The 72,089-nt window shown below is 39.3% G+C and overlaps 2 protein-coding genes across 2 annotated transcripts; one reads left to right on the top strand and one right to left on the bottom strand.

Moving 5' to 3' along the window:
- Positions 1–16,481: 16,481 nt before the first annotated feature.
- asip1 (agouti signaling protein 1) lies at positions 16,482–29,517 on the top strand. The gene is made up of 4 exons (XM_033967044.2): positions 16,482–16,538; positions 25,912–26,083; positions 27,118–27,164; positions 27,313–29,517. The coding sequence occupies exons 2-4, from the start codon at positions 25,912–25,914 to the stop codon at positions 27,469–27,471; spliced, it is 378 nt and encodes a 125-aa protein (XP_033822935.1). The 5' UTR covers positions 16,482–16,538; the 3' UTR covers positions 27,472–29,517.
- Positions 29,518–32,192: 2,675 nt separating this feature from the next.
- raly (RALY heterogeneous nuclear ribonucleoprotein) lies at positions 32,193–65,653 on the bottom strand. The gene is made up of 11 exons (XM_033966434.1): positions 65,398–65,653; positions 62,478–62,547; positions 61,163–61,210; positions 55,841–55,965; positions 51,195–51,220; positions 48,922–48,931; positions 46,775–46,888; positions 42,144–42,334; positions 39,469–39,494; positions 32,439–32,443; positions 32,193–32,368 (listed from the first exon to the last, which is right to left on the bottom strand). The coding sequence occupies exons 1-11, from the start codon at positions 65,651–65,653 to the stop codon at positions 32,193–32,195; spliced, it is 1,047 nt and encodes a 348-aa protein (XP_033822325.1).
- Positions 65,654–72,089: the final 6,436 nt, after the last annotated feature.

Here is a 72,089-nt window from a genome sequence, read left to right as displayed (position 1 = left end):
GCCACCTCAGCTGGCTCCTCTCAACGTGTAGGAGCAGCGGCTCTACTCCGAGCTCCTCCCGTGTGACTGAGCTCCTCACCCTATCCCTAAGATTGCGCCCGGCCACTCTGCGGAGGAAACCCATTTCGGCCGCTTGTATCCGCGATCTTGTCCTTTCGGTCATTACCCAGAGCTCATGACCATAGGTGAGGGTAGGAACATAGATTGACCAGTAAATCGAGAGCTTTGCCTTTGGGCTCAGCTCCTTCTTTACCACAACGGACCAATATAGCGACCGCCTCAATGCAGACGCTGCACCGATCCGCCTGTCAATCTCCCGCTCCATCCTTCCCTCACTCGTGAACAAGACCCCGAGATACTTGAACTCCTCCACTTGGGGCAGGGACTCACCACCCACCCAGAGAGAGCAAACCACCTTTTTCCGGTCAAGAACCATGGCCTCGGATTTGGAGGAACTGATTCTCATCCCAGCCACTTCACACTCGGCTGCAAACCGCCGAATGAAACAATATTTCATATATACGCAAAAGCACGGTCCGAACAATACACTACACTTCACAAACCTCATAAGATGTGCAATAGTTTCATTAGGAAAATGCACACTGATAGTATTGTGATAGCGCTCCGAAGAGGGAGTAACTTAAAATGGTGAGCAAATAAAAGAGGGACTCAAAGCGTCAAAAATGAAACTAAAACGTATTAAACATTTTTATATATTGTTTTTGGCTAATAGCATTTTCAAAACAATAAAAGGTAACATGGTGTTAGCAGGTAATACCACATAGAAATGTAAAATGTAATCCCCCCCTCTTTTATGCAAAATCATCATCTCTGAGTGCTCAAAAATTCTCTGTTCCCATTTTAAGCCCAAGTTTTTAAACTATCACCAGTCTCATTTAGTGGTCTAATTGTGTTCCCACATGGCTCTGTTAGCATAGTAATCACAGGCCAGAAGAGCTTTGTGCAGTGGGGCTTTCAGAGATGAGACAGAAGGAGGCCTGCACTCAGCGCGAGAAAGAGAGGTAAGCAAGTTAGAGGAAGTCTGGGTTTTGTTCCTATGTACGCATAGAATACCATGTTAAGTTTTATAAATGAGATCCCAGAAGAATGCATTTTTCTTTCAAGGTATTTTTGAACAATAAAAACACCTTTAACTGAATACATGTAAGATAAATGTGTGGAACATTCTAGTCAAAGCAACAACATACACATGGAGACCATATATTGGGCCGCTTCTGGATAAATGAGGGATCTACAACAGGGGCATAATGACCCATAATGACCCATAATGACCAATAGTCTACAAGGGGGGCATAATGCCCCCATAATGAAGGGCAGGGCAGTCTTAAACTTCTATCTTCAGGGCTAGACTTAATCAACCAAGAGTAGGATTAACTCTAGCACCTCAAGACAATACCATCAAATTGAAAATGGCATCTGGAGCAGACAGTGTCCTGGGGTCACATTTATAAAACTTTCCATGGAGTTCATACTAAAAGTGTCTTCTTTTAGTATTCATATTTTAATCTCACTGAGCATAGATTATCTTCTGCCTCATCTCTGAAAACCGTGATGCACTAAATTAGAAGTTTTTGGACTGGACCACTCATTTCCATGTTGATCTATCACAATAACTTGAATATTTTGAAGTGCGATATATTGCTGAAATAAGCACAATAGACAATAAACAATAATATTAAAACAAATTTATGTCTCTGGCACAATAACTCAGATTTTAATCACATTAGCAATTCTAAATCAACAATATTGTTAAAAAATGCTGCAATAAATAAATAGCAGAATGAAACACTTTCCTTAGTTTGCATCTGTACTGAGTCATAGAGATGATTAATTCGACCCTCAGATCTCATTGTATCTCATCGTACACACGATAAATATTGACCCCCAAAAAATATAGTTCCATCGATCATTGTAATTGTGAAGGAAGTGATTCCAGACCAGACAGAGAGTTGAAAGAAGTTTTTATCTGATCAGATGAGTGAAGGTACAGACAGCAGACACATGCATTGCCTTTTTACAAAGGAGCTTCACTCTGGGAAACGTACTCTCTGTATACGTACTCTCAGAATACTGGACCTACATGGAAATTTTACATACCGTCTGTACAAGTTCGTAAATGAACTAAGATACCTTAAGATATAGGTGGAAATCATGGACCCTCCCTTTGCTGTCTAGTGTCCCCCTCTCCTCTCTTATTGTCTACCTCTCCCTGTGCATTAACGCTTCTAAAAAAAATCATGAATTATGGTAAAACCTATTTATATATTAGAATGTATACAGTATCCACAGTTCACTGTCATTAAATAAATCTGAAAATGAAAAATCAATCCATTCCTCCCTGTTGTTACGCATTGATTTAGTCCGTTGCTCCAGAGACATGGACACAGATGTCGAGGCTGTACATTTGCTGTCATTTTTTCTGCAAAAGAGACAGAAAATCTGCAAAAATGTGTCCGGCATTTATTTAGCTAATGCCAGTAAAGTCTCAGTATAAGTACCATTCAGAAATTCAGTTTTCTTATTCTGCTCTGTTACTTTATGTAAAAGGCGTTACGTGTTTTAGGGTTTTCCTCGTTTTTGCACCAGGACACCCTAGGTCAAAGGTCGATGATCAACTTTGTTGTCATGACATCTGACCTCCGGCTGCACGTCTTGGAAGCCGGACAGACCTGGCAGACCCAAGTGTACTGTGAGGGTCTGTTGGGAACATCTGGCAGAGCCCTCTGTCAGTGGAGTTTTCAACTCACACCACCGGGAGAGCTTCTCTCAGATCCCAGGGGAGGCTGGGAATGTGGATTCCGAGTGGGACATGTTCTCCTCCTCTATTATCGATGTGACCACTTGCAGCTGTGGTGGTAAGGTCTGCTGTGCTTGTCGCGGCGGCAACCCCTAAACCCGGTGGAGGACACCGGAAGTAAGGGATGCCGTCAGGCTGAAGGATTCAGCCTTTTTAGCTTGTGGGACTCCTTAGGCAGCTGACGAGTACCGGTCAGTTCACATGAGTTTTGTGGATCTGGAGAAGGCATTCATCAGTGTCCCTCGTGATGTCCTTTGGGAGGTGCTCCTGAAGTACGGGGTCTGGGGCCCTTTGCTAAGAGCTGTCCGGTCCCTGTAAGACCAGACCAGGAGGTGTGTTTGCATTGCCGGCAGAAAGTCAGACCTGTTCCCAGTGCACGTTGGACTTCACCAGGGCTGCCTTTTGTCACCGGTTCTGCTCATTGTATTTGTGGACAGAATTTCTAGGCGCAGCCAGAGGCTGGAGGAGGTCCAGTTCAGGAACCACAGGATCTTATCTCTGCTGTTTGCAGATGATGTTGTCCTGATGGCTTCATTGAGCCAGGACCTGCTGTACTGGGGTGGTTTGCAGCCGAGTGTGAAGTGGCTGATATGAGAATCAGCTCCAAATCCAAAGTCATAGTTCTCGACCGGAAAAAAATGGCTTGCCCTCTCCGGGTAGGTGGTGCGTTCACACATAATATGAACCAAACCCCACCAAAAACCTCCTCCTCGGTCATGATAAAAGTGTAATTCCCAGGTCAATGCAGCATAGTAAATATATCAATTGTGGAGCGCATGTGCATAAAGCACAATAACCGTCCTCCTTAGCTCAGGTATCGCATAGTTATTAAAACAAAAAGCAGGTCCTGCAAGCGCTGCCTTTGTTATCAATTGCCGTGAGCGGAGAAAACAAAAGTGAAACTTAAGCTTTGGATTTGAAACTTTGGATTTTAATGAAATCCAAAACTCCCTCATATATCTTAAGCTGTTTTTGAATGCAAGTAAAACTAAGTATATGATTTTTAAAAAAAAACAACCTTTCAGTAACATGCAAGCTACAAATCTTTACACGCTAAATGGTACATCCATTGAAAGAGTTGACACTTATAAATATCTTGAATTTTGGCTTGATGAAAACTTATCCTTTAAAAAACATATCTCAGAATTATGTAACAGTTTAAAATCTAAATTATCATTTTATTACAGAAACAAATATTGTATCCCAATGAGTTACAGAAAAGAAATAGTGCAAGCAACTTTCCTATCTGAATTGGATTATGGGGATGTGGTACATGCAGACTTCAGCCTCTGCTTTGAAATCATTGGATCCACTATTTCACTCTGCCCTTCGTTTTATTACAGGTGATGGATTTGTAACTCATCACTGTACGCTCTATGAAAAAGTAGGTTGGCCATCACTGTCTGTTAGAAGAGAACAGCACTGCATTAAGTTTATCTATAAGGGATTACTTCAAAAACTGCCAGAATACCTCACCTGCTTGTTAATTATTGATACCGGAACATTTAACACCAGATCACATGACTGCATAAGGCTAAGAACGAGCCACAGCAGAACTGAGATGGGAAAGAGGCTTTTAGCTGTTTTGCTTCACAAAAATGGAATATGCTCCAAGGAAAAGCAAAACTGGACACGTTGGTGACACAATTGCATTTTAATAATCTGATAACAAACTTTTATACACACACCTGCACTTGTTATTGATGTTTTATATGGACTTATTTGTTTTGATTGTTTGTGTTGTATTTTAAACAGGGCACCCATGAAAAAGAGAGCCCAAGTGCTCTCATTGGGTCCCTCTGTATAAATAAAGATAAATAAATAAATAAATAAGCGCGTATACACTCACCTAAAGGATTATTAGGAACACCTGTTCAATTTCTCCTTGATGCAATTATCTAATCAACCAATCACATGGCAGTTGCTTCAATGCATTTAGGGGTGTGGTCCTGGTCAAGACAATCTCCTGAACTCCAAACTGAATGTCAGAATTGGAAAGAAAGGTGATTTAAGTAATTTTGAGCGTGGCATGGTTGTTGGTGCCAGATGGGCCGGTCTGAGTATTTCACAATCTGCTCAGTTACTGGGATTTTCACGCACAACCATTTCTAGGGTTTACAAAGAATGGTGTGAAAACGGAAAAACATCCAGTATGCAGCAGTCCTGTGGGCGAAAATGCCTTGTTGATGCTAGAGGTCAAAGAATGGGCCGAGTGATTCAAGCTGATAGAAGAGCAACGTTGACTGAAATAACCACTTGTTACAACCGAGGAATGCAGCAAAGCATTTGTGAAGCCACAACACGCACAACCTTGAGGCGGATAGGCTACAACAGCAGAAGACCCCACCGGGTACCACTCATCTCCACTACAAATAGGAAAAAGAGGCTACAATTTGCACAAGCTCACCAAAATTGGACAGTTGAAGACTGGAAAAATGTTGCCTGGTCTGATGAGTCTCGATTTCTGTTGAGACATTCAAATGGTAGAGTCAGAATTTGGCGTAAACAGAATGAGAACATGGATCCATCATGCCTTGTTACCACTGTGCAGGCTGGTGGTGGTGGTGTAATGGTGTGGGGGATGTTTTCTTGGCACACTTTAGGTCCCTTAGTGCCAATTGGGCATCGTTTAAATGCCACGGGCTACCTGAACATTGTTTCTGACCATGTCCATCCTTTCATGACCACCATGTACCCATCCTCTGATGGCTACTTCCAGCAGGATAATGCACCATGTCATAAAGCTCGAATCATTTCAAATTGGTTTCTTGAACATGACAATGAGTTCACTGTACTACAATGGCCCCCACAGTCACCAGATCTCAACCTGATAGAGCATCTTTGGGATGTGGTGGAATGGGAGCTTCGTGCCCTGGGTGTGCATCCCACAAATCTCCATCAACTGCAAGATGCTCCTATCAATATGGGCCAACATTTCTAAAGAATGCTTTCAGCACCTTGTTGAATCAATGCCACGTAGAATTAAGGCAGTTCTGAAGGCGAAAGGGGGTCGAACACCATATTAGTATGGTGTTCCTGATAATCCTTCAGGTGAGTGTAAGTCTACGTGAGCTTCAGCTGTGTGCACTCTCGTTCATTTGGTTAGTTTTGAGTTATAACTAAACAGACATCATATAGTCCACGGATTTTTAATAAAGAAATTATAGTGATAACGTGATTAAAACCTTAAATAATATTTTCTTTAATATTTGCCATTAATTTACACTTCAAAAAATTGTTGGAGTAAAAATGAAATGTAGTGCTTCTGTTTAATCTTTAAATGGTTCTTTTTAACAATAGTTACTTTTATATGGTATTGTGAATGTTAAACAAGCATCCATTGTTCAGCTTGTGGAGTTAAAACAGTTAAGAGTTGAATTTGTTTCCATATTTTCATATTTGTTCAACCGTATTTTGTACAGTTGCACACCTAGCTTATTTGTAAATAAATGAAAGTGTCTACTGAATACCTTTTCATTGTTCAATGCCAAATAGTGGTATAATAATAGCCTCATCATAATAACATAGTTATTGAATTTATGATTAGGTACCATTGCAACTCCCTTTGAAGGATAGTTCTAATTTTCAGCAATTTATTGTCCACCCTTGACCAAACTCAGAGTTTTGCTCCTGATTTAACTGTTTACAGGAAGGCAGAATATGTCACCAAAAAGATTGCTTGCAGTCACTGACAAGATTGGTTACAAAGAGGTAGCTGCAGCTTGTTACTGAAGGAACATCTTAAAATAACCATGCGTAGCATTTTTACTTGAGAAACAAGTTCATCTCAATGTCTAAACACACAGTATTTAACACAAGGTTTAAGAGCAAAGAGATCACACTAATCATGCTTTCAATCATATGCTGAACAATGAGGCCTATTTCCACGTCAACTTGTCTTTTTCTAAATCACAAGCTTAACGTGGAAAGTCACATATAAAGTATCTTTATACATGCACACACTTTATAAATGACACCCCTAAGGACTACGTCTGAAATCTTTCTACATTAATCACTGTGGAGATAAGCAGGTGCCATGCTACACCACAAAAGTTAAATAGTGAATCTTTAAGGAAGATTCTCAATATTTGTCTTCTTACTGTCCAGATGTGTGAACAGAGAGTGTGTGTAAATCATTTGTATAACTCCTTTTTAAGCCTAAGTGCTTCCACCAGTGAGACGTAAATTATCAAAATGATGTTATTGAGAAGAAGCATGGAGCGAACTCTGCTAAATCACCACTGTGAAAGTCCACCTCAGCTATAAAAATGCTCACAGATTTATAACAATCTCATTTAATGCTTACAATCCATTTTAAATAACAATTATAATAACTCACATTACCAAGGCTTTATATTAATTTGGAAGTATTGTTGTTATAGTACATTTTTGCCATCTTTTTGAACACAAAGAGCATTTAGTCTAGAAATGGGTCCGTAACTAAGAGTTCGAAAAGACCATGACAGCTTATAAGTAAAAAGTAAAAAAAAACAAAAAACAAATAACAAATAACAAAAACAATAATAATAATAACACAGAGTGAGAAACAGTGTAGATTTCTGTGGAATCAACAAGTGAAATAACTGAATCGCCCAACAGACAGGCAGAGACAGGCAGAGTATCCCAGGCCCCTTCTGAAAAAAAGCTTCTAAACTAAGGTGGCCAGATTTTCAAAATTCTAACCTGGGATGGTTGGTATAAATAAAATTGTGAAAAGAGCGTGTAACATTGTCCATTCTTGACTCATTTGTAGAACAGTCATAATCTGAGGGACTTTTATCAGTGGATTTTTTTTTTTTTTTTCCTTATGGTCATTTTCAAGCATGGTTTTCTGTATTTTAACTAAACAAATGACTGTATATTGCACCCTTTACTGTTGGCGGGTGTAAAATTGGTCAAAAATAGTAACACCTGGGCCATGTCTTGTATAAAAATGGGACCAATCCATGGTTTTGAATAAATCTTCTGGGACATGAGGAAACAGGGCTCAAAACTGGGACTGTCCCGGGCGAATAGGTGTCTGGTCACCCTACTCTATACTCAACCAAACAGTGGCTGAGGGGTTAGTGCTCATGCTTCACAGTTAGAAGGTTCCCTGGGTCACTCAGGCCATTCTGTGTGGAGTTTGCATGTTCTCCATTTGTCTGGGTGGGTTTCCTCTGGGCACTCCTGTTTCCCCCCATCAATCCAAAACACGCACAATAGGTAAAATCCTCCAGCCTAAGGCAGCCTTGACCAAGAGTAGCTCAAGATCAAGGTTGAAGGATGGGTCAAATGCAGAGAATGAAATTCCCTCATGAGGGATCACAAAAGTATACCTTACTTTAGCTTTTAAAATAAGCTAACCTCTCTGTGTCCAAAACTGTTACTTATTAAAGCTGTGTACCCTCTACTTAGACACACTTGGAAAAAACATATAGCTGTTGATGTGGCACACAGCATATAGGTGTACTATTTTTGTAGGCTTATGTGGGAGAAAAAAAATTGCTAAATTTTCCCATAACTCCCCTAGCATACCTCTATAGTCCTCTGCCTTGGGTCTGTGTCTCAGTTTATCTTGACAATAGACCAGGGCCGGCCCAGCCTATAAGCGAACTAAGCGGTCGCTTAGGGCCCCGAGGACTCAAGAGGGCCCCCAATCTGGCAACCCCCCACAATATACATTGCATTTAGTACGCGCGCAGTACGCGCTACTGAAGCATCTCGGCTGTAGCGCAGTAAGCGCACTGTGTAGTGACACATGATGTATTTGTATTGACAATCTGGCAACTAACTGAATGACGCTACACCTGATCTTGCGATGATTGGCCAACTTTATTGTAAGCGAGCACGAGTGTGGAATAAACAAATGCATAATGGAACGGTACTGTGCCCGACTGTTCCGAGTTTTCATCGTCTTCATCATGTCCAAACGAAGCTACCCGTCGGGTGCGGAGAAGCGTAAAAAGGAGAGAAGAAACAATCTAGAGGTAATGTTGAGTGAATCTTACAAAGAGGTTAATGCAATTAATGTGACAAGTTACGTTATCGTCATTTTAATTCACAATGTCACCACCCACCGCTATCTTGAGTATGTCAACATGCTATTAGCACTTAGCATAGCATCGCAGCAGCAGGTGTAGTAGCAGGCGGCGGGGCCCAGCCCAGGCCCAGCGTAAGGTGGTGTTGCTGTGTTTGTGGACGACCGTACATCCTTATGCTCAGTAGTGAAAGTGTCATTATGAAACATAACATTTTCATGATCGTGTTTCCTGCCTGTAAATTATGTGTGTGTGTGTGTGTAGGATATTGTTTTTAGCCAGTTAGCCAGGAAATCTGCTGTTGTGCATCCCTTAACATTAAATCCAGGCTAAGGCGTTGCTGTCAGTGTGTCTCACTGTCACTGCGGTGTTTGGTGCTACATTGCTCGGCTAAATTATCGAGAGAGCCTGGGCATGGAGCTAACGGGACACCGGTCTTTCACATCTGTAGAAGACCTGAGCAGCATAATAAAGCCAGTTAGTAACAGTCTTATTTTATTCAATGCCATTTATAAACTATATGTAACTATTGTATAATTATTATCCCTATCCCTAAACATTTCACATTTTACTTAAAATTAATGCAGACTCAAAGATACAAAACTCATTGTCTATGATCCAGAGGCTGTAAAGTGTAGAGCCATGTGGCTCGTGATGGCAGAAACTTTATTTAAAAAGAGTTTAAGGAAATGGATATTTCAGGGAAATGTTTAATAATCTTTCAATTGTTGGATGTTTTATTGATTTTCAATCCATGTTTGAATTCACTTTTTAAGTTGCATAAATGCCATTTTTTATCCAGTGCACCACCACAGTGTTCAATTTTATGTATTCATGAGGTTAATATTTGGGCTTTTTGCCTCTTCCTGCACCTTTTTTTTTTTTTTCTTTTTTGCATAAACTGTGTTCTTTTTATTGTTATATGTTATATGAGTGCTAAAAATAAATAAATAACGTAATAGTCACAAATAACAGCAAAGTGCCTGTGATAAAACCTATAATTATTTCATTTCATCACTATTGTCATTATTCAGGATTTGGATTTATATTTAGTCTGACTGCATTTTATGTTTTTTCTGCAAAGGCTCTTTAGACAAGTTCTTTGCCATTGGAGATGAAGTGACATCCACATCTCAAGATGCTGCTGAAGATTCTGAAGCTGGTAATGCCTGGTGATAATAATTTAATATTTAAGTAATTTATCAGAGTGTACACATTAGTAATTTATGAATATAAATAAATATAATATGGTATTCAACACATAACCTAATGTTTTTTGTGATATCAACACAGTTTGACTCAATGTTATAGCCAATATTGTATTAAATTATCTATACTAATCTATCAACAACTGACTGACTTCAGTCACTTACTCTTGGCAGTGTTTATCATATCAAACATAAATATATAAAAGAAAAGTATATTTAGTGGGTCTTATGTTAAAACTGATTTAGTCTAAACAGATGTTTTTTTGTAAAAATATCTATCATGTAGCTTTTACAACCTGTACGTATATTCTCACTTTAGCCAATAGGGCCACATTATAATGCACCACCTATTTTGATACCGGTACAGTGTCTGACGTAAGATTCTTGATGTCTATGGTGTGTTATTTATACAGCCTGTAATCTGTAGAGATCTGTGCAGTATCAAGATGCAATGAGGGATTTGTGTTGCTGATGTGGTGAGGGCCCCCAAGGCAAATTCTGCTTAGGGCCCCCTAAAGGCTAGGGCCGGCCCTACGATAGACTGAAATACAGGATACAGGGTGAGCGTGGCACTATGTTCAAATGAGGAAATAAACAAATACGTTTTGCCTGAATATTATGTCAGATCATTTTGATGTTTCAGTCGAAGGACTGGAAGTCTTGCTCATGTCCTCTGAGACTTGCTGACTGTGTGTTGCTGCTGATCGTGTTTGTGAGAGTCTCCTACACCACAGCACAAGAGCAGAAGAGGTCTTCATAACCACATCCTCGCTGTAGCCAAATGCATGCAATACAATACAATACAGTACAATACAATACAATACAATACAATACAATACAGTACAATACAATAAATACAATACAATACAATACAACACTCAAATGTGCACATTCAATTAAATTTATTTTTGTAAAGCACAAAATCACAACAGCAGCTGCCACATAGGTATTAACAGAATGACTGATTTAGCCAACAGCAATTTAGAAAATGGACCAAGCGCCGCAGGGTTTGATACTTGGTCCAGAACACAACGAGGTGATCTGATTTACATTAACAAACTGGTACCAAGAATAAGAAAAGTAGGATTTAAACCAGCTGAGGGCTGAGGCCACTGTTCCCTCCAAACTGCGCGCGTGCGCAATTGCGCACTGCTGACACGGTCTCCGCGCACAGAAAATCTGTGCTGCGCACAAAAAAAATCGAACCGGAGTTGAAAATAAAATAAACACACAACAATTCATTCTGCGCTATTTTTCAATGTGAGTCAGTGAGTGTGACCGGTGACGAGCAGCTCCAGACAATTATGTGATTCACATACGTATTTGCGCATCTTATCAACGTCATTGACAGGCGTCCTCATGTCCCGCTCCCAGTGTTTTAGCCGATGGCTGTGTCTCAATTCGCCAAATGCACCCTTCAAGGGTCCTTACGAAGTACTCTTCAAAAGTGCAGTTTGAAGGTTCCGGTGGAGAATCTGCCCTCCTCAGTGTAGCCGCCATCTTGCTGAAGTGGGACAGGTCTACACCACGGACCGCACTTCCACCACTGTCTTTGAACGTACGATACGCACATTACGTACGTTATTCTTAATGATTTATTATTTAATAGAAAAAAAGTCAAGATGTCGTCGTCACAGCCGTTTCTTTCTGTTTAGATTGAATATCAATAGGCAAATATAACGTTCGAGGTGATTTTTTTTCTCAATTGTAGCTACTTCATAACTTAAACAAAATATATCTTGTGAAAACGTAATAACAGAGACAGAGGTAACAATATCATTTTTACATTCATAGTCTATAAACCAGAGAACACTGATTAGTGGTACATATAGTGGGATATTGCAGTTTAATGGTTCGGTATTTTGGCCAGTGGCTACACCACTTTAATAACAGTAGAGGGCGCTGTTTCCCTTCTATGCCGTGCCAGTTCTTTTCATCTGATTATTATAAGGTATTTTCTAGCAGTGCAGCGCTACATCAAGCTAGTATCTTGATTTACTAACACGAAAGTAAATGACACGTGCCACCAGGGGGTGCAGACCTATGGAATGTACCGGAACACATGAAGATTTTGTGCATGTCTCAGGACTCTCTTCTGTCCTTTCTGGAGAGTCCGTTGCTTCATTGTTCACATTACCTGTGTGCAACTCATTAAACTCTTCTGACTTTACGTTTCAGTCTCTTGGTCTTTGACGCTTACAATAGAAACGAAGATTCTTACATTATTCTTATTGCAGTAATAATTTTTAATGATAATAATGTCTTCTTATTGTCTAGCAATAACTGCACATTCCTTTATTCCATGTAACTCCTTTTTAATCATCAAACACACTGTACAGATCTTTATTCAGATTTAACAGTTTCATGTCGCTCTGTTGTAGATGAGGTAAACCAGTACGAACATTTGAACGTATATTGCGCAACGGACTCCATTTTCTTCTCTTTTTTGCGTAGGCGCGGTGCATGACGGGATATAGAAGTGCGTGAAGTGTGCACGGATGCAGGCTTCAGTTACGGCCGATCTCCATGGAAACGGTGCAAAGGGAAGGGCAGGTTTGTCGGCCGCATTCAGTAGGGTGGGGTGAAATGGGACAGCCCTTGTCGCGCCGGAAATCACGTCACTGCCCTTCGAACCGCCCTTCCAATGGTGATTCTAAGGCCAGGTGGGCGAATTGAGACACAGCCACCGTGACCGATGTGGAGTGAAGACTCGCTAATGATTCTAAGTGTTTAACCCCTTAATGTTCCGACGGCCCGCCCTCGGGCAAAGATCCGCACGTAAAATTACGTATACGCACGTATAATTGCGTAATTTTACGCACTGTTTTACAGCAGTTTTGCGTTTTAAACATGACGAAACGGACAAAAGAAAGGAAGTACGCGACCGAGGACACTGTGGATGTTTGTACAAGTTAAACTAGAGGCACCTCGGACCAGGAGCGGTTCGTGGAACCGAGTGAAGATCTCACGGTGGACTGAGGAGCAGAGGACCTGATGATTTGATGGACTGGATACTGTTCCTGATTGGTAAGCGAGGTTTATTCTGCTATTGACTTAATTGTGGGTCAAATGTGTATTATGTGTAATTATTAGCATTAGCAAATGCCAATCTGCGCCCCCCGACCACCACCAATCATTCACGCACACACAGAATGACTGTCACACTGTCACATGTACAGTGTATTATTAGTTTCCAGTGTGTGGTTTTTTTTTACATTTTGAAGTGTGTGGTTTGTAAATATATATTTATTTTGACCCATACCACTTGTTTTGAATATATTTTATATACAAATACACATTATATATTGTGTTTTGATATGTTATGTAAATGTACAGTAATAGAGCAGCTGGGTGTGCAGATACAGATTCCTCTCAGTGTGTATTGGTCATTGTCACATGATATTCAAACATTGTCACTAGTTTATGAGTTGTAAAAATCAAATGATTATGTCATGTACTGAAAAACAGTTAACAGACTGTCTCCCAGACACAGTAGGACAATCTCACTCAGTGCACAGCAAAAGCTTCTCACAATGGCTTATACTAATACAAGTCAGAGCTTTATCATAAAAATGTTAAGTGTGTTTTCAACATTGGAGTTTACAGTTGTCTTGGTTTGGGTGGAAGCTCGTGTTGTGCCATAGTTAAAATTAAATATTTATACTTCCAATAGCATTAACATACTACACACGTCATGAGCAAGATTTTTGTCATTTTCATTGTATAAGTGGGCTAAAGCACTTAATTAAAAGTCTTATAACAGAAATGTAAATGCGGTAATTTGATTCTTTTAATAAACCATTTAACTTGGATGGATGTGATGCAGCATGACCACAGTGCACACGTCTGATGTTGCTCACAGTGGTCCATGGGACCGCTCAGGGAGTTTGTGTGTTTGCTCAGACTCGTGAAAAATTAGAGGGAACATTGGCTGAGGCCCCTCTGACACCTCTGTCACATTGTGACTGATGGTGTCAAACGTTGCACTGAACCAGGACTGAGACCAGCCCATTGCACTAAGTAAAGTCACAATACAATTCATGTTATTAGCTGCTGACAGTTTCTGTGCTGTGGTGTGCTCTGAATCTTGATTGAAAACTTTCCTGTAGATGGCGACAAAGCTTTTTAGCTACAACACTTTCAAGGATTTTTGAGACAAAGGGAAGAACAAAGATAGGTCTATAGTTGGCTAAAAGATCAGGTTCAAGATTAGTTTTTTTTCAGAAACGGTTTAATCACTGCATATTTGAAGGACTGGGGGACATAACCATTTTCTAATGAGGTATTTATTACATTAAAGAAAGAATCTATAATTAGAGGAAGGATTTCTTTGAGGAGTCTGCTTGGAATAGGGTCTAACATACAAGTTTTTGAGGACATAAAGGCTGAAGTTATCTCAGCTTGGTTGACAGCAGTAAACCTGTCTAGTATCACTGACAGACGTGGGACACTAGAGCCTGGGCTTGCTTAGTTCAAGGAGTAACGTCATTTAATTTATCTCTAATTGTTGTGATTTGTTGATAGCGGGTATCGTGGCAGTTTGCCAGCCTGGCTCCAGTGAAGAACAGAAACCTGCTGTTGTTTTTGTTAAACTCTATTAAACTTGAACGGTATCTGGTTTGGGCCTTCCACAGCTTCTTCTTGTGCCTGTCTAATGCAGCTTGTCACTTGACTGTCACATCGTGTCACCCTTGGGCATCTCTGTGGTGGCTCTTATCTGCTTGTCCATCACATGCCTCACCAACATGTCCACAGTCACTTAATCCAATCTGGATCCAGCAGTAAAACCTAGGCCCGATGCGCACATTGTTGTTGATGCCGTCGTCGTGGATACACACACACTCACAATCACATGTCTTTCTGAGTTGGGGAAAAAAATTAAATAAATGTACCAGTTCAAAAATTGATTTATGTGTGAAGGAAGAACAAAATGTGTAGGCTACATGCAGTATATTAATCATTACAAATAGTGCATCGTGTAACTTTACTGGTGGAGAGTACATCACCTATATGTCTCCATGGAGATCTTATCGCTTTGCCTGGAATGTTCCTCAGTATGGCTTTAAAGACATCTATAGAGACAAGTAGGAAGCACCTCCCAGCCTACGATGGTCCAATATGTGGAGAGACATTATCGTTCCCCAAGTCATTTGCCGAATGTGCGACACTCCTAGTCCACTAGTCCGTTCATTATTTTATTGACGAGAAACCATGACAACATCAGGGCATCTGGCTCAAACTGGGAAATCACAGGCATGTACCCGACTGACTCCTCTTGAGATCTGACCTCAGAAGTACATACATTTATTTTGTCTAATCTTTGTCATTGTCTCCTGAGCATTTAATTTAATTTTGATTGAAATTTAGTCCTGTCTAATCCTCAGTGATGAGCTGATGTCTCACAACTAGAATGAAGGTTCAACTCCCAGGGCCTGGGCCTCCTTGAGTGGAGTTAACATGTTCCATGTCTGGGTGGGTTTCCTCCATTCTGGTTTCCCCCATCAACTCAAAACATGCACCATAGGTCAAATCCTCGAGCTAAGACACTCTTAACCAAAGCCCTTTACCAACAGTGCACCCGGGTGATCTGTGGGTGCTGTCCCCGGCTCTTCTCCTGTTCTGTGCAGTACATACTGTACATGTCAGTAAAGAAAAAAACAAAACCACACGGTGGAGCACAAAGAGCTTTAAAAGACACAAAAGCACACAGTGGAGCGCCCTCCTCTGCACAGTACTACCCACTGCTCCTGGTAAGATGCCCCAGTGGCATGAAGGACAGGTCAAATGCAGAGGATACATTTCTTAACGGGGACAATAATACATACCTTAAAGCTGCAATATTTAACTTTTTAGCCAAAACATATAATAATAAAAAAAACAACAACAACAAACATTTCTTTTAAGTGGCACTTTAAGGTCTGTATTGTTTATGTTTAGGAAATCAATAGTAAATGTCATTTTAACATTTTTTTTAAACAAAAAAATGTAATTAAATTTAAAAAAATCTAGTCCACCCTTGGCCTTCTTCCAATGATGAAGTCTCTTGAAATGGTTTCCACTTCACAGCTGTGCCGCATCAGGGTCAAGAAATGCCAGAAGGGCAAAGCAATGACCAGAACCAAAGAGTGGCTACTTTAAAAACTGTTAACTCTCAAACAAATGTTGAGTTATTTTGACTTTCTTTTGAGTTTACTACATTCCACGTGTGTCATTCATACTTTTGATGCTTCAGTGAGAATCTACAATGTAAAGAATAAAGCAAAAACATAGATGAAAAACTGTGTCTAAACTTTTGACTGGTTGTGTATCAAAATTCTCTTTAGCATTTAGTTTGTGTCCATACGTCAGAATCTATGTGGCCCCTCCTCTCATTAACCCCGCCCCCTGAGGTCTGAGCTGGGACTTTAATATGAGCACTATGAGGTCCAGAGAAGAGGAGAGCGGAGACAAGGAGTGGAGAAGGACACAACAGAAACAGCCGCAACAGCTCAGGTACGAGAACACACTTTGACATTATATATGGATCATTATGTTAACACTTTATAATAACTACAGCTTCATTAGTCTTAATAAAGCATGAACAGAGACTTAACTCATAATGAAATAATCGTTTATTAAGAATGATCCAGACTTAGGAAATACTTCATTAATACCTTGAAGTTATTACAATAACTTCAAGCTATCCCTTTATCAAGTTGTATTAGTAGTAGTAGGAGTAGTAGTAATAGTAGTAGACAGAAACATTCTATAATAAACTATTTGTTCATTATGAAGTAAGTCTTAAGGCTGTAAATAGTGTAGTATTATGAAGTAATCCCATAAAAAAGCCGGGCAACTGTATTTATAAATCTGTATGGGAGATAACAAGTTAGAATTAAAGATGAAGATTGCTATTTTTTTTATTATTAGGATATTTTTGCATTTAGTTGCCACAGAAATAATATGGGTTTAGGTAAAAACTGACAGTGGTGGAAGAAGTACTCAATTTTGTTACTTACATAAAAGTAAAGATATTGGGGAAAACAAAAAAAATAAACATAAAAACTAAAGTAAAAGTGTTAAAGCACCTGTTTAAAAATGTACTTAAAGAGTAAAATGTAAAACTCTGAGCTCTAATAAAACTCTTAAGTTTTAAATTTGTACCGTACTTTACTACTTTGTTACGTTTCATATCTGGATATTGACTTCTTTAATGTGTGTGTAGTTCATGGTTTGCAATAGGTTTATGTCAGATGCCCTTCCAGCTGTACTTTCATAGGAGGACAGACACTGTTGCTTTACAGTATAAAAAGAATGATATGATAATAATTTACTCCTATTATTTCTACCACTACTGCAGATATTACTGCTATTGTTATTAAAACTCTAAACTAAAAGTATAGTAATAAAAATAATATTAGAAATGATAAAAAATTAACAGTTTTTTTTTCATAAAATGCAATATAAACCATATACAAATAAATAAAGAAATATATATATTTATACGAACATTAAACTAAAGCATAAATCTGAGTGTGTTTGTGATCGTATGAGAGCAGATGACACACAGGACGCACTGTGGACAAAAAGAGATTTATTTGAATCAGATCTGCCACTGTGAAATTATACCAGGATCAGGAAATAGTAAATTTTGTCAACACTTTGGAATTTAGATTTCAAGATTACAGATTTTATTTATATTTCGGGACAAGATGAGACAAATCCAAACGGCTGGAGTAGTGTGTTAAATGTATTTTCCCATCAGATTAAAGCACATCTATTGTGCTTGTGTCTGCTCTGTAGTTGTAACCTATGACAACTGTGAATCATTATAATTTGCACCTTTTAAATCACAATATTCATCTAAAATTACTTAAAAAAAAGAAACTTGCTTGCAACTCTGCTGACTTCTGCGTTAGAAAACTGTGGGAGCTGAGCGCTGTGTAGCTGCCGGCCCTTCCAATGGAAAGCTGCAGATCACGGCAGAATTTGTTTTCATTTGTATCAAAATGACTACATGACACTGCCGAGCCCTACATGTATCAGCAATTAAGAAAATAAAGAGTAACGTAAAGAGCAGTGGTCATGTACCGGTGGAGATGAAAACGGGAACTGATCGTCGATATGGCATCTTGAAAATAAGTGATTAAAGATCGATCAAACAGGCACGAATCACTAAATGAGAAGGAAACAACTGTAACATGGTTAAATGGTTAAAAGTCAATTTTGCAGAATAGGTCTGCTTTAAGATTACATATATATATATATATATATATATATATATATATATATATATATATATATATATATATATATATATATATATATATATATGTGTGTAAATTAAAGTAGTATCACAAATGTTTTTTAAACTGATTAAATCTATGAAAATGTCTAATTTCTACTAAAACGTTCTTAATCATAAATGCAAACGTCTCTTGTAATACCAAAAATGTCCCTCGTTTCATTTTGATTCTCAGCCCTCTGTTTGATATGAGTTTAAATGATACACAAAAAATGATGCATCCCACAAGAATATTAAGACTGTTAATGTTAAAACTAACATTTTAAAACATTAATTTAAACACTATTTATTTCTCACTAACATACTTTTTATGTACATAACACACTCATTATACACACAACACACTCGCTATACATGCACACACTATACACACAACACACACACACATATAGGGGTGTGTGTGTGTATATATATATATATATATATATATATATATATATATATATATATATATATATATATATATATATATATATATATATATGATGATAATAATAAAAAATATATAAATAAATAGTTGTAATAGGTGAAGCCCAGTTGTAGTTTTCTTCTTCTTTTTTTCTCTCTTTCTATGTTTTTTCCTTCCTCCTCTTTCTCCGTCTTTGGTCTAACCATGCTCAGCTCAGCTACTGCCTGTCCCTGAGGAGGCAGCGAGCCAAACAGGTGCACCCCCCACCAGAGGGAGCAACCCCCTGAACAACAATAATGACAACAATATTACTGAAAGATAAAGAAAATAAAAGAAAGAAAAAAGAAAGAAAGAAGGGGTGTATCTGGAATGTGTTTATGTTTTTAAAAATCCAGTCAGAATAGTGGGGAGTAGCGGTCATATAATAATAAAAATAATAATGATGAGAATATTTACCATAATAAATGATTATGCAAGAATGAATGATCTGAGAAATAAACACACACACACACACACACACACACACAAAAAGAATACTAATAATAAGTTAAGTTGAGCAAATAAGGAACCACGTTTAACACAATGCTCTAGTCCTCTTTAGTCCTGATTCAGTCTGGTTCAGTCCTGGTTTAGTCCTGGTTCAGTCCTGGTTCAGTCCTGGTCCAGTCCTGGTTCAGTCCTTCATGGTTCAGTCCTGGTTCAGTCCTGGTCCAGTCCTGGTTCAGTCCTGGTTCAGTCCTGCTTTAGTCCTGGTCCAGTGAAAGTGTATTGAAAGGAGGAAGAGGAGATAAAAATTACAGTATTAAGTCAAGTTTGAGTGGTGACGGCTGCTTGCAGTTTCAGCTCCGTTCCCTCATTCAGTCTCTCCCCTGCTGTTTTCCACTCATTTTCCTCTGCGAAGTGACATCTAGACTTGGAAAAATAACATAAACATAAAAACACTACAAAAAATGTATACATTTAAAGTTAAAAAGGGGCATTTTCTGAGTTCTGTAACTATCATATGCTACTCTGACTTGGTTTTCATGCATGTTTGAGCAATCGGCCGTTGAGCGTTTTTACCGATCACCTATCTCCGCCCACTGCTCTGCCCTATTTGCAATTATTTTTAAAAATCACACACAAAGGGATCAGAACTGTCATGTAGACGTGTTCAACAATAAAAACGTTCAAATAAAAATCAGCTGCTTGGTACTGTGAACAGGTCCTGTCTCTGATCTGATCTGTTTTTATACAGACAATGGACCAGTTTCTATTGTTAAACAGTTTTAGATAAAACATGGTTTCAGATATTGTGCATAACATAAGTTGTATCTGGTTTGGCTCTGGTTTGGTCCACCATTTACTCAGGATGTAGACTTGGTTTTGGTCCTGTTTTGGTTTAGTCCTGGTCTAGTGCTGGTCTAGTCCTAGTTTAGTCCTGCTTTTGTCCTGCTTTAGTTCTTGTCTGGTCCTGGTTTTGTTCTTGTTTAGTCCTAGTCTAGCCCTTCTTCAGTCCTGGATTAGTCCTGGTTTGGTCCTGGTTTAATCCTTGTCTAATCCTGGATCAGTCGTGGTCTAGTTCTGATTTAGTTCTGGTCTAGTCCTGGTTTGATCCTTATCTAATCCTGGTCTAGCCCTGCTTTAGTCCTGGTTTAGTCCTGGTTTAGTCCTGGTTTAGTCCTGATTTAGTCCTGATTTAGGTCTGCTAGTCTTGCTTTAGTCCTGGTTTTTCCATCCATTCATCCATTTACTTCCCTCACCCCGGACACATCCTCCAGCTCCTCCGGTGGGACCCCAAGGCGTTCCCAGGCCAGCCGAGAGACATAGTCCCTCCAGCATGTCCTGGGTCTTCCCTGGGGCCTCCTCCCGGTGGGACATGCCCAGAACACCTCCCTAGGGAGACGTCCAGGAGGCATCCTGAGCAGATGCCCGAGCCACCTCAACTGGTTCCTCTCAACGTGTAGGAGCAGCGGCTCTACTCCGAGCTCCTCCCGTGTGCATCCTCACCCTATCCCTAAGGGTGCGCCCGGCCACCCTGCGGTGGAAACCCATTTCGGCCGCTTGTATCCGCGACCTTGTCCTTTCGGTCATTACCCAGAGCTCATGACCATAGGTGAGGGTAGGAACATAGATTGACCGGTAAATCGAGAGCTTTGCCTTTGGACTCAGCTCCTTCTTCATCACAACGGACCGATACAGCGACCGCATCACTGCAGACGCTGCACAGATCCGCCTGTTAATCTCACGCTCCATCCTTCCCTCACTCGTGAACAAGACCCCGAGATACTTGAACTCCTCCACTTGGGGCAGAGACTCACCACCCACCTGGAGAGGGCAAACCACCTTTTTCCGGTCGAGAACCATGGCCTCGGATTTGGAGGAGCTGATTCCCGATGGAGAGTATAGTATACTGGTCCAGTGTTCCACGACCAGGACGAAAACCACACTGCTCCTCCTGAATCCGAGGTTCGACTCGGTCGGATTCTCCTCTCCAGTACCCTGGATTAGACCTTACCGGGAAGGCTGAGGAGTGTGATGCCCCTGTAATTGGAACACATCCTCCGGTCCCCCTTCTTATACAGAGGGATCACCACCCCGGTCTGCCAGTCCTACAACCGCCCGACAACATCCCCAGTCGAGGTCAGCAGCTCTCCACCCGCACTATAAACAATGTTGGTGAAGCACTGCTTCCCCCTCCTGAGGCGTCGGACAGTTTGCCAGAATCTCTTTGAGGCCGTCCGATAGTCCTCCTCCATGGCCTCCCCGAACTCCTCCCAACCCCGAGTTTTTGCCTCTGTGACTGCCCGAGCCGCAGCACGCTTGGCCCGCCTGTACTCATCGGCTGCCTCAGGAGTCCCACGAGCCAACAAGGCTCTATAGGACTCCTTCTTCAGCCTGACGGCATCCCTTACTTCCGGTGTCCACCACCAGGTTCAGGGATTGCCACCGCGACAAGCACCGCAGACCTTACGACCACAGCTACGAGCAGCCGCATCGACAATAGAGGTGGAGAACATGGCCCACTCGGAGTCCATGTCTCCAACCTCCCCTCTGCACTGCTGTTTGGCCCGTAGGCCAACAGTGAGAGACCTGTCCCCGACCCGAAGGCGTAGGGACGCGACCCTCTCATTCACCGGGGTGAACTCCAACAAGTGGCGGCTGAGCTGTAGGGCAATGAGCAAGCCCACACCAGCTCGCTGCCGCTCCCCACGGGCAACGCCAGAGAAATGGGGAGTCCAACCCCTCTCAAGGAGTTGGGTTCCAGAGCCCAAGCTCTGCGTGGAGGTGAGACCGACTATATCTAGCCGGTAACGCTCAACTTCCCGCACAAGCTCAGGCTCCTTCCCCCCCAGCGAGGTGACATTCCATGTCCCCAGAGCTAGTCTCCATGTCCAGAGATCCAGTCGTCGAGGTCCCCGCCTTCGACTGCCGCCCAGAGCTCTCTGCATCCGCCCCTCATGGCTCCTCCCGCAGGTGGTGGGTCCACGGGAGGACGGCCCCACGTCGTTCCTTCGGGCTGGACCTGGGCCACCACTGGCCTTGCTGTCTCTCTCCTCATGTAGGGCTTCTGAACCGGTCTTAGTCAGACCCGTCTTCCAGGACCTGTTTGCCATGGGTGACCCTACCAGGGGCATGAAGCCCCCGACAACATAGCTCCCAGGATCATTCGAGTGCTCAAACCCCTCCACCACGTTAAGGTGGCGGTTCGGGGAGGGGCGGTCCTGGTTTAGTCCTGGTTTAGTCCTGGTTTAGTCCTGGTCTAGTCCTGGTTTGATCCTTATCTAATTCTGGTTTAGTCCTGATTTAGTCCTGGTTTAGGTCTGCTAGTCTTGGTTTAGTCGTGGCTTAGTCATGGTTTATTCCTGGTTTAGTCCTGGTTTAGTCCTGGTTTAATCCTCGTCTAATCCTGAATTAGTCCTGATCTAGTCCTGGTTTAATCTTTATCTAATCCTGGTCTAGTCCTGATTTAGTCCTGATATAGTCTTGGTTTACTCTTGGTTTAGTCCTGGTTTAGTCTCAAGTTTAATGTGGCGTGCAAAATGAACACAGCCCTAGACACTCAAAACGTCAGATTTTAATATTTTGGACATTTAACATATTTTGTGATAACTGTTTTCATAAATGTTTACTTTGATATTATAATTCTTAATTTGATATTATAATTCTTAATATTTAAAACATTGATGTGTTCACAAAAGTCTTTGTTTTGCCCAGTATTTCTTGAAATAAAAATAAATAAATAAATAATAATAATAAATACAACAAAAATCACAACAAATTAGATAATCACTAGCTTGTCTGTTTGGCGAACAATAGTGAAAATTCAGTGAGTTTTGTTTTTTTTGTTTTTTTTTAAGGAGAGATAGAAGCTGAAAGTTGAAATTCCTTAAAGAGGGGGTATTTTACTTCTATGGTGTATTAACTGCTCACACATAACATTTAGAACACCAGGTTACCTTTTATTGTTTTGAAAATGCTGTTTTTGTCAAAAAACAACCTATCAACATGTTTCATAACTTTCACTTTTGTTTTTTGAAGCTCTGAGTCTCCCCTCCTTTTTCTTGTGCTAAGTCACTCCCCCTTCAGAGCACTATCACCACACACCAGCCAATTTGCTGTGTACAGTTTTGTATCATGATTTTGTATATTACTGCACAGAAAGATAACAGTGAGGAGGGACTGAATAATGAGGAGAGATTGCTAAATTACTCAAACATACATGGATGACATAAAACCTCTTCAGGCATGTTTTTGATGAGGGAATGACATTTTAACATGGTAGAAAGCTAAAAAAAAAAAAAAAAAAAAAAAAAAAAAGATTTAGCATAATACTCCCTTTAAATATGTATAATAATTTGCATTATTTGGGCTTTTTGTTGTTTGTTAGTTTTTTTTCTATTTTATGAGCTCATGGTTTGGATTCATGCTTTTCTTCAGTGCACATATTGTCGCATCCGTTCACAAAGATAAAATACAGTTTTGCATTGCAATTTCTAAGGTATTCTAAATGAATATATCAATTTAACCATCTAAACCAGTCCATAAAAAGGAGCAAGATTTCTATTTTGAATTTCAGTGCATTTCAGATTTTATTTTATTTTATGTTTTGAACTAATTTAATTTTAAATGTATTATATTTTCTATTTGCTGTGTTTCAGTTTGTAAGAAGAATTTTTCAACTTTTGACTTCACATACTCCTCTTGGTATTCTACAAGAAATAAAACATTTACTTAATTAAAATTTTAAAATATATATATATATATATATATATATATATATATATATATATATATATATATATATATATATATATATATATATATATATATATATATATTATTAAATGTTGATTTAAAATTCTCTGCATAGTTTTATTTTTGTTTTAATTTTTTTTTGTTTTAAATTTTTTTTTTTTTTTTTTTTTTATTAAGTTTTTAGTTTTTAGTTTTAATATAACTACTTTATTTTTTATGGCATCATTTAAAATTTCCTGCTAAATTGTGGTAGACTTTTGTTTACAGACACAACTGTGCCACAAACACTCCCATGTGTTTTTAGTTTGAGAACAGAACCACCTCTATCTTCAGGCACTTCTTCTGAATGGAGACCAGCTGTAGACCAGGACTAGACTAGGACTAGGACTAAACCAGGACTAGACAAAGACCACATTATAATGTCATAAAAAACATACCCAGAATAATTTTTCTTTGAGTAATCCATCACACTTTGGACTTCTTGAGAGTAAAAAAAAGATCAAAACTCAGCCCCACCTCTTGACATTTTCAGGTGGTTATCTTAAAGTGCTCCTCTAGGAGGTCTATTATGCAAAATCTGTGTTATTGTTTCCCTTCTCATTTACCCTCTCAAAGTTGTATTAAGAGTGATTCATGTTTGAGTAATCTTTTTTCTCTTTTCAAAACATCATTGCTCTGATCTACCCATGTTTTCACCACCACTGGCATACGCCCACTGCTCTGTGCTTACTTTGTTCTCCAATTTTATTTTCATAGTTAGTGGACTTGTTTCTTTGAAGTCATTCCAGATCACATCAGCTTGTACACAAGCCCTCTATGCCATAAGCTTGGTTAGAGTATAACTAGTTTTGATACTCAGTTAATGAAGCTTTCTCCATTATTTCTGCTGACCCACGTCAGGTCCCTCAGGTCCACTGGATACATAGTTTTTTTCTTACAACAATTTTTTCTTACAATAATGCCTCACACTTGTCTTATTTCTTATTTTATTTATTTGTAAAGGGACAGCACATATTAATGAACATTTTAAAATGTAAATATGTTAATATTATATGTGAAAACAATGTGCTTTACAGGCTTATTCAAGCCTCTCTAAACACTACACTGTGGACATTATTCATTCCATAGTGGCTAAGCTACTATTGTAGCCACAGCTGCCCTGGGGCAGACTGACAGAAGCGAGGCTGCCAATTTGTGCCATCAGCCCCTCCAACCAATCATTCACTTACTCACACACCCCATGGTGAGTGAAGTGCCTTGCCTAAGGACACAATGACAGAACTTGGTCCAAGTGGGAATCAAACAGTCTAACCTTTGAGCCATAGTTTTTATTCATAACTTTGTGCCTTTACTTCAGTAAATGTTAAAATGTGTACTGATCTAAGTGTGTGTGGGTCAGTGAGGCATAAAACTTTCCTCATTACTCATATGCTGAATAAAGGGATCTCCCTGAAAAAATGAGCTGCCAGATCCGTAGCACGCTGCAAACTCAAACAAGATGGCCGCCATCACTATTCGCCATCTCTCCCTTCTCTCTCTTTCATTTCATCTTCTGGAATACTCATTCTTCCCGACACATGAGAGACAGTTTGGAGCTTTTGGAGTTTTCATGGCTGAACTGATAGCCACACATGGATTACAAATGTGCTGGAGAGGCCCTGGAGGGTCAAATTGTGTTTGAAAAATGGATGATCAAGGCAAGGAGGGCATGAGCTGTTACCGGAACCGCGTCATTTAGACCCTCTGAGCCATGCACACCGCCAATGAATTATAAAAGAGAGAGGCTCCACTTGTGAGATTCAGACTTGAAAGTGCAGGAACAAGAACTGTAGGAAGCAAATGTGGGGTTTTATAACATTATAACATTATAACATAGATCAGAAATTAGCCTAATATGGGCCCTTTAAGTGATGATGACTATCATACTTTTTCAGATGAAGATGAATGTGTTCTTGGTGCTCAGCTGTGTGGTCCTCGTTGCCACGGAGTACTCCCCAAGCTCCGCCCACATGGTCCCGGACAACAGCCTCTCCACCAATCACGTGGTAGTATCCAATGCCCTGAGCCAGAGCCTGGACGCCCGCTCTCCGCCTGTGGTCATTGTAGGTCAGTCACTCTCTCACACCATTGGTTGTTTTATAGAATGAACCGATCTCTCTCTCAGATGTGGTATTTTTTTCTTTTCCTTTTTGTCATAAGTTAAAGGGCCCATACACTATTTTCTGATCTATGTTTTAATGTTGTTTGCTCATCACAAACATACCTGGAGTTGTGTTTTGTTTCATGATGATTTCAGCCCTAGAATCACAAATCTCTACTGAACTAAAAATAAAAGATAAATGCTAACTTGAAAGCTACCACTACGTGACATCACAAGGTGGAACGGAGCATTTTGAGCTTTTGGGACATAGACAACCTAATAATAAAGTGTTACTCAAATATGTGTGAATGAAACAAAACACAACTCCAGGTCTGTTTTTGAGGAGGTAACAGCATGAAAACATGGATTAAACTGCACCATCCCTGCTAAACTAGTGCGATGCGGGCAGGAAGTGGTGTTATCGTCAACAGCCTTGCTCTATATTGGCTCTTTGGTTGCTACGCTACTTGTAGCCAGAATTCCTAATATGCAACTTGGCTCCAGAATCGCCCCTATAACTATGCTATGGGTGATGTTACTCTCACTTAGTCCACTTCTTTATACAATCTGTGGTTCCAACATGTTGGATATTTACACCTGTCTCTTGTCATCAACTTTACAGCAGTTTGTGTTTGTGTTGAGCACCTGTTGGTCTCTTGATATGTAGAAACAGCGAGGAGAACACCAGCATGAATTTGTGCAAAAATATTCATTTACAATCACTGCGACTGTAACACACGAGAGTAACAGAGTGCATTCAAAGAGCAGCTCACACACTCTGCCATATGTTCATTATGGCTCCCCGTTCAATCATGTGACGGTGCAATCCTCCACTTTTAGCAAATCTTTCCTGAAATTGGCAAGTGTGTGGTGTCTCTGTTGTCCATGTGAGTCAAATAATAGGCGTAGTTTCACATCTTAAAGCGGACCTATTCTGCAAAATCAACTTTTCAGCGCTTTAACCATGCTTAAAAAACTTGTTTCTGATCTTTCCTTACAGAACTACCAAAAGTAAAGAAAAGTAAAAGAACAAAGAAACAGAAAAAGGTAAGAACAACCAACTAATAGCATTTAATATCTTAGTACAATCCATAATCTAAGTACAATGACAAGAAGTTACAAGCAAATCTAGCCAAGTTCTACCCATCTGTGTGCATCAGAGTGAGACCATATAATCTCTTATTCTCTCCTTCAGAATACCAGAGCCCGTAAGGTGCCTCCGCCCGCTAACTGTATTCCTTTGGGCAACAGCTGTAAATCGTCCAACTCTGTGTGCTGTGACTTCTGTGCCTTCTGCCAGTGTCGCCTGTTCAGAACCGTTTGCTACTGTCGTATGGGGAATCCGCGCTGCTGAGAGGACCAAACCACACTTTTGGACATTTACAGACCCTACACCTGTTTGACTTTACACAAGGTTGAAGTTGCATTCACATGTGGTTACTTTTTAAAGAGCCAATAGTTCAGGCATGTCCAAAGAGGATCCCACAGGCCAAAACTTCGCTCTACAGAGGATCTAATTTGTAGTCACAAATGAGTTATCAGAAGTGGGGATGTACTGATTCAATACTGATCGGTTATTAGCGCAGATCCTGAAAAATTTGCTGGATTGGATATTGGCTTTCAAATATCGGTTCAGTCGATATCCTGGATGGGCATATAAACTGATGTAACTGCTGGTCGTTGTTGGCCCAGAAAGTCTCATAATGTTTGAATTTCTATTTACACAAAGCTGTTCTGTAGTAACTCGAGAGATAAATAACAGCTACTTAACATGGAGTATAAGGGTCACTTAAAAATATATATATTATGTGGGCGCTGCGAGAATAAAGTTGTAATTTTAGGACAATAAAGTCGCAGCCAAATAAAGACGTAATTAAAAATAATACCAAAAATAATGTCGACTAATAATTTAGGGCTCGATGCCAAAGCTATTAGACAGATTGCCACCTGCAGAGTTTGTCGCACCGTGGGGCTCATTGGGCAGAACACAAGCTGTACTCTGAGCCACAAAGAGGTGGAGGACTGTCAGCCCCTCATTATGAGCTTGTGGAGCTGTGCGCACAGGGCAGTTTAGGTTTTATGCACCAATTATAATGTAGCCCAATCCTTATTTCCACCTCGCTGTCCTGTTTCTGTCTCCAAATGTTTAGTCCAAGACACAGAGCTGAAACTGGTTTTAGTCTGTGATCCCAAATTCTTTAAGCGGAATCAACCACAGCATACTGTCCTCGCTGTTCCACAGTGAGGGTCTGAAGCACTGCGTACACCCTGTATCTGTGGATGTTCCATGTACACTGGAAACAAGTGTAAACAAGGGTGGAAAACTCAGTCAAGAGACAGATTTGGTGAAAATCACCCAGGAGCGCTCAGCCACCGCAGAGCCGCATGGGGGTCGTTCCCGGGAAAATGATTTAACAGTTGTTAATGTTTAAAAAGGCAGCAATAAAAAGTTAAATGTCCATCATATGTCATTTTAAACTTTTAACTGAAATAAGGGCAAATCTTTTGCACTCTGGTTGTGATGGTCAATTGCTCTACTGGGTTTTAACATGTCAGACGCTAAATCTGGATAAAATAACAGCTTTAATTTAACTAACACTTTATTCTTGTAAAATTACAATTTTAATATTGTAACCCTTATACTCCGTTGTACATTTGGATCAGTTTTGTCTTGTGTTATTTTTGTTAAAAGGAAATAAATGATGGTAGCAGCAGATATGCCATTGTATTAAAATCCTGTGAGATCATCAAATTAAACAGAAAAGGTAGAAATGGTAATGGTGGTCAAATGCACTGATGTTTTGAACTATAAACACAATAATGTGACTTTTAACTGACCCAAGTTTAAGTCGTCTTAATGGTCCTGGTTTATGTATGTTTAGGCCGGCTTACTTTTCCTAGTCCTAAGTTTCTCCACAGCTGCAAATCTGTCAAGGTAACTTTTTCTTTAAACTGTTAGTTGAGTTTTCGTTACCCTGCAAGTATAAGCATCACAAACCCGGATCCCCCCAAGTCTGAGGTCTTGTGAAGAAGTTAGAAGACAACAAACACAGTACAAGAAACAGCAGGACTTTTGATTATTTGAAGTACTGCTACAGTAGGGGGTGCTCCACAGGAAAAAAAAAAAAGTTACATAGTTCAGCTTTAATATCAGAAACCAATGTAATCCTGTGCCTGTGTATTATTTGACCATTATTGGACCATGTTTGCTTATGTGTGTGTGAGAAGCATGAAGCACTTTATGAGGACTGTGCCGCTGGGACACTTGGGTGGAGGTCTCCTGTAGCACTTGTAGAACCAGCTTGTAGCAACATAATTTACCACAATGTGTAACTTCTTGTTTTCTTTGACTATTCATTCATATATGAAATATTGTGAAATAAATGTGTTTTTACAATTTTGTTCAGGTTTTCTTTAATAATCACAAAGTACAATTGAACATGTATGAAAACGTGTACATGTAAACTAATACAAAGTGCAGTGTAACTGTCATTTTGGGCATTGTAAGGACAGTTGTTGAGTAGAAGGCATTTACACATGGTCAGCTCCTGCTCTGGTGGGACAATTATTGTTGCATTGAAGCTGTATGTATTGACAAGACAAGACAAAACACAATTAGGTCCATGAGACCGAGGCAAAACGAGATTTATATTTACATAATTTATATTGAACACATTGTGTTATTCAGTTGACAATTTCGGCCTTGACATTTTGAAATATATTTTACTGAATACATTTGCAGTCATTGTACCACTACATTTTGGAACTACGGTTTCTCAAAACATTAACTCAGTAGTGTTTAACCACTTTTTGCCTAATCCAAATGCACATGAGGAAAAAATCTCACAAGATCATGTTCTTCATGTGTGAACAACCTTGTGGCTATTTGATTTGGCACAAGATCTTATGGCATGAGATTTTGTCCCAACCCTAGTATTTTTTGTCAAATGATAATATTAGATCCAGCACTAAAATGAGATAAAAATGAGACCTTATAGAATAGTTTTAGAATGGTCTTGATCTTTTGACCTTCTGACTTGCAGCATGGGAACCCACCAGGAGACCGACAATCCTCTTCACCCTCCTCTTCACCCTCCTTTTCATCCTCCTCTTCACCCTCCTCTTCACCCTCCTTTTCATCCTCCTCTTCACCCTTTACACTGCAGACTTCAGACACAACACGGACTGCGTTGTCCTGCCCAAGGAGTCTAAAGACTCTGGTGTCGGCATAGTTACATTCTATGATCTAAAAAGAAGTATTTATTTTGTGGTATCCAAATCAGCAGGGTAAATAATCAAATTTTTACATAAAGCTTTTCCACATTCAAGGCACTCAAAATGATTTGATGAGATGAGATGTGATGTCACGATCTATTTTCAGCAACTGTGAAAATACCTTTTTGTGATATGTCTAAACCAGTAGAGACCTCTGCATTTTAACCTGGAATAACATAGATGTTTCTGTTGTCTCCTTGTGCAACACACTCACTGCTCATTCTATTATTGTGTGAGCACTTGTGAATGAGAATAGCTTTATAGTTTCTTGCTCCAGTCTAGATTTAGAAAACCGTTTTGCACATTTAAGCATTTATTTCAAAAATCATCAAAACAACATAGCCCCCACTACACACACCGTGTTCACCTTGGGAGTCCTCAAACGTGATCTATACCTTTCCCTCCACCTATCCATCACCTCTGGACCTGACCTCCATCGGCTGGTTCCGCTTAAACCAAAGATGGATTCCTCTTCTAAATCAGTGCTTTGCTCTACAAATGTCTGTATCTCCTTTTGTGTGTTGGATGTTTTTGGACAGGTGGTGCAAAGGAGGTGCAGACGCTGTGGGAGGTCAGAATGAAGAGGGATGAGAAGTTAGTGCGCATACTGGCCCAGGATATGACTGCTTTCGTTAGAGAGAAGTGACGGGGCTGACAAATGTGTGAACATGTGGAACACTTTGCGGACTAGAGAGAAAAAAGGCACGTTCTGGACAGTGAAACAAAGAAGGTCCATACTTCACAAAGTTGGCTAGGTTTGGTACATGAATATAGTGTGAGAATTATTGGTTGTGGTTGTCTGGGAGGCTGTTGGTGTACTAATCCCAAATACATTGTTAATAACCAATTAAAGCTGCAAAAATTGCCTGGCAAATCCATAATGTCTCTGTGTATTTTTTATACAAAGCAGCCATATTTGTTTTGATATGGACAAATGACCCTGATTAGTCAATTCACCTCTAATGTCCATCTGAACTCGAAGTAATAAAGTATTGAAGAAGTGTGTATTCTGGATCCCAGGAGTGCATGTCACTAAAGCCTCATTTCCACTGGCACAGTTCGCTTGGGGCTACCTTGGCACAGAACAGTTGATTACAAACTGTCCAGGTCGCTTTTGGACAGCAATAAAAACACAGATGTTACAGGAGTTATCTGAATAGATCCATGATGTCAACACAGATCAACAGCGGCACAACAATGACCTCGGGTCAGTGGGACTGGATACAGCTCCATGCAGTCACTGGAGGACCCGCAGTATGCCATTAGTGGAGCATGTGACATTGGTCATCATCAAGATGGCGAAAAAACAGATGTAAACATAAAATAATAGTTTCTCACCAGAGACTTGACTTGATCTTGTGATATACTGCCGTATTTTCAGTGATGACAACTAATATGTTGAACTGATATGCTTCAAAACAGACCTAGCCAGCTGTTTCCTGTTTACGGATGCACGCCACTAATGCCAAGATAAAAAACATTATATATATATATTTGCAGTGTATAATGCAACTAGAACTAGCAAACCGCAATGCATTAAATAAAGAGGATCCTAGAGGAGCAGATAAATTAAACAAATGCAAAATACTGATGACAAACCAGAATTAGTTTAGTGTTTATAGTAGCTTTAGCTTTAGCCTCGTCTTACAGAGCCACAAACTTGGAATAATAAATGTTTGTTGTTTTTTTTTTGTGATTCACTTAGATCAGTCTTATGACAGTATAATTCAGGAACAATTTAGATTTTATTCATTAAGTTAATATTAGTGAGGTGACATCAGTTGTTTACGTATAGCTCTACTACGTGGACCCGGAGCCATATCCGGAGTATGGAAACACAACTTGGCTGGAGTTACTGCTGGTCCTCCGATTACTGCACGAGGGCGAGTAGCGCCGCCTCCTGCAAGCCGGTCGCAGGTCCCAAGCATTGTGGATCTCTTTGAAAGGTTGTACCTCTAGCGGTCTGCTTTGGACCTCTAAAATGGGGCAGTATGGATCACTTTATACAGTAGAAACACTCAGGGTCGGCACCATACCGCCCCGTACCGGCCCTATGGAAACGAGACTTATGGAAATTAAAGTATTGTCAACCATAAAGTCCAGATCAGATTCATTCCATCAAAGTCATTGATTAAAATAACCTAGTGATTCTGGTGTTTTGCCTGTGGCACAGCAATCCAGGGGAAATTCAAACAGAGCATTTCTGAGTGCTCAGAGACGATAACATTGTACAATAAAACAAGAGTGAATAAAGCAACTCCAGGTATGTTTTTGATGATGGGACAACAATATAACATTTGCAGATTGTCTGTGATTCATGTCAAAGTGATTTTTTGTCAAACAGCGTATTTCACAATGGAAAACGTTACTTTTTATACCTTGATGATTTTTCAAACTTTACCAGGCTCTTTGCAGCTGGAGCGTTCCCATATGTTTTGTTGTTTTGATGGGGCTTTGGCAGTGTCCTGTTTCACCTCTCTGGCATACGTGCGGAGTGCATACAGCTCATCTCTGCTCTACAGCTAAATCTAAACCTCATTCTCTCTGTTTAGATTCTCATAGTAAATGGGTAGTAATAGAGAAATCCAATTATGACCGACCCTGACAAAACAATTCCACCAGAGAGAGAGAGAGATTAAAGACATTAACACAAAAAGCTACAGAAATTGGTATGTTTGGTCAAGAACAATTTGTGGACATATTTCATTTTCTCCAGATTTAAAGGTATTGTCTAGAAATATCCAAAACAGAACTGGTCATTTTAAGCAGTGGAGTGCAGCGGTCCAAAGCTATTCCTCATTTATGCATTCTGAGCATTTAAGTGCATTTCATAAATTTCAGAGACCAGAGTAAAGTTTTGTCATCGCCATGAACAGCTAGCATGCTAACAGCTCACAAGCGTTACTTCCTGGTTCACAGACAATAAGAACACTTTATAATTAGATTCAGACAGCACACAGTGGTCTCATTTGGACCCTGAGAGCTGTTTTTATGGTTGTACTGAAGCAAAATGAAATGTACTTTATTACATAAAAATGGTTATAGTCCCACTGAGGAACTCATTAAATGGCCACTGAGACTTATATACTTTTTCTATAATAATTTTGTCTCCATGGAGATATCATTGCTTTGCCGGAAATGTTCTGTGGTTTAATGTTAAGATAACCTGTCTGCCATTACAGTTGTTTCTTGATCAGACCTGTATCTTCTCTCTATGAAGTTTTATAAGTTTAATGCCTTACTGTAACATTCCAGAAAAAGCAGTTCCATTAAGGGAGAGAGAGATGATTGACAATCTCTGGACACAGTGACCCAGACTTAGCACAAAGCGGGGATTAGCCAAAACTGAAGCGAGGGTAGTATTAAACTTGTCTTTTGTGAATATAGAGGCCATGATTGCATATATGATTTATTTTGCATCATCAAATTAGCACAAACAAGATCATGAGTTTGTTGTTGCTGGCTGAGTCTTTAAAGTAGAATTTAGCAACTTTGATGGTTTTGCTTTTGTAAACATCACATTCACACATAAACAATGTGAGTGGAGTGTCTTGCCCAATTACACAATAACAGCAAGCAATGGTTGTAGCTGGGATTGAACTGACAACTGTCCAGTCATAAGACGTCACTCTTATATGCAAAGACTAGGCTTTATTAAAGAGAGGTTATTACACCCCGTCAACATATTACTATGCTTTATAAGTTTCAGATTACTTTTTACAGTTTCCCCTCCCTTTGTTCTCTGTGCTAAGTCACTAAACACATGGGCAAAATATGTACAGGTCGTGTGGTTAACACGACCTGTTAAATTAAATCAAAGTTGGAATTAAAATAAATAAATAAATGTAAAAAACATATGAGGAGATAATGACAGAAAAAAGAGTTGACAAGGAATAGGTGACAGTAACATGACATAGGCTTATGCAGTATGTTGTATGTATTATGCAGTATGTATGGTCACAGAAGATCAATTTATTTTGACAGTTAACCAAACAAAAAACACTGTGTAACTTTCTGGAGGTGGAACATTACTTCCATGATTCCATAGACATAGAAAGTTAAAACTTCAGAATATTCTTCATGGAGATGGTTACATTAATGGCATTTATAGGCTAATTATATAGAGCCAGAAGGAAAACATTTGAATGGAAATGCCTTAAATGTCTTAAATGGGCTAAAAAGTGTCTAAGTGAAACAGGCCTTTACTTTGACAATGTTTAAATCCAGGCTCAAAATGGTTCTGTTTAGCTGTGCATATGACTGAAAGGTTTTTATTCTGCACTCTTCTATTTTAATGTTTATTTTATGATGATTATTTATATTTTGATGTTTGATTATTTATGTTTCTCTTGTGATTTTAATGTCTTTCTTATTCTGTAAAGCACTTTTATTACTTTTATTACTTTATTACCAATTGTGCTAGACTAATAAATTTGCATTGTCTTAAGTGCATTACTCATACATACAAATATTGACACACAAAACACAAGTTGAAATCTTTTATTAACTGTATTGATGTTTGACAATGTGCCACAGTGCAGACTATAAACCATTTTTGATCAATTTCAGGTCAAATTATTTTCTGAACAAGCAACCAATTATGAGAAAAAATATGAGGCAGGCCCGCCGTGTGTGGGGCAGATATCAAACTAAAATAAATGTGTGGAAAATGCTGAAATTTAAAGCAGAACTAAGTAAACCCATGTAGCTCCCTGATGAGAATACACTGTCTCTGTCTTCTTTGTATTGAAATAAGTCAGAATAATCACATACATAACATTGCCAAATACAGAAAGAGCCAGGGTTTCCCAGGAGAACTCTCTTTGGATCGTGTCGGCAATATTGAGACAGCAGAGAGACGACAGATTCTTCAAACACCCTGAAAATACATATTTAATCATCACAGGGTCTTACAAAGACATTTAATTAGATAAAAATGTTACTTAGTGCTGCTTTAATTCTTAGTACATGTTTAAAAATATATTTCTATTGGTACTTTATGTTGCACAATTTAAAATAATGTTCAATAATGTGCTGGCAGAAAATGCAAATAGTAGCATGGCGATCAACGGGACGCTAACATACAGATGGTTTGTAGTAAGACAGTAACCTCATATAAAAAGGCTAAATTTAACTCAAAATCTCAGTGATGCCCTTTCAACACTGTACTCTTTTAACATTTTTTTGATCAGTAAAATACAATAGCTGCTTTATATTTAAACCACATTCCCCCAAGAGAAGTTTTCTTGTTATCTTCACAATGGGATGAACTGTCTGCTTCTGAAACCTCATTGTTTTGACTGCCTCTTGTAGTATGCCACTGTGCCCTGTCTTCCTTGAGTGTGTGTGTGTATAAACATGTTTATTTAATCTTTAATCTTTACTATGCTCCCTTCTGGTTCATGGCCTCCCCACGGCGCTGATTGGGTTCAGCTCTCTCTCCTCTGGGCAGTTCGCTGGGTTAACGCTGGGTTATGGTCTGCTTCCACTTTGAGTTACACTTTTGGACTCTTCGGCCTCGGAAGTGAAGATGAGCTGGAAGGGAAAAACAATACATACAATACTAAAGCCTGGTGTCTGGTGAAAATTTAAATGGTGCCACAGCACACATGCATACTGTGATGCACACCATCAGTTGTGGCTACAACAAAAGTCTGTCAGAGCGAATATCAGGCTCCAGGGTCCAGAAAGGATTTCTTTTTCATAGAGCACAATGTAATCACAAACTGCTTGTGTTTGGCTCACAGGGGCTGACAGCTTCACAAATGTCGTAAAGTAGCTATTTTGACCTATTTTCAGATCATAAAATTTTTTTCAGCTCACAATCCATTTGTTGTCTTAAAAAATGTATTTTAATTGTAGCTTCGATTACGCTCTTTGTCCACTCAAGTTAAGCTTAAGTGCTGATCGGTTAGAGTGGTCACATGGTACGACTTGAATGACCATGTGAGTGATGTGAATGAGCCCAAGGTTTAGAACATGGTTCAGAAGCAGAAACTTTATATTTTATAACTTTAAATTCCACTCCGCTCCGCTTGCTCTCTTCACACAAAGTCTCATGGGGGGTAGTTCAACTGCACATGGTCGATGGGCAGGGCAGGACTGGATGTACCTAGTCGCTAAAGGCTAAACTAGTGACATGGGCCATTGGCTTCAATGGATGGCCATGTTTAGGCCCCTGGACTTGGGTCCGAATGGTAATGTCTCCATAATTGTGCCAATTAGCTAAGGCTAGCCCAGTCAGTAATTGAAACTGCTGGCATCCCACTGTGGCATCTCATATTACCAGCGGTCTCCCATCCAAGTATTAACCAGACCCACCCCTGCTTAGCAGCTGAAATCTGATGGGATTGGGCATTGGCAAGCATCTAGTTGTAACATGTTCTAACTCATTATGTAACTATCTACCCCAGTGTCTAAAAGTTGTTAAAGGTGCTTATAAACTCATCATTGTGATTAATTTGAATGTTTGGAATGCATAAGGTAAGTGAGGAATAACTTCGGATTGCCGGATTTTTTTTTTTTTAAATAAACTTGTGTTTCTCTGCTTGCTTGTACCTTCTCTCATCATCAAACTCACACGCTTTCTGAGCGAATCCCCAGATCCGCTTCTGTATTTTACATTCACTGTCATAAACCTGAGCAGGATTCTCTGTGCAGCCTCCCAATGTTGCACAATCATGTGACCATTTACAAGGCTCTCATCGAGAAGCCACCAGAGTAAAAGGCATTGTGCTGTCTGCAGACCTCTTCCAATGGCCCAGGTGGTGGATCAGTTTGACAGATGTGCATAACTCAAGGAGGTACTATGCGCGGAGCTTCTGAAGTGATGTGAGGTGATTTTACTGGGGGATAAAACCTGTTTACTGCAGTCACAAATGGAAGACTCCCTTGGCTCCGGTTAAGTCTTTATGACAGGGTACAACGGTGAGAACTGCATTATTTCCTCTGAGGGACCATGACTGACAGGAGTATGCATACCAACTTTTTGAGCTGCTTTTTCAGCTTCCAACACTGTAGATTTATGAAAAAAAAAACAACTTGTAGGAGCTTTTAACCATGTAGGCTACCATATATCATTCACTATTCCTCCTCTGTTTCTCTCCAAACTGACTCAATCTCAAAGCTCCAAAACATCTAACTCCTGACCTAAACCGTCCCGTGACATTATCAAACTAAACTTACTGAAGAAACTAAAGATTAAGAGGAAACACTGTGTTTGTTATTGTAGAGATGGGATCTGATAGCATTCTGGAGGTTTCATATCTAATAAATTTAACTGTATTCAAAAGAGACATAAGTTCAGATGAGGACTAAATTAAAACTATAAAAATGCACGTGCACAGGCTTCACCTGGCAACTTGGGCTGACTGACTAAAACTGACAGTCTGGCAGTCAAACGTACATTACATCAAAGACTGAAGCCTTGGCTGGAAATGGTTCTGACTACATTTTATACATCTTATTGTGATCCAATAGTATTAACTGATAAAGACAGCAAAATTGATTGTGACAACTTGCCCTATGTCGGGGTAGGTTGTCACAGTGTGTGGTTGTCCTTGTTGTTTTTAATGGTGTCTTGTTTCTGTCAAACATCATCATGATGTGCTCCGACTATGAATTTGAGAAACTAGTTGTTTGCTTTTTACTGCGTATAAATTGAAGGAATGTGCCCAGTGTAATAGACAGAGTTTATGTTTTTATTAATACCCCAGGTCTCTGTCAGCACATTTTTACAACATCATGATTCATCATTTATATTCCAAGTGGCAACCAACCTCAGACTCCATGAGACAACCAGCCCCAACTAACTTTTGGACAAAAACAAATTATGAAAAATTACTCAGACCCATAAAAAAGACAAATTGTCTTCTCTTTTGACATTTGTTGTGGGACTGAAAAAATATTAGGGCAGAAGAAACAAGATGTTTAACCTAATGTTTGATAACATCAAGCCACAGCGCCTGGTGTAGCTAGAAAAAGACAACCTCTCCATGAGACGACCAACCGTGTATGACCATCCCTTGCACACTACATTCATACTGGCAAGATGTTTGAAGTATCGTACAACCGTATGCCGACACATTGATTGGAGCTGGGATTAAACCTCCAACCCATTCTTTCTGTTCTATGACAACTATGGTACCACCAGTGCATTTGTCATTCTTTCTTCCACGCCTAAATCCATGCAGACTTTCTCTAATCATCTCTCTCTCTGAACAGTGTTGGAGACAGCTTTGCCTCTTCTGGGCCTCTCATCTGCTCCTCCCTAATTTTGGGTTGTGTTTTCATGACTGAGTGACCTGTGCTTTTACAAATGACTCATTTCCTCTGAACCTCCAGCCTCATGGTGGGCCTGGTTCTGGATTATTAAATATAAACCTACTCCTGTACACTTCACAGTACAATAATGTTTTTGCACAGCCTGCTCCTCGCTGTCGCTGTTTGCTTATTGTGCAAATATTTCACGGTTTCAGATTTGGACTACGGACTTTCTTTTTTAATGATTATTCAATTGTGTTACTATAAATATTGAAACTTGAAGGGCTGTGTCTGATTTTTACTGATTTAAAAATGTCAGTTTGCAGTGTGCAGTCAGTTAAACAGTTTGAAGTGACCCAAAGTTATTTCTAACTTAACTTATGCATCCCAAGCATTGTAATTATTTACATTGATGAGTTTATAAGCGCTTTTCACAACTTTCAGAGACCAGAGCAGAGTTTTACCATCACAATGAAGCATACAACAGCTAGCATGCTGACATCACACCTACTGATTATTGGACAAAACACTTCTACTACTACTACTACTACTACTACTACTACTACTACTACTACTACTACTACTACTACTACTACTACACTACTAAAAAAAAGTTAAACAAAAACTAGCAAATTGTTAAATGGCTTCTCTGTTAGTAGAACAAAAGACAAACAAAATTAGCCTTTTTCAAATGGGACCAAAAGGGATGATATGACTCACTATAGCATTGCAAATCGTGGGACCAAATCCTTAACAAAAATTACAGGGTTTTCTTATTTTTCTGTTGGGATACATCTTTAAAAAAGTCACTCACCTCTCACGGATGAACTTCAGCTGTCTCTGTTGAACAGTTTTCCTGAAAAAAACACAGATTTTAGATATATGAAATGCATTCGATGTACAGGAAGCATTTATAAACATTGCTGTTCCCAAATTGTTGCACACTGTTGTTGTAAACATATTATAGAAGTACTGCACAAGCATTTTTTTTTTCTTTTTTTTGCAATAAACCATGTGCAGTTCAATTTATGTGAGATATATTTGTTTAATGCCGTACTATGGAACATTCCAGGCAAATCAATAATGTCATCAGGAAGACCAGCAGATAGCAGACCAGAAAAAGTGTACTGCGATAAGTCAAATTTGCTCAGACTCATGGGAACAAATGTGGTACATGTTTCTTGGGTCTGGAGCAGGCTCTTGGTCATGACCTCTCCCTCTCAGTTCATAAACACCAAAATTACAACCGTGTTTACAAGAAAACTGTCCCCAGTCTTTACTCTCCATCCAAACTCACTTATGATACAATAAAATCTCTGCTCTTTCACATCAATACACCCAATGCAAACCATGTGTGTGTTATAAAGATATAGGGAGTTAGGAGACCAGATTTAGGGTTTAGGTCTCTACTTCAAATAACATACATCAAAATGAGAATGGTTCAAAATGGATTGGATTTTTAAGAGGTCAATAAAAATGATGGACTAATGAGTATGGAAGAAAATGAACTGGATGTAGTTTCGATCGAATGAATGTGGTCATAAAAGATATAACAAATAAAAGTATCAGCTAAAAAGGTAAATTGTTTCTTGTGGAATTCTAATGGGTTAACAGTATACAATGTTTATGGAGATGCATTTTCATGACCTGTAAAAATAATCATAAATAAAAGAAACAAAAGTATTGTATGTAACCGGTGCTCTTACTGTTTCAAAAAAAAAAAAAAAAGAAAGGAAAAAAAAGGGGGTACTAGAAGGCTGCACTAGCACTGATTCATGATTGGCTGCAGGTGCTGGGGTTTCAGAGTAAATCCAGATCAGAGAGAGTCCTTTTACGCCAAGTTTATACTAAGTGCAGGTCGGGGTCAGCACACACTAACAGTGGGTTAGTTGCGGATTTGATTACGTTTTGGTGCAATAACACACATCTAATGTCCTGAAAACCACCCCAGACCGCTGTTTGGGAAAAATAAATAATTTTGCAGATACTTTCAGCTGAGGTGTGGCAGGGTGCACTTGGCCTCATTCATGAATGTTTTTTTGAAAATGTTAAATGTTTTCTTAAACTTTCACTTTACAAAGATGTTGAGAGATTCAGATTCACAACATGTCAAATTTCTTCTTAAACTAGCTCATTTACATTTCACATCACATTTTACATCACTTTAATACCTATTTATTAAAACCGTCCTCTAAACTTCCACATATGGTCAGTATGGACTCGGCATTATGACATGTGAAAGTGCAAGGGAGAAAATGAACGAGAAATTCAGGTGGAACGTGTTTATGGATTTCTGCTGTTTTACCGCTTCAATAGCAATTAAATTGTCTAAACACACATGAACACACATACAGTGAGGGTTGATTTAAGTCACCAAGTTATTGAAATAAGCTACGGCATTCCTCGTTTGTATTGTTCTTTCTGCGAGTAAGGGGGCGGGAGTAACAGTGGTCCATATGAAGAACACTGGGGCTGGGGCTGGCCTAACAGACTTTACAGGCTGCAGTGACAGCCTGTAAAGTCTGTTAGGCCAAATAGAACTGCTCATACAAAAGCTCATGCACATACAAAACTCCACATAAATGTTATTGGATCACATAGTAATATTTTTATAGGAAATTATTTAAAGAAAATATAAAACTTACAATCACAGAGGAATTCGAATTTTGTGTTGCATTATCGGAGTAATAATATTCTAAAAGTAACAGCTAAAAGCTAAATCTGTCAACAGCACAAAAAGTTGTAAGAGTGAAGACTTTCGCTGCTCATCCAAACTGCTTCTTCAGTTCTGGTCAGATTATTGGTGGTCGGTGCCTTATACCTGTAATCTGACCAGAATTGAAGAAGCGGCTTGAATGAGCAGTGAAACATCTTCACTCTTAGAACTTTTTGTCCAGTTGATGGACACAGACAATATTTTAAAAGATCTGAATATTTGTTTTCACGAGTTCCACTAACTGTTTTTTTTTTCCCCAGAAGAATATTTTCAGTTAAGAAAACGTTGTTCATAAGAAGGCCTTAAGTACAAATGTGTTCGTAAGAACACTTCATGAATGAGGCCCAATGATATTAAAGAAAATGCTTCTTACGAGTCCCAACTCACACCACACGTGCAGTCAGTTTACATCCAGTGTTAAACTGGATTGGATTTCAGCATTGAAACATTAGGCATGATGACAAAGTTGGTGTTTTGTTTCTCAAGACATTTCAGCCTCTGCAGCTCAGTGAGGGAATTCTGGAGGTTCTGGGGTTTTACACGAGGCCTGTCCATTTACTGAGAATGAAAAAATCTTGAATGTGTCCTCTACATGCAGGTTAAGGCTCTGGCAACACAGGTTCAGTTGTGATTGTAGTATCTTTTTAAAGAGTGCAGGCTACATCCAGCTCCTTTAAGTCCACTTTACAGAAATCGCATATGTGTGCATGCAAAAAATAAAAATAAATGAAAAAATCAGGAGTATAATGTAAGAATATTGTGACATTTTTTACCATGTGGTGTTCGCAGTGGTGTGGATATGTGCTGTTGTCTGCCTGATCCGTCTCTTCTTCTGGTCTGTGTTCTTCTTCATCTTCACTCTGTAGGCTCATGGCTTCATCTTCGGCATCTGACCCTAACTCCTCCCCTTCTTCCTCAGGCCACGCCCCTTCCTCTGACTCAGCTCCACCCCCTTTCCTTGAATCTATTAAAAGAAACAGAAGGATGTAGATATATTAGACATTAGTTTGGCTTTGTTTTGGGATATTTTGTTTGTATACCAACTTAAAGGTGTACTGTGCAACTTTTCTGGTCAGGTTGTGCTAGTTGCTTTTCTCCATGGAAATGATATTGTTTTGCCTGGAATGTCCACAGTATGACAGTAAGCTTTTCTGTCTCTCCTGTCTTCTGGAGACAAGTAGGTTCTGCCAACAGACCTATAACCCAGCCAAGTTATAGATCTGATCTATGGAGAGGCATGCCTACACACTGTGCATATTTTTCAAGATATAAATAGTTAATAGGTAAGTTAAAATGCCATGCTGTTTAACATCGCCATGGAGATAAGCAAGTGGTGGTCCTTTACCTAGGAAATTTCCATCTATGTGTGCGTAAAAGACTTTATGAACAAGAGCTGACTTCCAGGATCTTCATTTTAAACATTTGTTCCCATGTTAGTGGGAACAAACTGTTAGTGAAAAAAATATACGCATATTTTTTCTCCTGAGTTTAAGAACTAGATTTTTTTTTTAAACATTTTATTTTCTTCTAGGAATAGATTTATATAAGATTGGCCTAACTCTGTTCCCAGATAAGAGGTAAACATTTAACTTTTACTGGTAATTGTAATGTTGATCTATTCTTAATTACAAAAAACAAACAAAAAAAACATTGGACATGATGGGCAATGTTGATGAGCAGAATGAGCCTCACATGAATTTCTCATTTGTGTTGGCAGTTTCAATGCTATTAATCCAGTCAATTTAAACCTAAAAGGACTCTCTCTGATCTGGTCATTACCTTAACCCTAGCACCTGCAGCCAATCATGAAACAGTGCTAGTTCAGCCTCTGCAGCGCAGTGAGTAAATTCTGGAGGTTATGAGCTTTCACATGAGGCCTGTCCATATTGACCTTACTCTGCCCCACCCACTTTTGCCTCTAAATGCTGTTAAACTGCACTCTCTTTGTGGTAGCCCTTCGAATTAAGTGGGAATCCCATTCATTTCAATGAAGAATTTGGGAAAAGTCTTGCCACTAAAATCTGATATAAAGTATGTCGAGTTGTGTAAAATGTTCTATGTTCATGTGACCAACAAGTCAACACTCACCGATTCTCTGGAGGCTTTAAAATGGCTATGTAATCTGTATAGAATTTATTTGCTGTCCAGATCACCAGCCCCCCCATGCAAAATAATATAACCTAAATGATGCTTACGGCAACAATAAGATGAATACCCAGAATGAGAAAAACTTTTCAAACTACAATCACAACTAAACCTTAACCTGCAGATAGAGGACACATACAAGTTTTTCTCTGTATCACTGTATGGACAGTGTGTATTGAAATAGCTGAGGCACTGATTCATGACTGGCTGCAGGTGCTGGAGTTTAAGTAGTAATCAGAGAGGCAAGGCAAGGCAAGTTTATTTGTATAGCACAATTCGTACACAAAGTAATTCAAAGTGCTTTACAGAATAAGAAGGACATTAAAATCACACAAATAAAAACATAAATAATCATCATAAAATTAAGATTAAAACAGAAGAGTGCAGAATAAAACCCTTTCAGTCGTATGCACAGCTGAACAGAACCGTTTTGAGCCTGGATTTAAACATTGTCAAAGTAGAGGCCTGTCTCACATCTTCAGGAAGACTGTTCCAGGTTTTAGCTGCATAAAACTGAAACGCCGATTCCCCATGTTTAGTCCTGACTCTGGGCACCAACAGGAGGCCGGTCCCTGAAGTCCTCAGAGTGTGAGATGATTCATATGGCACTAACATGTCAGAGATGTACTTTGGACCTAGGCCATGGAGAGACTTATACACAAGCAGAGCTGCTTTAAAGTCTATTCTTTGAGCTACAGGAAGCCAGTGCAGAGACCTAAGTACAGGAGTGATGTGCTTGTACTTCCTGGTTCTAGTCAGGGCCCGAGCAGCAGCGTTCTGGATGTACTGCAGCTGTGTTAAGGCTCGTTTGGAGAGGCCAGTGAGCAGGCTGTTACAGTTGTCTAACCTACTGGAGACAAATGCATGGACAAGTCTCTCTAAGTCAGGCTTTGACATTATACCTTTGATTTTTGCAATGTTTTTAGGTGGTAAAAAGCTGCAGATGTTACTGATTTGATGTGGCTGTTAAAGTTCAAGTCTGAGTCCATTATTACACCTAGATTTCTAGCCTGATTTGAAGGTTTTAGAGAAAGAGACTGGAGATGACTGCTAACACTTTCTCTATGTTTCTGTGGGCCAAAGATGATGACTTCAGTCTTGTCTGAGTTTAGCTGGAGAAAGTTGTTTTGCATCCACACACTGGTCTGTTAGATGCAGTGGCAGAGTTAATCCACTGGTCCATATTCACCTGCTGCCAGTGAGACATAGATCTGAGTGTCATCTGCATAGTTGTGGTAAGCCACATTGTTGCTGCGTATTAACTGACAAACGGCAGCATGTAGAGATTGAACAACAGGGGTCCCAGGATTGACCCCTGGGGCACCCCACAGGTCAGGAACACCTTATCCGAGACACACTTTCCAATTTCAACAAAGTACTCCCTGTTTTCTAGATAGGACTTGAACCACCTTAGTGCCGTACCAGAGATGCCCACCCAGTCCTCTAGTCTCTGTAAGAGGATCCCATGATCCACAGTGTCAAAGGCAGCACTCAGATCTAACAGGATCAAGACTGAGACTTTGCCTGCATCAGTGTTAAGGCGGATGTCATTTGTCACCTTGATAAGAGCAGTCTCAGTGCTGTGGTGGGGTGTAAAACCTAACTGGAAGACATGAAAGGAGTTGTTCATTTGGAGAAAATTAATAAGATGTTGGTAAACAACTTTGCCTAGAAACGGCAGATTAGAGATTGGTCGGTAATTGTTCAACATTGTGGCATCAAGACTGCTCTTCTTTAGGAGAGGCTTGATAACCGTAGTTTTCAAAGCTCTTGGGAATGTGCCAGATTGAAGTGACATGTTAACTATGCGAGTGAGTGGTGACAGCAAATTGTTGAGCACAGACTTTAGAAATTTAGTGGGTAACACATCGAGGCAGCATGTAGATGAACTCAGACTGGTGACAATCTCTTGGACAGTTTTGTCAGTTACAGGTGCAAAGTGAGTCAGCCCTAAGTGTCTAGGTGGCTGCTGAGGTGTTATTTGCGTTGTGGAATTTATGGCATTTTTAATGCTCTGAACCTTGTCATTAAAGAACACTGCAAACTCATTGCACTTAGATGTGGAAATTAGTTCTAACAGCAGCAGCGGAGCTGGAGGGTTTGTTAATCTGTTTACTGTTGCAAACAGGACACGAGAGTTGTTACTACAACTTCCAATAATGTCAGAAAAATACCTTTGCCTTGTTCTACATAAACTGTGGTTGTACATGTGCATCTTTTCTCTGTAAATCTCATAATGAACCTGAAGCTTTGACTTGCGCCATTCCCGCTCGGACCTCCGGCACTCTCTTTTCTGTGCCCTGACCGAGTCATCATTCCTCCATGGCGCTTTCTGCTTATCTTTAACCATTTTAACCTTCATCAGGGCAATGGTGTCCAGAACATTTAAAACACTCGAAGTCACAGAGTTCAACAAATCATCAACATCAGAACATGAGGCATTTTCAAAGTGTATCATTTCCATGAACAGTGCACCTGTTTTATCATTTATGTGTCTCCTTTGAACAACTGCAGGACCAGCCGCTGGTTTGGGAACAACAGACAAGTCAAACAAGACACAGAAATGATCAGACAGAGCAACATCCACCACATTGACTTTTGAAATATTTACTCTATTTGTAATGAGCAGGTCCAGAGTGTGCCCTCTGTTGTGGGTGGGCTCGCTGACATGCTGAGTCAGACCAAAGGTTTCAACGACAGAACTGAGCTCTTTAGCGTTTCTGTCAAACACATTATCCACATGTACATTAAAATCACCTGTAACGACTACACCATCAAAGTCCATGCATACGACTGAAAGCATCTCAGTAAAATCATCAATAAAACTCAGACAGTGCTGGGGGGGTTTGTATATGACTAAGAAGAGTATGGAGGGGGATTGTTTTAGCTCCATTTTAAATGAAACACACTCAAAAGATGAAAACACCTCAAATGATAATCTGTGAGTAACTAAATTATCTCTAAAAAATGCACACACACCTCCACCTTTTTTGTTTGCTCGTGTTTCAGATTCAAATTTGAAGTTGGGTGGAGTTGATTCCGCTAGAATTGCATTACCTGGGTTTTTGTCTAGCCATGTTTCAGTTAAAAACATAAAATCAAGATTAAAAGAAGAAATAAAATCATTAATTAAAAGTATTTGTTACATAAACATCTAACATTGAGCACAGCGAGTTTCAGATTAGTTTCGGTAGGACTGGATCCTATCTTCATACAAGGAATGTGAACTAGATGTCAGAGAGAGATCAACAGTTCTTACCGGGTTCTGTGCTGTGCTCCTCCAGCGTCTCAAGTCTCCCCAGCAGAGCCTCGATGTTGGCCTTGATCTGGGTCAGCTCTGTCTTGATGGCCTGGAGCTCATTGCCTCTCACCACTGAGACAGGACAAAAGAGAGGGACATTATAATTGTAGAATTATAGATTGACCTATGAAAGTGTGAGAAGCACTTCTTTACTGTTACCATGGTAACAGACCTAAATAGGAAATGTTTACAGGAAGGCGCGCCCTGATGCCTCCCAGCCCCCGTCACGCCAGACCTGAGTTCCACTGTAAGATTTATTGTAAGACTTTTCTTAAAAGATCCACAAAGTTTCTACAAGGACAGAACACCTGACTGAAGTTGATGTTTTATGATGATTATTTGTTTTGATTTGTTGTGCTGTGATTTTAATGTCTTCCTTATTCTGTAAAGCACTTTGAATTACTACAAATTGTACTGTACAAATAAACTTGCCTTACCTTGACTTGAAGTAAATTCAGATAAACTAGTCATTATCAAGACAAATAAAAGACACTGCTGTTTGATTAAACCATCTCAGTGAGTGACTTTCTCCAAAGACAGAAGAGGAACGATGTGAACTGTTCATGTTGTAAATATTGTTTGCATACTGATCTGTAAATATCATGCAAATATTTTTATTTGTGTAAAACTGGGTTATTTTTTCATAACGCACGTGTGTGTAGAAAGTCAAAGACCTCTCCTCATCCTCCAAAACCCCAAAACTCAACTTCAGCCAAGTCATCACTCATGACATAGCCCCTCTCAACTTAAAGTGGGTGCTTTCAACTATCCAGACTCAACACATAACCTTACATGAGAAGTTTGTCTCATCTTTAATCTTGAGAAGCCATCTTTAAACCACACTGATTTTAATATTTCATATTCTGTTTAACTTAAATAATAAATATTCACCAAACACAATTTACCTTGGTGAATAGTGATGATATTTCCAGACATGGGCCAGTGATGTGGTACAAGAATTTGCAAACCTTGCAAACCATTCATTTTGATAATTGATTATATTGGATTGGTAATGTTTTGCAACTTTTCTTGAGTGGTGCCCCAAAACTCTTGTTCCAGTCAAAGCCAAACTCTCACAAAGGCCATGTGAGTTCTGCTTTAACTTAGCTAAACTTAATCAAATTTTTTAAATATCTCTACATAATGATGTGGGGTCATTTACTCAGTTATAACTTGAATAACTGTTTAATAAAATTGTACCTCTCAGAGTAGTTTTCAGACTCCATACTTGAGCAACATATTTGACAGTATAAACATATTCTTGTTTGAGTAAAAGTTGGTTCTTCTCACAGTAAGTCTACAAGTCACAAAAGCTATTATCTTGATAATATCAAATAGCTTTTTGTTTGGGCGAGTATTTCTCCACTAATCTGAACATTGGTGGTTTGAATCGTGCCCCTGGCATTAGAGAAGTTAGTCGAAAGGTCACAGTTCCCTATGGTGCAAGATGTCATTGTATCTTTGGGCAAGACTTCTGTGGTTTTTGCTATTACTTCAACTTTTCAACTGAACATACTACAACTTTTTACATAAAACGCATATTCAGAATGTGAGTTACATATTCCTTATTTTTCAATTTAACGAAATGGTGTCATAGTTTATGAGATTTCGGTTATATTTCTGCAACACTCAACGTTCTGAAATGATCCAGAAGATGCCACGACTTGTTGCCTGATGGCTTTGTATTTTCTCTCCCTAACACATCGTTGATCAAGTCTTTATGGAATTTGACTTGGATGGGATAGTAATAAAGAAAATGAAATGTCCTGTGTAAATTAAAAACTCAAACATGTTAAATTGTTTGCTCATGTTACTTTTGTGTGGCTGGGTATTTAGGGTATTTTTTGGTATTTTGAGATTTGGGGTATTTGGGTATCTTTGTATTTTATCTAACTATTATAAAGGATCAATTTTGTTTTGGTTTAAGGACAGCATTGGGTTTAAAAACATTGTACAGATGGCACCGCTACTACTATGATAATACTACTACATTAGTACTACTGGTTTATTATTATTACATCTGTATAAATGTTTGCCAATGTGGGATTAAAACACTAATATTTAGACATGTCTCTCGTGCAGTGATCAAATCCTTGTGTGTGCACATATCTTTTTCTGCTGTTTTAGTCTTTGGACCCAGCACGCAATAGTAACAATTTATCAGACCAGAAATCACATAAACATAGTCACACATTTTTAGATTTGAAGCTTGTGGAAGGTTTAACGTGGCTCACACTAGGCTGATATGTGTAGCACTCTGAACATTATCAATCTGAAATGGCTCTCACTGAAACTGATCCAGCTCTAATGGGATGTCACAACAGCAGAACAAGCCGAAACTCAAATGCACCTCAGTGCGTTTGGTGTGCACCTGGTCTGCCTGGTCTGAAGTACATCTGTTTGGTTCGTTTGGACACTTTAACTTTGACTTCCACCCAAACCATAATGCTGCCCCGTGATGGGTCCAGGGCAGCCAGGCCCTAACACACCACCAGGAGCATGCCAAGATGGATTTTCATGAGTTCATGAACTCACAAATATCACAAGAATCCATCTTACTGGCCAGGTTATAAGCTGCAACAGCAGAGGTGAACAGATCTGTTGGACATGATTGTGTGTGTGTCTTAACTTACAGTCTATATTTTACTAATACTAAGTGTTGGTTTCCACCTATTAACTTAAAACACGCTAGGCTAATTTTTCAGCTAGGTACTCCTGAGGTGCACAAGTCACCCCCTCTCGCATGCGGAGGACAACTGGAGGAAAATAATCATTTCGAATGCACTTGTGATTGGGCGGATGGGGGAAGCAGTTGGGGGATGTATGTTCTGATTGGATAATGGTTGGCTGACATCTGTTGTTGGGGCTGACAGTTGTACATAGATGTTACTGTGGCCCTAAATTGCATACAACCTATGCTCTTCTGTCACACCACAGCACAGTTACTGTCTGCAGTTGTGATGTTGTAATTATAATGTTCCCAGTTGGAGTTGTTGGTGATGTTTGATGTTGGTTGGTGTTGTCAACTGTTGTACTTACAAACTTAAGCTAGATGAACCTGTTTTATTTTATTTCAGTCACCTCTAACAATTCAAAATGGCTGTTGTGTGATCCATTAGGCTTGACAAAGCTAATCACTGTGGCCGCTACTGTACACGATGATCCTGTTTGTACATCTTTGGTGGTGAAGCAGATTCGTTTGGGTTACTTAGTCATAGAGCTCTACTAAAGAGCTTTTACCAGGTCCACTGGTTATCTAATGATTCTCGTCTGCCTGATATCTGTTGAGGAAATCCATCTGCAAGCTGCCCCTCGTATGCGTGTCCCAGTGTGAGAATTATATGTTTATTTAAATAAAAAATAAAGTAAAAAGAGTATGGATTAGATTGCACCCTCTGTGGTAACATCTAGAAGTGATTTGTAATGATAAATTAAATGCAAATTTAAATGCCCTGGAATCATGAAAAAACCCCGCCCTAACTTGGGATGGTCCAATCACAGCCACTAATTTGTATCAAGTGTCTCTTAAATGTGGAAAAAATCTCTTCTGAAAAAGGCTGTGTCCCAATACACCAAAATGCCCTTAAATACACCAAAATGCCCTTAAATGCACTTTTCCAAGTGTGTGTCAAAAGGCATTACGTAGACTGGCGTGACAAGTGCTGTCCCATTTCAACGCACCCGACAAATGCAGACGAAAATGTGCCCAGCGTTTCCATGGAGATCGAACTTAACCGAAGGCCGTGTCCCAATTCGCCAAATGCATACCCTTCGAAGTACCCGGCCGAAAATGTGTATTCTTCAGTGTAGCCGCCATCTTGAGACAGGCCTACATCACAGACTGTACTATCACCACTGTCTTTGTGCGTACGTTACGTACATTATTTTTAAAGCACTGCTTAATGCCTCCAAACAGGTCACCACACCATCACATTACCCTTCTGAAAATGTCCCTAAAATACATATATACATATAACCTATTCAGCCCTTAACGACCCTGCTATTGTTCTCATTGTTCTAGTCTCAGCTGAAACTGGAGGCAATAGCTGTTTACAGTTTCAGTGTAGTTAGCCCCTCCCCTCAGATAGATTTAAAGGCAGTGGCCACCAGCAATCTGACCAGAACTGAAAAAGCGGCTTGGATGAGCAGCGAAACGTCTTCACTCCTACAAGATTTGTCCAGTTGACAGATTTAACTTTGTTGTTTGTTTTAGTGGTCTATGTATTAGTTATCATTCTGTTATTTCTGTTGTAAATAGCATGTAAATAGTGTGGTTCCTGTGCTTTAGTGTTAAGCAAACAAACAAAAAAGCATAAATAAAATGTTAGGACTCAGATATTTTGTTTTCTGCTCCCTCTCTTCTTGTGTTTGTTCTCACAGAGCTGGTGGTGACGAGGGCTCCTCCTGCAGCAGACCAGACGAATCAAATCAAGATACCAGTTTGATGTAGTGCTGCACGGCTAGAAAATACCTTCCGATAATAAAATGAAATGGCACGGCATAGAAGGTAAACAGCGCCCCCTACTGGTATTAAAGTGGTTTAGCCACAGATCAAATTAAACCTGCCCAAATACAGAATCGTTAAACTGCAATATTCCACTATGTACAACTAATCAGGGTTCTCTGGTTTATAGACTATGAATGTAAAAAATTATATTGTTACCTCTGTCTCTTACGTTTTAACAAGGTATATTTTGTTAAAGTTATGAAGTAGCTACAATTGGAAAAAAAATCACCTCGAACATCATATTTGCCTATTGATATTCAATCTAAACAGAAATAAATGGCTGCGACGACGACATCTTGACTTTCTTCTATTAAATGATAAATAATTAAAAATAACATATGTAACATATGTATGTACGAGTACTTCAAAGGGTACCTTTGAACGGCGCATTTTGCAAATTCGGACACAGCCAAAGTGTCATGATCCCAGGCTGTCCTCCCCTTTTGCACTGTTTTTCCCCTTCTATATCTGAGGCTGGAGCTGGGCTGAGATTCGGGCCCCTCCCGTGCACACCTGCACCTAATCAGCAATCAAGCTGCACCTGGGGAGGACAAAGGGAGCCAGGTCCTGACACTCAGTGCCACTTTGTCTGTGTATCCATTGTGGTACAACTCTGCTTGACTCAGTTTGTTTTTGGTCTTTGTGACTCATTCTAAGTTGGATATTTTTTGGTCTTCGTCAGATCCCCGTCTCCGACCCCGCTCTCCACAACCAGTACGAATCTCACCTCTTCTGACCCAGTTCACCTTTACTGCTCACGCTCTACTCCCGCACCATGACAAACCCCCACTCTCAACTCACTGATCGATCTACCTTCATTTGCACATTTTTAACTGTTAATAAACATTGTTAAACTTTTCCCCGAGTTCTGTCTCTTTGGTCGCCCCTGTCATGTTACAACAAAAAGCTTTTGGAGCAACGCACAGACAGACCCAGGCTTACGCTTTGGGAGCGATGCTTGTTTACGTCAACCTAACTAGTGGCAAAAATGAAAAATAATTATAATAATATTGATATTATTATAATTATATTGAAAATAATTCTATTATATATAATAATATATTGAAAATAATTCTACAAAACTGGAAATCAAAACAGTCAATAAACATCAAACACTGGTCTAACTCTCTCATCCATCACATTTCAACCTCTCAAATGACAGCATACTTTGAGGATGACATATCGTCTTTCATAGAAACCTGGACACCATTCATAAACCTCTTTAACATTGTTTTCAATCAGTCATCAATATCAACAACATAAACTCCACCAATAGACTATTATAACACACCCCCATTCCTACAAAGACACACACACACACACACGACATTATGTAAACTTTATTACAATAATTGCAATCATACCACCACTATTGCTGTATACCACTATTATTGTTGTGTTATTGTTTTCATTGTATGTACACGTTTCTATTGTTGCTGTCACTACTATTATTGTCATTATTATTATTGCCTTATTCATTAACTAATTTATTTATTGAATTAATTTGTGGTTCTGATGGAGATAAATAAATGGATGAATATAAACACACATTAAATATTAAAATAAAGAACATGAATTATTAAATAATAATTTAAATATATATATAAATGCACAATAGTAACAATTATTAATAATAATAAATTAATTATTAATCAATAATAATAATAATTGACAACAAATACATAAAAAGATTAGGGTTAGCAAGGAATGGGCGCGTTGCTAGGGGGTACTGCCCCTTGAGTGCGGGCTCACCAAAACCTTGCCTCTTTTAATGCATTGTACAGGACACACACGCACACACATTTTACATTTAAATCTAAATAACCAATACCACCATTAGGACCACAAAACTAACATAGAGCAATATTGACCAACCATTGAACACTGAGTATGACAGCAATAATAAAACCTGTTATCGTTATCTTTACTTTTATTATTATTATTAGTATTACTTTATCTCCACACACACACTCATACACTCACACACACACCCCCACACACATATTTACACCCCCCCCAACACTTTTACACATCAACACAACTTTCTCTATAAATAGTAAGCTGTAAATATTGTATGTGTTTCTATGTCACTGGGTGTTCTTCAAAATAAAATAAGGAAAAGAAAAAAAAAACCTACCTAGTGGCAGTGTGAAAACGACCTCAGTCCCCTGTGGTATTTTCTGTTTTTACTTGTAAGCCACAATGTTTGTTTTGACACAAACAGAGCATGCGTCTCTGATTGGTCAATCCACCTGTCAATCACACCCTCTGGAATTGGAGAGACAGGAAAAAGTTCAATTCAATTCAATTCAATTCATTTATTTTTGTAACGCCCAAAATCACAACAACAGTTGTCTCGAAGGGCGTTCATGTTTTGGTTGATGGGGGAAACCGGAGTACCCGGAGGAAACCCATCCAGGCATGGGGAGAAACATGAAAAACTCCACACAGAAAGGCCTGGTGACCCGGGGATCGAACCAAACCCTCTTGCTGTGAGGCATGAGTGTTGCCACTCAGCCACCGTGCCGCCAACACACTTGTCTTTTGTCAAAGTGTGTGGCTCTGGCTGGACAGGTAAAGAAACAGGTGGCAGACCCCCCACCAGAAAAGTGACACGGTGCATCTTTAACATTAGTAATCTGCCATAGACGGTGAAGGTTCACTTTCCACTGACCTGATCCTACAGCTGCATTTCATAACATCACTGTCTTCTGTCAGGGCTTCTAGACTTACATTTTCTTACCCCCAACCAGAGACTAAAATCTCGTTCTTAAAATGTTTGTATTTTTGAGAAATAGTCCATGCCACATTTTATAAATGTTGATGTATGATTTGATTCAGATGGGGACAAGGAAGGCACATGCACAGTCAACTTGAACACTCTTTAAACAGCAAAATGTCTGTAAAGAATTTTAAATGAGTTGATATAAATTCATTATAACATGGCCTCTGACCCAAAATGGGGCTCTCCTGTTGTAAATAATATTCTTCACAACTGTATTGAAATCTCATGCACATATCAAGTATAAGGCTTGGTTTCATAAAGTAAAGATTCCATATTTCTGTACAGTTAAAATGAGATGGGGGCAGGTATGTACTCAAAAAATAATCAGGTATTATCTTGCATTTAATCAATTGCAAGTGCTCCAAATTCTTTGATCAACAGCATAATACTACAGTGTTTTTTTCTTCACAGATCTGACCTGTAACTGCAGATTTTTTTTTTGTATTGTTATGGAAATCTTTACTTTGTGTTTTACATAATTTGTACCTTTTCATATAGACTGGATACTGGTGTGCAGACCTCTTAGTCCCAGTCTCTTAACTCTTAGTTCAATCATATCTTCCATCCATTTGACCTCAATGGGGCTTTTAATGGGTCTTAACTGATTTTCTGGTTCATGTCATTTTTATCTGTGTGGTATAAATATGCTGCATTTACTGACACTGACACCGCCTAGGGCAAGACAACACTTTGACACAACAGTATCTTTACTCTGTTCCTAAATGCTCCATCTTTCAACTCAAACATATCTGCACAAGCTTTACGCTTTTTCTGAAGTCCTCTACCATTGTATCATTGAGCAAGACATCTCCAAGGCAACTCCAGAAATCAGTGCAGCGTTTTCACATGTATGTAACTCATCATTTCCAATTTGCAGGGTATTTATTTACTTATGCAAGCACTATAACTTATCAAGGCCTCAACCATAGACTGAAGAAGTGCAGCGTTTGTTCCAGTCAAATGAAGCTCATCACGGCTAGTGGTTATAGCGACCAATTTGGAGCTGAGTTCCTCATTTGGAATTCTGACCGTGAGCATCATAGCAACCAAAGAGCCAATCCGGAGCAAGGCTGTTGAAGGTAACGCCTCTTTCTGCATGCATTGCTAGTTTAGCAGGGAGCAGACATTTAGCAACACTGTCAATCAAACCTGTTGCTAACGTTAGCAGGTGCGACCTTGGGGAAAGAAGGTACGTCATTGGTCTCTTATTAATGTTCATATCTTGATTTATGGACACAATAGAGAAATAAAAACACTAGGATCATGTAGCGCAGGTTAATATGAACATTTTAAGACAAACATAATGAGTCTGACAGCAGCAGTTACAGAGAGAGGGGCAACAGTTTTTCAATAGAAAGTGAGTCGGAGTCAGTCGATGAAGAAGCAGAAGCGAGCCCATGCTCATTTCATATTTGGATTATGACAGCTAGTGGGTTTGCTATGTCCATTAATATATACAGTGTATGACTTCAACACTGATGATTCACAGGAATTCTATTTATAAAAGATGTCCACAGTATTTATTTTATTGCAACCGAAATGTCAACAATCTTTAAATAATAGCTATAAGAATTGCAAAAGTATCGATAAACTTGATACTTAAAATCAATTTGCACACCCGTGACCCTGGGACAGGACAATCTGACGGACTGCTTAACCCACTACACAACTGGACATAATGGTGGGAAAATGGCCATACCTGGGAGTTTGCTGTGTGGGTGGACAGTAGCACTCCTTAGCATCTTCACAGGGATGCCTTTGACCCGATGGAGGAGGGGCAGTGCTCGGAGACGTTTCACTGGGACCACAGGGACCACCCGGGGAACAGGCGACACACGGCTGCGGTACTCAAACAACCTACAGGCAGAGGGAGCATGAAAGGCACCACGTCATAATAGACTAAACTCATCAGCCCCGTCTTTAGTGTAATTACCAATTGAGAAGTGAAGGAGTAATGCTTCTATTAATACTTTGCAGCTGATGTCATCAACATTCCCTGGGTGTGTTATGCTAACTGTAGGCTTTATTTGACTTTAATCTGTGCTTTATTTTTAGCACAATCTGACCTTGAACAATTGACTTATCTAGAACTACAACAAGTGAACTGATTTGTGCTGTTAAACAAGTCTCTCACACACAGTCACATGCTAGCTAGCATTAGCCAACAGTTTTTTTAGTTAGTCACTCAACCTTTTTTTCTTGAAAATACTAAACATGACCACAGACTTCTGAAAATGTGTTTTTTCTTGAGTTTTCAGACAATCTTAGAATTGTTTCCTAAACATTCCACCATAGAGATACATGTTGAACACCTCTAATATGTTACTACCTAGTATCAGTTGTGGGAGATAATGGTTGTAGCCTGCTCTCTTACTGGTATAAAACGGTTACTACACCCCAACTGAATTTTGGTTGCCATTGAGTTAATGTACATATTAGGAACAAATACAAGTTTTTTTTCATCCTATATGGACAGACCATGCCTTATGTGAAAGATCGGAACCTCCAGAATTCACTCACTGAGCTGCAGAGGCTGCACTAGAACTGATTCATGATTGGCTGCAGGTGCTGGGGTTTAGATAGTCACCATTCAGATCAGAGAGAGTCCTTAGGTTTAAGCTAACTAGATTTCAGCTTTAGAACTGGCAACTCAAATGAGAGATGCAGGCTTATTCTGCTCTCTGATTGGATAATCATTTTGAGATTAGGGATGGGACAATAAACAATAATCAGGGCCGGCCCAGCCTATAAACAGACTAAGCAGCTGCTGAGGGCCTTGAGGCCACCAGAGGGTCCCCAAGAGCACATGCATTTATATTGAAAATAATGATTGGAAAAAAAAAAAAAAATTCTGAAAATTAAATGGCACTCATGTGTTTATACTAGTCTGCATATCCCGCTTAAACGATTAGATATGTTTTATTCCCACCAACTAGATATGTGCTGCCTACATTTTTTGAGTCAGGCAGTGGTGTGGACAGCTACGTGTTTACACCAGTGTGAAGGACCCCTCCCCTCAGGTGCACTGAGGCAGCAGAGGGACATTTAAATGGGGGATTTTAACAAAAATATTAAAAGTTAGTGAAGTTCAGTTTATATAAAGTTCGAGACAATGTATGAAAAGCCCAGAGGAAGATGTTTTGAGGAAAGAGAGACTTTTCAGAGAAGACTCGAAATATGTCCCACTTTACACCATTGGACATGCAGATAAAACAGTGAAGCTGGACAAGTATATGTCTGCAGACAGGACACACCTCAGAGGGACAGAGGACACAGTTCAGAGCGGCAGAGGACAGCAGGTGAGCCCGTTTATTACACTGGTGTTTCTGGTTGTGGCTTGGCCTTTTGTCCTTTTCTGGTTTTAATATTTACCACTTCCTCTGTGCAGATGCGCTAACAGCTAACATGCTAACTGCTAACGAGCCACTGTTAGCATAACAGTGACTGTTGTGTTACTTTTACCACAGCCACACTTTGTCCAATATGTTCTTGCTGTACATCTTTTAAAAGCTCTGAACTCGCTTTGTTCAGTCGCTAAATTGTTTGTCAATTATAATAAGTAACAGTGCAGCACAAACAAATTAACGCCAGGGTCACTGAGCAATATTAGCATGCTACTATTGTAAACACAAGCTCTGCGCTGGTATCCTCTGTGAACTATAAAAACATTTAGAGTCCTAAATATTTGTATATTTCATGTGACAGTCACATGTGATTACAACTGTGCTTAATGTGCAGAACAGTGAATGTGCAGTTTTATGGTCACCTGTGCAGTGCTCTGCTCAGACACTGCTCTGTGGAGAAATGAGCTGTGAGTCAAACAAGAGGCAGCACAGATACAGTGGCTTCGGCTCTTGGTATCGACAGCTCATTGACGAGTACGAGTACTGGCACCTGATACTGGTATCAGTATCTGTGGATCCTTACTCATTAATATGTGCATTTACATGAAATCACAGCATCCAAAGCCTGACAATAAACATAAAAATAATGTGATCCTAAAATCCTCTTATTTAATGTTCAGCCCAAATGATCTGGTGATTATAAATCTGATGTTATGACCAGACTGTTTCTCTTATTCAACTCTTAACTTGGATCACTACTTTGTACTTCTTGAGTGATATGATTTTTGAAGTAAGTGTACTCTTGCTTAAGTATATCATTTGGCTACTCTATCCAATTCTGCATTTTATGACATAAATAATTGATAAATGTAAGCCCACTTTAGTCAACTGGAACACATTACAGTGCAGCAGAAACCAAGAAAAAAAAAAGTCCAGAATTAAAAAAATTCTCTGGCAGACCCCCCTTCCTTACATATGTTTATACTGTTATACTTGTGGTTAGTGCTGTTGTGACCCTCTAGAATTTGCAGTCTTTTTATAAGTGGTTGTGGTGATGTCTTAATTTTGTCAAATATGAATATGTGGCACTCAAGTGGCGAGGGCCCCCGAGGGCAACCTCAGCTTAGGGCCCCCTAAAGGCCTGACAATAATATCATTTCTTGTGATAAAAAATGTAGACATTTTATGTAATCATACATCACCAGAATGTGCAGGAAAAAAATGGCTTATCCACAGTGGAGTCGACAGGGGGGGATAAAGGGGTCTGTTGTCCCGGGCCCAAGGGTATTAGAGGCCCAGAATCAGACCCTCTTCCTATTAATTAATATGTAGGGGGTGGCATGTGAATTTTATTACTTATCCATAATATTCTCAGCTAAATCGCAGTTGTTTTCACTGTGAACAAAGTACAATACTTTAACAGGTGTTTAAAGATGGAACTTATTCATAATATTAAAATTATATTTATTCATATCCATAACATACTGTAAAACTGTCAGCATTTTTAATCATTATTGTGATATAATCGTTAATCTTAATTATTTTGGCCTTGATAATCGTGACACCAATTTTCAATATCGTTCTATGCTTAATTAAGACCCAAATTTTAACATCTCTGCTTCATGTCCAATGTTTTTGTAATTAAGAATAAAACAGCTTTACAGTTGAAACCAGTAAGAACTATATTGGATTTGAACATGTTTAATTTGTATCTACGGACACAGATGTGTAATTTCTTCAAGCGTGAACTAAGCAACTCAGTGCACTCACAGTCACTTTTTGCCTTTGGATAAAAGTTAAATAATAATGATAGAATTTACAGTTTTTCTTTGGCAGTCAACAGAGCACCCAAGTGGAAATTAGGTTAAAGTACTTCTCTTGTCAGACGAGGATCAGGACAAATCCAGAGTTACAACACTGGTTATCCCCATATCTTCTTCTCAGAAAAAATGATCTGAAGACTTGGAAATACCCACTGCTCCAAGAGTCAGATGCAGTTTGAAACAATTCCATGAACTTTCCTTACAGTTAAAGGTCCAAAGCCGCTGGAAGGTAATTTTGGATGGGGGTGCAGAGGTTTTTTGGTTTTTTTTTTCAAGGAATGCAGATTTTGTATGCATTATTAGCCTGGGTACCCTTTCAGCCTTTGTCACCTACACAACAAATACACAACAAATACAGTGAAGTGAAGGCGCAAAATCTAATTTGGCCCATGTGCACACTCTAATGTAACTGCTGACCATATCTGTGACCTCCTGAGCCTGATACGTCCATGTCCTGGATGTCCGCCTGCACAATTTGCTCTATGACATCACAAGCAGAGTCTTTATGCACGCCTGTGCCCAGCCCATAAAGCTCTGGGCACTGTAACTTCATCAGTTTTACTCACCGCAATGCTGTCCTGTTCAGATGAAGCCAAAGTCACTGCTGTGGCACACAAGACACATGCTTTTGTCCTGTGCTGCTCTTTTCTCACCGTGTTAACAAGGACAGCAAGTCCTGATGCATTAGTTTTAAACAAACACAACAAGTACAGTACAACAAATCCAAGCTGTAACTGCAGTAAAGTCAAAATTATTAGGCATCCACGTTGTTGTTGTTTCTTCCTCTTAACCCAGTCCGGGATTGTCCCTTTCTCTGTTAATAAGAGCGATATGCTGCTTTCACTCTGTCACTGTTCAGTGCTCACAGGTTAGCGCGTAGTATATGAGCTCACGGCATAGCATTCAGGTTTATTTTACCCACAGTTTACTTCAATAAAGCAAAAATAGAAATGTATTAAAATACAAAATATGAACTTGTGTGAATGAGTTTATTTTGATCTAGGAATAGATCTAGTTTTGCTCAGGGCAAATCCAACAACCAATGTGTCTTCTTGCAGCTCCCTGACCCTTCCCTCCCCCAGCATCCCTAGTTCCCGCGGTTATGTAAAGGTCCTACATTACGCAAAACTGACTCTTGTGATTTGTAACCCATTTTACAATGTTGCATCTCATCACACATGCTTGTTAATACTTTATTATTAGTCTGTCTACATCATGTGATGTCATTAAGTGGTAGATTTCAAGTTAACAGCTCCTTTTACCTTTAGCTCAGTACAGTTCAGCAGTTCCAGAGCTGAAATCAGCCAAATGATTCTAGTGAAGGTGTATGGAGTTTAAAAACCTGTATTACCACATGACATCACAAGGTGGAGTGTTTTCCGCTTGAGTGGAGAACTCATCATAAATATGCAGAGTTTGTGTGTTAAACATGTGTGAATCAAACGAAACACAACTCCAGGTATGTTTGTGATGCGGAAACGACATTAAAACATAGATCAGAAAATTGTGTCCTTTAATGAATGGATCAGTGGTGTAGAAATGGTGTTTATCATTTATATTTCAACTTTTTTTTCAACTTTTCTAAACCCCAAATTACCTGTGTGTTCTTTAGTTCAGTTATTTTGTTTATTTCCTATGCTACACTCTATGGAATTATTGGGCCTTTTTAATTCATTCATTTATACAGTTATTTTTGATATACCTCACCCACCATGCCACAATTACATCTGTGGTACTTTTACCTTACTTTCACTGGGCCCCACTGTGATACCTGGTGTTCTCAGTGGTCTCACATCCCAGTACTAACCAGGCCTGCTTAGCTCCTCACATCTGACCGGATAAGGCATGCTCAAAGTGTCATGGCTGTGAATAGAACAGTGCTCTCACCTGTCGTAGAAGTCCTCCCTGTAGAAGTCATAGTCCAGCTCATATCCACTGCACACAGGTAAACACATGCAGTAACAGACACATACTTTAGCTTACAAATTCTGGCTCCATCTGATCATTTCATTTTCCAGATATAAACATTACAACGCATGGGTTTCAGACATAAGGCACAAAATCTTTCATCTGAGGAAGGAATAATTTACCTGACACATATTAATCGGTTGCATTCGCAAGGTCCTGAAGTGTTATGTCTTAATTTCAGATGGTAGACTGGCAGAGGTGTGGCTCATTCTGCAACCAACATGTTTCTACAAAATGGCCAGGCTAAACATGTTTTGTAATTGTAAGTATAAGTGAGTTTTATATGTTATAAGTTCACACACAAACACTTTGATTAGTGTCTGATATCCTCTACTGGTTACAGAGGGGAGTGCACTGTAAAACTCAATATTGGACCTAGATTTGTAATATAATTCATTTGATTAAAAATTCCAATATAGTTTACCTTAAAATAGGAAATGAAATGGCTGATGGGGTAAGTAAACTCATGTATAGAGTCAAAAACATTGTGACAGATTCTGAAACAACTCAATGAATCAAAGTTACACACATAAATACTGATATAATATTGTAAATTCATGTAATTCTAACAAACATGATCAGTGGTTCTCAATTTTTTTCAGGTGGAACCCCCGATGAATCCCAACTCTGAAAAATGGCTATGCACAAAATGATGAGTTTGCTGTCTGTTAAAGCAGACCTGTTGTGCTTCTGTCTGCTGTGTAGTTATAATCTATGACACCTGTGGATCATTCTGTTATAATTTTGACATTTCAAATCGCAATATTCATCTAAAATGATTTAACAGAAGCAGAAACAAATCCGCTGACTTGCATGTTAGAAAACTGCGGTGCCCAGTGGGAGCTGATGTAAATGTCATCACAGCAAAGTGCCGTGAACCTGTCGACACCTTTTATGGATAGATGCAGATCACATTAGCAAGAAGCTGATTTTTTTTTTCATTCCAATCCTACGTGTATCACCTATAAAAAATAAAAAAAAATAGAAATTGGAGATCGGAGTAAGTATGTCACAGTGGGCGTGTAAAATGGCATCTTGAAAATAAGCTACTGAAGATTACTCGAAGGAATCACTCCAAATATAACCCCAAGTGAATAAATGAGAAGGAGAAACAACTATAATATCAACTATATATGGTTAAAATCTCTGAAAAGTACATTTAACATTTTATTATAAAAGTTAAGCCTTAAGACTTTTATAGAAAGAATCTTCATCCAGACCATGGAGTTTTTACCCGTAGAGAGAAGCAGTCCTCTTCAGTGCTTTGGCTCTGCTCGGTCTGGGCTCTCCGGCCATGTTGATGTCTGCAACAAACAGTAAGATAAAAGAAATCCTTTATTTGTCCCACAATGGGAAAAATTACAGTGTTGCAGCACACAGTTCAATAACAGCAAGGGAATAGAAATATGTAAATATCAAGATAAAAATGACAAAAATTATGAACACTGTGAAAGTAGAATAAAACCACAAGGCTCCAAAACACATGTCCAGTCAGTGTCTATATGTGTACTGAATGTACAGTGCTGGGTATGAACAGGATATCAGAGTCATTTAAACTGAATTTCACAATGCTGAAAAAGCTATTTTGGATTTAGAGATCAACTCTGTGCAAATGAATTATCCAGAGAATTATCATAAAAATCAAAACAAAACAAAAACATTCAAAAACAGTGCCACTATCAGTGCACTTACATTTTCTAACCACTAGAGGACATTGTTGCAACATTTTTATAGGGCATTTCAAATGGGTCACTTCAGATGTGGGCTTGTTAAATTGATTTTATAGCAAGAACCATGACTTATTTTACAAACCTGGAAATATATGCACACAGTTATGTACTTTATAATCCACATGAAAACAGGACACAATAGATATGTGTCAGAAATACCTCTAAATAGGATTGGCATATATGATGCTTGTTTTAGGTTGATACTGGACACAGGACGTGCAAACTCTACACAGAACAGCCTCACATGATTCGGGCGAGTGAACTAATAACTTTTCCTTTAAACTATGACTATGACAGGTAAGACTACCACTACCATTTTACTGAACACAGTTATGATAATTATATTTAACATTTTGCAAAAAAAACAACAACAACAAAACATTATTTTTTCCCCCCCGTCTCTTCTGAACTAAAGGTAGATGTTAATTTAAAAAACACCACTACATCACATCACAAGGTGAAACAGAGCATTTTGAGCTTTGGAGATGTAGACAAACTAATAATAAATGGTTACTCAAACACAAAACACAACGCTGGGTATGTTTTTGACGAGGCCATAAAGTTCTAATGGCTTGACGCTCACAAGAATTCAGTTTGTGTAATATAGGACTTTTTACTTCCCGACTATGATGTCACACTAGGGAACACTATTACCAAAAATCATTGTACACCTTGGGCCAAAACTACACTAATGTACATACAACTTACAAAAAGAAAAAGAAAAGAAAACATGTTTATTTTGTTGAATTTATTTTAATAGGTTTGTAAAAATGTGATTCTTATGTGCAAGTGTATTTTGGATGGAATTCTAGCTCCCCCTAGTGTGCTTTTCTCAATATGTTTTAGAACACAATTTCCTGTAACATATTTTTCAACTTTGATCTAAAACTATCATTTATATTTACAACAGGTGTTATCCAACCAATTTAAAGAGGAAATATTTTTTGTCTATGGGGTATTACCTGCTAACACATAAGATATTTAGATCACTATGTAAACTTTTATTGGTTTGACATTGCTATATTCACCAAAAACAATAAAGTGCTATGACAAAACAATCAGTGTGCATCCAGCTAATGAAACTACTGCTCATCGAATCAGGTTTGTGAAGTAGTTGTGTACTGCTTTGAAACATGTTTTTGTATATTTATGGAGAATTGACGGGTGGGAGCAGAGCTAATGTAGGTTTGTGGGTTGAGCTTTGGACAGAATAGTGCGGCAAACTGGGAGGGTGTGAGAGATCGCTTGATTACTCAGACATGCATGGATGATATCTAAAACCTCTTCAAGCATGTTTTTCATGTTATGACATTATAACATGTTAGAAAGCTCAAAAAAAGTTGATTTTACATACTACCCCCTCTTTAAGTAAAAACAAAAAATGCATTTTAAGCTTGGTTAGCAATAATATTTGAGTTCAGTGGGTTGAGTGGCATCAGTAGTTGAGACAGAACTATAGAGAGTGTTATCAGAGTGAGGGGTTGTTCTGCTGTGAAGGACACTGCTGTATTGATCTGACAGAGAACAGGCAGGTGGAGGGGCAGCGGGACGCCTCTCACCTCTGGGACTGCACTTTACTGACTTGGCCAAGTCACTGAACGCATCACCATCCAGGACAAAGGTGTTTCAAAGAGGTGCACTATTTACAAGTGGTAAGATAGCCAAAAATATGTACTTAAAGACGATGTATTGTACTAAATGTATTTATTTTTGTTGCGATGTGCAGTAGGTGTATTAGCAGGACACACACTGATTGTGTTGTGCTGGCACTCTGAAGGTAAGGGAGGAGAAAATGAAAGTGAAACTTATAAAACATGTTAATACATATTTTGTTTTAGCCTAATATAAACTGCTCCTTTCCTCCTTTCTATTGACCATCTCAACTGTACAAAAGAAAACAAAAATATTCAAAAATAAAAGCAATGTAGAGTAACACAGCTCAATTGAGTCTAAAAATAGCAGTTAAACTTAAAACTACTACTAAATGACATCACAAGGTGGAACAGAGCATTTCGAGCTTTGGGGATGCACACATCTCGAAAAACCAGGATTACTGAAACGTGTGAATGAAACAAACACAACTCCAGGTATGTTTCTGAAGAGGTAAATGGAAAGGTTGCTAATATTTTCTGGTAGAGAGGTTTTCTAAAGTACAGTTGTTTTTATTGCTAAAGAAATACCCTGAAAATATTCATTCCTACAGTGAGTGTCCTCGCCTTTTCAAAAACCTGACCTGTAATTTGACCTGGTGGCATCACTCTCTTGTCTATGTGGAGATATATATGCAATAAGATCTCCATGGAGACAAGCAGATGGAAAGGTACACACACTTTTAATAGAACATTTTAGCATTCCTGTGATATATTGAGTGTTGGAAATAATTTACACACTAGTCTTTAAATGTCAAATTGACATGTGACTCACCTAGCGTCTGCCCGGCTAGCACGCGCCCGTTCTCACCCACCACAGCTGCCCGGGCGTGGCGTTCACTGGCATACTGGACAAACGCGTATCCCTTGTGCACGGAGCAGCCGAGTACTCTACCGTACTCCGAGAAGATGGCCTCCACGTCCGATTTGTTCACCAGCGCTGTGTTCAGGTTCCCGATGAAAACGCGTGAGTTTCGGGACTTGGGGTCGGTTTTGTTGGTGATGTTACTGGTTTGGAGCTTTAGAGACATGCTGCTTGTGTTCGGGTAATTAGGTGAGTTCAGTTGCTGGAGAGATCTGAAATACAAGAAACACGGGATTACATTTCACAAAGATAGATTTGCCAACTTAGAATTTGGACAACTTTGAGCTAGAGGTGGGATACCAGAAAATTCATAATATGACACAACGTTTCGGATATAAACAAAATTTGATTATTGAGTATATGGTCTGAAATTAAAACATTAAAATGACCAAAACCTAACCTAAACCTATTTACTGTTAATTATACAAAAATAAACCTGTGTAATCTGTGTAGAAATAGTGAATTATGATATCGTCACAGGGTTCACTCACAACTCAATTCATTTTTTTATTCCCATGTTGCCTTGCCCTAGTAGTTTATATAGAAGGGTGGGATTTTAATGTCAAGCTTTTTTATTTCAATAACGCTATTTTGTTTAGTTTTTTAATAATTAACTCATAACTTATCAAAACTATAAGCTTGGAACGTATTGTATGCTATAGCTCATTTAAAGTTTTGATTCTTTTCAGCTTTTCAGAGTTCTCATTTTAGATCTCAGTTGTAGACAATCCAGGAAACAGTAAAAACATCTGACACAGCGTTCTGGTCCAAAATCTTCTTTATTGGAAAAAGATTTGAGCTGCAGAAAAGTTATGAAGGTGAAAAGTCACAGTAACTCAGTCTATAAGTGTCGGTGCATGTCTTTGTCTGCCTTGACCCACTTGGCAACAGAGGGGAGCTCAAATTTGATTGGTCACATTTTATTGAATCAAATAAAAGCAGTCTTCACAGACCTCTGCCCTCTGGAGTAAGAATTGTGAGTTTGGCTCTTAAAGAAAAACAAAAGGGTTTTAAAGGCTCTATATTACATTTTTTCCCCATGTATTTGAGCAACATTTGTCTTGCTCCAGTCCAAATATGATAGCTGCATCTAGTCTGTATCCAATTATAAACTGTTTTATAGTCAGATAATCAGGGAGTACATGCCATTTGTTGGTAGCTTTACTGGCACAGCTAAACTCTGCTCTGGCCTCTGAAAGTTGAGAAAAGTTCTTACAAACTACATAAAGGTAAGTGAGGAGTAATCAAAAGTGAACTAGTTCTGATTTAATTGTTTTTAAAACAGTAAAAATCGGGGGCAGCGCCTATAGAAAACATAGTCCTAGATATAGATTGCTTGAATTGTTGGAGGACTTTTTTAATATTAAAGCTGGTATGAAACTTCAGCACCATGGACAGAGCACAGCAGGTTATGTTTTGGTAGTTTGGGAATATAATGCATTTTTTCTGAACACTTTTTCCTGATTTGTTTTGGCTTTTCATCTAAATGACACTGCATTATATCTGCTTTCATCTTCATAAGGTCATATTCCACAGTGAAAAAGACTAGCAGCTATTCCCTCATTTCAGTGCATTACGAGTTTCTGACCACTACTAACCATTGTTTCACAGCTTTCATCTATACTCAAAAACTTCAAAACACCTTCATTTAAAATCCTTCAGACAGTAATGGGAGATGTCACGCCAAATGTGCTTTTATCGTTGAAAAATAAAATAACTCAAACAAATGTAAAACTAAATTATGAAAAGTTGAGAAACTGTTCAAATGTGTGGGGTAATATACATTTAGGCAGAACTTTTATGACCCACAACCTTTCTGAGCGGAGGAGACAGGATAATCCCTCTGCCACAGTAACAAAAGGAGGACATGCAAACTGTTAAGACCCAGCTCGGATAGGAACAGGGAGGTAACAAAAACAGATGGAAAAATTGTAAAATAAAGTATAATTTAATTAACAGGAATGTAATAAAGTTAAAAGTGAGCTAAAATAGGTATGTGTCGTAACGGGTGTGTGTAGCGGACCAAAGGATGCAAACTCGGGGAATAATTACAGGATTTATTGTGGAATTGACAAATAGTGCAGTATGAGGGTTGATCCAGTGGTGAACAGGAGGTGAGGCGTTGACTAGGATCCAGGAGCGTAGAGTGCAGAGACAGACAAGACAGTACCAGGGCTGGGAAGCGGGGTCGGAGCAGGGTCAGAGCAAAACAGGAACGACAAGGAATGCAGGAACACAGGAACGCAGGAACCGAGGACATGAAGGGACAACAGGAAGACAGGCAGACCAGACGGGCGTAGGGCAGAGCGGGCAGGAGACATCCAGGGCCAGAGCATGACAGGAACACAGGGACGGCAGGAACAAGAGAAGACGACAAACACAGCACAGACAGGGTGAGTACAACCAGACGATCTCACACCGAGTGTCTTCTCCCATCTCCTCTTATCCATGGCAGGTGTGGTGATTAGCCAGATGGAGAGCAGGTGCGTGCAGGAGGAGCCGAGAGCTCCGCCCAGCTCCAGGTACAAGCAGGTGAGGGGGGGAAGAGCACTCAGGGAGACAAAACAAGAACAGAAAAGTCCACATCATGACAGTATGTTAAAATAACCAACTAAACTACAAACCCACAAAACAATAATAACGAGTCACACCTATAGACAGAATCAAGTGACAAAGGAAAACGGGAGACACATAAAGCACAAATACTAACAATAAATGAGTCTCAAAACACACAAAGTCAGACGCATATAAATTAAAGTGACTGACACACAAACGACATACAAAATGAGCAGGTTTGGACAATATCCTTAAATAGGGGAGGTGGCTACAGGTGTGATTGGCCAGGCAGGAGCTTGATGCACCAATCAGGGCCTCGACTTCAATGATTCCATGGGGAAAGGGGACAGGATTCAATCACACACAAAACATAACAGACAGATACTAAAAGTGGAAATATTTGAAAGCTCGGGGGCGGTAACACACACTCCACTCAGATAGATCAAGAGTCTCACGCTGGGGACACACTGCATGACTTTCCCAGTTGTAAGAATGCTGTAGAGGGTCCACACTACACAACTGGAGTGTGCATGACTACAGAGAAACCATGGGTCCGTTTAACAACTGACAGTCATGAGAGAGCACACACCACTGTGACAGACAAACCAAGATAACTTCACCCTACAAAGTGCACTTAATAATCCACAAAAACAGTGTTATAATAATTAAACAGCTGATTGTAATGCTTCACATAGGTTCATGTTAGCCTGCTGTAGGTTGATGCTGAATGATTTTTGCAGCCAGAGAGAAATCTAAGCCTAGATCATGAGTAAACGCGTATTACCACGTCATTATTTATGTATTGGTAATAGTAAGCGTTGTTATGAGCAATCACACGTGGGGCCAAGTGCATATTTTTTTTACTTTTCGTTGGCTAAACAGCGTCATGTAACCCCTGGCCAATCAAACAGTTCAAAGTAGTGGCACCAGCAGTGAAGCTATTGCACTCGGGATTCTCTAAAATGGACTTTGAAAACTGCGACAGGTAAAGAAGTTGGATAAGTTTCTATGTGGATTGTATCAGAAGCCACTCTTTTTCAGTTGGAGCGCTCCAAACAGCAGACGACAACTAAAATTAAAAGTGGAGGAGAGGTAAAGAGTAGGAGGAGTGATTAAAGCAGTGAGTGCAGGGTTTATGTTTGTTAGCTCTAGATCCATGTTCAGCTCTGGTTGTAATCGTAAATCTGTAAATTCTGTTTTAATCTGGTGTTTGGGCAGGAATACTCTGCGAAATTAGTTCAGTTTTAAGGCAGATGCTTTTCCCAGCTTCTCCTTCACCCCTTTTCATTGGCCGCTCGGCTCGGTGTGTGCAGAGGAGGGTCTGCAGTTCGTACAGGGAGCTCTAAAACTCGGGCCAAAAATCGTGTAGCGTGTCCTGAGCTTAACCCAGAACCTCCTTACTGAGAGGAGGAGACAGATTGAATAATCAATATATTTGTGTGGGCTGTAGACCTCCTCTTGTCGCTGACACATGCACTTTAAACTGCTACTACTGCACAATAAGTAAGACTACTGTGTTTATACAAATACTTTTTCAGATTTGTAGAGCAGCAGGCCTCTTGTCGTTTAGTCGATTAATCAGTCAATGTGGTCTAATAATTTTATTTAGATTATAAGGATTTATATGGGAGAAGTTGGGTCAGTGGGTAAGTATTTTCTTGTAAAAGGCAAATTAAACTCATGATTCACAAGTTTAATCTGTAGTCTTTGTATAAATACACTGTTTCTGCACAAGTTAGTGCAGTTTGGGTCATATACAATAGTTTTGAGATGTCAGTGTAGACCGTCAGTCGTCCAGGTCTGATCCATAGCAAACAACGAAGTTAAATCTGTCAACTGGACAAATCTTGTAGGAGTGAAGACGTTTTGCTGCTCATCCAAGCCGCTTCTTCAGTTCTGCTCAGATTGCTGGTGGCCACTGCCTTTAAGTCTATCTGAAGGAAGGGGCTAACTACACTGAAACTGTAAACAGCTATTGTCTCCAGTTTCAGCTGAAACTACCCTATTCAGCCCTTAATGACCCTGCTATTCTTCTCATTGTTCTGGGTCTGAGGATGGAGTTGTAGATGGGGGAGAGATTATGTCTCAGGCCCCCATTTCTGTTTAAGGAAGGATTCTCTTTCCTAACAAAAATAGCTTCTTTAACTCCTCTCTCAAACCATTTCTTTTCTCTGGCTAAGATCTGAACTTCACTATCTTCAAAGGAGTGGTTAATGGCTTTAAGATGGAGATGCACGGCGGACTGGGGTCCAGAGGAACTCTCCCGCTGGTGTTGGTACATCCTCTTATGGAGCAGCTGTTTAGTTTCTCCAATGTAACGCTCACTGCACTCTTCACTACAATGAATGGAGTAGACTACATTACTTTGTTTATGGCTCGGAGTTTTGTCCTTAGGGTGAACAAATTTTTGCCTTAAAGTGTTTGTAGTTTTGAAAAAGACAGTAATCTCATACTGTCTGAAGATTCTCTGAAGTTTTTCAGACACACCCGCGGTGTAAGGGATGGTAACACCTCTCCTTCTAGGTTCAGATTTCCTGTTGTCCTGTTTTTTTTAGCTCTCTTAGATCTATTGAAGGCCCATTTTGGATATCCACAAGCAGAGAGGGCTTTCTCCACATGTTGCTCCTCCTTTACTTTTCCCTCTGTGTTTGTGGGCACCACTTGAGCTCTGTGATGTAGTGTCCGGATCATTCCGAGTTTGTGCTGCAGTTGATGGTGTGAATCAAACAGCAGGTATTGGTCCGTATGTGTAGGCTTCCTGTAAACTTCTACCTGGAGTCATCTGTCCTCTCCTATTGCTACTGCACAACCTAAAAAGGCCAGTTTGTTCTCCTTGGCTTCTTCCCGTATGAACTTGATGTTAGGATCCACAGCATTAATATGTGCAGTAAAAGGCTCCAGATCCTGAATTTTGATTTTGGTCCAGTTGTCATCCACATATCAAAACCAATGTGTGGGGGGTGTACCTAGAAATGAGTACAAAGCCTCCTGTTCAAATTGTTCCATGTATAAATTAGCCATGATAGGAGAGACAGGTGAGCCCATGGCACAGCCGTGGATTTGCCTGTAGAAGTTTCCTCTAAACTGGAAATATGTGGTATTGAGAAAAATTTCCAGCAGTTTGCAGATTTGGTCCGGTGTGAGTTTAGTTCTCTCTTCTAGCTTAGCCCTTAAAAGCCCACACCATTAAATCATTGACAGAAAATTCTAATTCTTTGAAATTGGAGCCTTTATTGGTCCCTCTGAACAAACAAATAAAAAAAAATTCAGATATAATTTTCCAAATATGAGTTTCAATTTGTATCATATTTGATACATCAGGTCACAATGCTCAAAGATTTGTTCTTTCCTGAACAAACAAAAGTGTGATAAAACACAAAAAATTCAACAAATTTGTAATTCCAAACATAAAAAGTACAACGATAATATAGCAGAAATCAGAAATCCACCAATGGAACTGGCTGGGTGGAAGTCTGGAGAGCATAACATTTGAGTTATTGTTACTCATTTTGCGGTTCACAACCTTTTTATTTTGCATTGTGGTGGGTTTGAAAACAGTTTCTATCCTTGTTCAGGCAAAGATCCACTCTGCATTTCTGACAGTACACATGGGTAAAGTGGCTGTACAGTGCTTGCATCTCTGTCGGATTACTCATGTTGCATCCTCAGACACATTGAGATTGTTCTGAAAGTGAATCAGCGTCAACAAATTCAGGAATCGACCCCCTGACATCACATCACAAACAGCGGGGTACCTTATCTCCATCTCCCAGTAGATGTACATTTTAAAGTACATTGGGCATCTGTACTAAACCCATGTGCATGTACATACCCAGAATTTGCTCGATTTCTTGAGCATTTGTGTACACTAACTTTACATTTTTCTGAACGCTGTACAAGTTTGTTTCTTCGGCAATTTCCTGAAGCATTTCGTCAGTCACGTAATCTTTAAAATACATGTATGGTGTCCAGTCAAGCCTATCTTCAGAGTCTTCCTCAACACATTCCACAAACTCAATAGATGGAGGTCCAAACTGTTTTCTTTT

The sequence above is a fragment of the Periophthalmus magnuspinnatus genome, chromosome 5 (assembly GCF_009829125.3).
Source record: "Periophthalmus magnuspinnatus isolate fPerMag1 chromosome 5, fPerMag1.2.pri, whole genome shotgun sequence".
NCBI classification, from domain to species: Eukaryota; Metazoa; Chordata; class Actinopteri; order Gobiiformes; family Gobiidae; genus Periophthalmus; species Periophthalmus magnuspinnatus.
This window is presented reverse-complemented; position numbering and strand designations above follow the sequence as displayed.

Coding starts and splice junctions, on each gene's coding strand:
- asip1 (XM_033967044.2), top strand. CDS start 25,912: ATGAAGATGAATGTGTTCTTGGTGCTCAGCTGTGTGGTCCTCGTTGCC. Junction 26,084..27,117: donor TCCGCCTGTGGTCATTGTAG/GTCAGTCACTCT, acceptor CTTTCCTTACAG/AACTACCAAAAGTAAAGAAA. Junction 27,165..27,312: donor GAACAAAGAAACAGAAAAAG/GTAAGAACAACC, acceptor TCTCTCCTTCAG/AATACCAGAGCCCGTAAGGT.
- raly (XM_033966434.1), bottom strand. CDS start 65,653: ATGTCTCTAAAGCTCCAAACCAGTAACATCACCAACAAAACCGACCCC. Junction 62,548..65,397: donor GCTAGCCGGGCAGACGCTAG/GTGAGTCACATG, acceptor TGTTTGTTGCAG/ACATCAACATGGCCGGAGAG. Junction 61,211..62,477: donor AGGACTGCTTCTCTCTACGG/GTAAAAACTCCA, acceptor ACCTGTGTGCAG/TGGATATGAGCTGGACTATG.